Source organism: Triticum aestivum, chromosome 3B (assembly GCF_018294505.1).
Source record: "Triticum aestivum cultivar Chinese Spring chromosome 3B, IWGSC CS RefSeq v2.1, whole genome shotgun sequence".
Taxonomy (NCBI): domain Eukaryota; kingdom Viridiplantae; phylum Streptophyta; class Magnoliopsida; order Poales; family Poaceae; genus Triticum; species Triticum aestivum.
Window position 1 is genome coordinate 143,280,730 of NC_057801.1, and position 72,089 is coordinate 143,352,818.

The following is a 72,089-nucleotide window of genomic DNA, read 5'->3' on the forward strand; positions in this document are numbered from 1 at the left end:
TGCACAACCACTCATTAATCCTCAAGCCAAGTTTCAGGCTTGGACTCTCCAGTGAACTTACTGACTCCGGTCGCCAACCTGAAGTTGGGAGGAATCACCGTTGCCCTGATGGCTCTGCTGAAACACTCTGGACCAGAAACATGCACTCTGCTGCCACTCGGATGATCTCTGCCAGGGTCTTCTCTATGTGCTCTATTATGGTCGACTAGACCTTTAACGAGGATAGATCTTGCATCGAAGCCCAGCTCTCTTGGGTCGACTGGTGCTCTGCACTCGCCATTGTGACGGCGTCTATCATCATTCTGTCGAGGCACATATGTTGCACTCCTCGGAGGAGGCGTGGGCACTCGATGACGGTTGTCGTGGTCGAGCCGATGATCATACTGTCCAAGGCCTTCACGCCGCAGGGGCGATCTTCGGCTGTGGGCCGACTGTCGGTGTCAAAATCGGCGGATCTCGGGTAGGGGGTCTCGAACTGTGCGTCTAAGGCTAATGGTAACAGGAGGCAGGGGACACGATGTTTTACCCAGGTTCGGGCCCTCTCAATGGAGGTAATACCCTTCCTGCTTGATTGATCTTGATGATATGAGTATTACAAGAGTTGATCTACCACAAGATCGTAGAGGCTAAACCCTAGGAGCTAGCCTATGATTATGATTGTTGTTGTCCTACGGACTAAACCCTCTGGTTTATATAGACACCGGAGGAAGCTAGGGTTACACATAGTCGGTTACAGAGAAGGAGATCTAACATCCGAATCGCCAAGCTTGCCTTCCATGCAAAGGAGAGTCCCATCCGGACACGGGACGAAGTCTTCAATCTTGTATCTTCATAGTCCAACAGTCCGGCCAAAGTATATAGTCCGGCTGTCCGCATACCCCCTAATCCAGGACTCCCTCAGTAGCCCCTGAACCAGGCTTCAATGACGATAAGTCCGGCGCGCAGATTGTCTTCGGCATTGCAAGGCGGGTTCCATCTCCGGATACTCCATAGAAGATTTTGAACACAAGGATCGTGTCCGACTCTGCAAAATAATTTCCACACACGGCCGTAGAGAGCATACTTTTTCACGAACCAAATCCGCTGACAGTTTTTCATAACTTGATGTCACATTCTAGCCCGGTCCTTATCCAAACCATTTCTCAACCGGCTACTGTGCATATTGCGAGGCGGTTTTCTGGCCACGTCTCGTCGAAGCAGAGATCGTGTCCCCTTTATCACGGGACTCTCATCAATACGGGTGCGGGTAACCCAACTACGCCCATTGGCATGACTCTGTGTTTTTAGGCAAGTCCCAAACGGTCACGCTGAGGACGCTTGATATTGACCCCCTTTATAGAGGGGTCGAGGCCTATCCCTTTCTTACCACGCTTGCGCCTTTCCGCATCTCGAGTTCCAACACCCAAAGCTCAAGCTTAGGCACTTTGGCTCTTCAATCATGTCCGGATCCAACCTTCAAGGCCGATGGATGGCTTCCTCTGTCACAGAGGAGGACATTGCGAAGCTCGGGGAGGCCAGATATCTGACCGCCGACGTCAAGCATAGGCTTCCTGCTCCAGGGCAGGTCATCCCTACTCCCGAACCCAATGAGAGTGTTGTATTCGTTTCTCACTTCCTCCAAGGCTTAGGCTTTACCCTTGATCCCTTCGTGAGAGGGCTCGTGTTTTATTATGGGCTAGATTTTCACGATCTAGCTCCGAATTCCATCCTTCACATCTCGTCCTTTATCATCGTGTGTGAAGATTTCCTCCACATCACCCCACACGTCGGCTTATGGCTCAAGACCTTCAATGTAAAGCCGAAGGTGATCGAGGGGCGGCACGCAGACTGCGGAGGCGCTGCAATAAGCAGAAACACCAAAGCCCCATGGCCAGAGGGCTCCTTCCCGGAGGTGTCCGATATGTGGCAACAGAGGTGGTTCTATGTCACAACTCCCCGAGGCACAAAGTGGGCGGATGCCCCCGCCTTCCGCTTGGGCCCTCCGCCTCAACTGGCGTCGTGGGCCAACATGGAACTGGACTGGGGGCCTGCTAACAACGTACCGACATTGCAGAGCCGCATTCGGGAGCTTCTTGAGAGGGATATCAATCTTATCAGAATAATTCAGGTAATGCTAGTTCGACGGGTCCTGTCGTGCAAACGTCGACCTCTCCGGATGTGAGAGTTCAACCCAGAAGGTCCGCGAACTATCCAGCACTTATTCGGCATGACGCTCGAAGGGATGTATAGGTTATTCTTCGGACCACGAATAAAGTGTCCAGATACCACCGACGATGCAGGCCTGAGATGCAACTGCCCAGACACCCAAGTAAGTAACCCTGTAACCGAACACTTCGTTTATATTTATCACAACATTATTCTGAAAAACTTGTCCGCGGCCAGGATTGGCTCAGCAAGGCGGAAACGATCAGGTGTCCGGCCCCACTTCCCGAAGGCTCACCTAGTCCTGCGATAGCCAGGATGCTTAGACGTGCGCTAAGTCAAGTGCCCTCGGGGAAAGACGAAGGGAAGAATAGAGAAGCCGAGCTTCACACATTGCACATCCAAACCGGGGGAATTACTATCTCCTCGAAGGAGGATAATCAGGGTGGTGAATCTGAGGTTTCCTCCCCCCGCGGGAAGAAAAGGGTCACCTTCGAAGACTTGGAAATGGAGGTGCCTAAACAAGGGGAGAAAACTTCACCAGGGGGCCCTGCCCCAAAGGGCGTCCTCACCGCGCCATGCCCGCAAACGGGCCAGCCCTCCAACGAGCTGTAAGTTAATCGTGAATAAAAAGCTATTGCTTCCTCCTCAGAGAACAATAACCAGGATCAATCCCTTGCAGTCCGGCTAGTAGCTCGTCTCAACAGAGTTCGTCTTCGGGGGACACTACACCACGACACTCAAATCGGCGTCAGACAATCTGTCGCCATAGGTCACCTAAGGCGACACATTTGGTGTCGGCACAGAACTTTGGCGACGCAAGAGAGCTGTCGCCTATAGTCCTGCCGGGAAAGGTAAATGCCGACAGATAAATTTATGCTGACAGAAAGTATGCCAGTATTGGTGATATTTACACCGACAGACATTTCTACAGCGACAGACAGCTTTATGCCGACAGTTTCTCTGTCACCATGCTATGCCGACGGATTGTTCGATGCCATAGATATGCCGACAGTCTTTCTGATACTACGTGTGCCGACAGATAGTGCATCACCCATTTCTATTCCGACAGTTTATCTGCCAATGTGTTATACCAACAGATAATCTGACATGCAGCAATTCTACCGACACACTTGGTGTGAGGGTTATACATTTCAGCATAAATGCAAATGCACCTATTAACATGAAATTAAAATCATAATATTCAATTCATGTTCACTATGCAATACAATTGCACTCTTCTGTTCATCAGATTCATTCAGCATATATAAATGATTCCAAATGCACTCTTCCATTCATCACAAGATAACAGCAGTGCATTCATCCAACATATATAGAAGATTCACTAGTTTTCTTCACTCAAGTTAGCTACAGCCATTAAGAAATACGCAAGTCGACATTCAGGTCATGGCCTGTTACAAAATAAGATGAGCAAGTTCTCAAGAGATCAATCGTTCGATCACTTGACTACTACAAAATATTATGGAAGATACCCAGTCTTTAATCAAGCGGACATCAACTTCCATATGTACAAAATGCGTCGACCATGTTCCATGTTACGAACAAAAGCGATCAGCGGAACATCCTACATCAACTTCAGTACTTGCTACTTTCTCCCATTTGTCCCTGCAAAAAAACTTGTATCTTTGAGCAATCTTAAAACTGAGAACAACAAAATGAAATCAGGATGGAAAAGACATGATTTTCTGGACCATAATACTGTACAAAATGCTATATATATTCAGTCCAAAAGAAATGATAAAAAATAGTATGCTGACTGCTGCTACAAGTTATGTACAACAACAGAGATGTTCTATATTTTCAGTCTAAAAAAGCTGATATTTTCAGTCCAAAATGTTGTTTCTCTAATTGGTTCGCTGTAGCTTTTTTTTTGAGAATTGGTTCTATTGTACTAGCTGCTAGCCTGCTACATGCTGGACCATGGACAACCCTTCTCTCTTTCTTTTAGGATAAGGAAAGTCTCTCTCGAACCAATAAAAACTCCATAGAAGATCTTAACTCTCTCATGTTTTCCGAATTCTCCCTAGGACAGAATGAGGAACCAAAAATAAATAAAAACAAAATAAGCATAGAAGATTGTACGAGGACACAGACAGGTCATAGGTACATGTACTATAAAGAAGACAAAAGCACAAGTCAATTCATGTGCACACTAGCAAGCACAGCCAGCACCACTCCTCGATGAATGAAAATCAAATACTTTGGACAATAGAATTGCAAAAACATGCTGATCCACACTACTAGAGGTACTGGTAGTGGTATATAACTATATATCTTATTTGCTCTCAGTTCTAAGTGTCAGATAGAGATGGTGACGTTGACAGGAATAATACCTGAATTGTGCGACAACGACAACCGTGACTTGCTGCAAGGTTTGATCTACAAAAATAACAATTAGTTAGCATCATGTGATAGTTTACACTAGCTAGGCAGGAAAATGTATATAATAAATTTTTACCCTATTTGATGGCCATGCAATGGACATGTGGTGAGCATCGCCCATTGTTTGCATCCCATCATATCCACGAGCAAGCTCGGCCTCTCTTTTCAATACAACATTCACAAGAACTTCGTAATATTGCAGCCCAAGAACTTCACCTCCCACTATGGTGTCTTGGTTGGTTGAGATAACCATTGCCTTTGCCACACGATCAGATCTCACCAAATGATATAATATGACATCCCTACCAATCTAAGTCATGCATCATCTATTAGAAACATGAAGAATGGCAAACACAGCACAACAAGATATATGTGTAGTTAAGAGATGAGATGATTACAAGGTCTTCTTGATCATGAGAGGCTTGAGAGGCCAGACGGGCGCTTGGAGTGGCCACATGGCTTATAGGTGGTAAATGTGTGGCTGCAACATTATGGCTAGATGGTATACGCTTCTGGATGAACAAGCCTCTGTCTTCCTGGACTGTATCATGATGACCCTCATGTTCCTCTTCCTCATCGTCATCATCCGGTAAAATACGTGAGAACTATGGAGGGACACAAAAAGAAAACGAATTAGTGTACCTATGATTCACATATCTTAACAGAAGTTGATAACTAAGCACTCTACCACGGGTCGAGAGACAGAATTAGGAGGCGAAGGCGTGGCGTTTCAACACTGTGACTTCCTTGTGAAAACATGGTGTGCTGCATCTCATCGAAGCATCGTTCCATTGCTTGCATTCTCTCCTTTAGAGTTGAAACTTCTTGTTCATCACGTCGACGAAGTTCTATTTGCATTGCAAGCTTTGTTGGCAATTTAGCTTTTGTTCCAGGCGCGCCCACACTCTGTGGAGTTGGCCCCGTACCCAACATACGGACACGTCCTCTTGGTTCCTTCTCTCCAAAAGTATGTGCATAAAGATCCCCTTCTTCAATAGAATTTCCCTCCAATTCTGGGTGGAGTTTAGCTTCAGTTTGAAGTTTCTTCTACAAGAATAAAACAAAATGAGGCACCTCAAGTTATTTCCATGATGATGAAGCCACATGCACGATATTATTACAGAAAAGAGATGATGAATGGTACATGTGACTTACAATTAGTGGCACTGCTAGTGGGATGGGAACTCCAGTTTTCTTACTTGTATGTACTTCAACAAATATTTGGTCTCTTCCTGGATAGTACCCAAGTTTCTGAGCCTGCAACCAATTTGTTTCACTAGTAACTAAAACAACCAAAACTGATCTGATACATCACTTTCAAAAAGAAGTGCTTGAGCAGTTGAGTTTACCATATCATGACCAACACGAGCAAAACTCTTGCTGCCAGCTACATGTAGCAATTTCAAATTAGAACGGTTTTGTTTGTTTCTAGCACTGCTAGCCTAAAAGAGATGCAAACAGTGAGTTAAGCTAGGATATAACATGAAGACATTAGTTCAATTCCTACCCGAAGTAAAACAGTTTGTGCCTTACCTCAGATTCTGGTTTTCTCCACTGATCGATAAGTTGTATCCAATCGTCCTTTTGAATTCTTTCATCACGTCTTTCCATAAGTTCCTCATCTGTCAATGTGGCATCAAACTTCTCCTTTAGGTCTGACTTAAATTCTCTCCATTTCTTTGCAGCTGCGGTCATAAAGTAATCGAAGGCAACTTCATCCACCTCAAAATATGACTGGACACACATGAAAAAGAAGCCATTTAGTGAAAGCCAGCTAGCAAAAATAGAGACTATAGGAAAAAATATTTTGACAATCTGAACTACCTTTATGTCATCCCATAGCTTCAACTTTAACTCGGGATCAACATATCTCCAGTCCTCAGTTAGCACCGACAATTGCTTCCATACCAATGTTCCAATGAAATTAGCAAATGTTTTACCATTGCTACCAACAGGCTGACCAAACTCATTTAGTTCAACCTTTTGTTTTGGTTGGTCTCTATCATATATCTTTCTTAATTCGGTGGGACCCCTTCCTCTCTTCTTTTTTGGTGTATAGTCACAACTGAAGCATTTTCTTTACAATGCAAAAGGAATGAGTGAGAATCTGAAGTCATAAATCTAAATACATGGTCACACTCAAAAAAGTTGTAATGCAAATATAAAGACATAAATCTGAAGTGCAAATCGGCCCTCATAACTCTGATGTGTGCAGGAAATGAACAAGTTTAGTGCAGGAAATGAACAAGTTTAGTGAGAAATGAGAATGATGGAGAAGCACTAGAATACCTTGAATGTCATCTAAGCCATGTCCTATGGGTTCATTATTTGGATCTTCAGCATCATGGTTTAACCTTGACTGGGAACGCAGATTACGCCCTCCATTTGCAACTTCACTTGTGCAGTTATTTGCCTAGGAAAAAAGCATAAATAACTTCCCTTGTGTGAAAGATATGGTACACAATGCTTCATCCAAAGCTTGTGAACAATGAGAAGTACATTGAATGTAAACAATGAGAAGTACACAACCTTTTTCCTTTTCCTGGGTTGTTGTGATGAACCTTTCTCAGTGGGATTCTTGTCTCCTCCCAATGCTTCATTCCTTTTAAGTTCTATAAGAGCTCTGACCTTTCTCTCATTTTCTGCAATATTTGCAAGCCTCGTAGTTTCATCAAGTAGAGGGACCTCGCTTCCTCCTCTTGTTCCTACCATCTTTTTTCCTACAAGTGACAAATGTTAGAACAAGATGCTTAACCGACAATATTGGATAAATAAGCATAGCAAGGAGATTAAAACACAAGGCAACAAAAAAATGCAAATGCCCCTTACTTTCTAGATTTTTTAGCATACACAATTCTCCCATCTATGTCTGTTCTAGCACAATCAATACTTTGAAGATCATCATGGAAACATGAATAGATATGTGGATCAACCATTGGCATAGCGGTCTCTACATCCTCATCTTCAGCTTCATGCATGGCATATGAGCCCCGTGGATTGTAGTGGCTAACAGTAACCCATTCATCATCAATTGGGTCTTCAACATAGAAAACTTGAGTTGCTTGCGATGCTAAAACAAAAGGCTCATCTGATATATTTTCACTAGTATTGACCAAATGCTTGAAATTCATAGAAGTTACCCCAAGGCGATCAACTTTTATCCACTTGTCTTTCATGCGGTTGTCAACCCAATCACATTTGAAGAGAACTATTTTCCCTTTATTTTCATAGTTCAACTCAAGAATTTCCTTTATGATGCCGTAAAATGTTTGGTTTCCTATTATCATATCATCAGTGTTTCCTTTTTCATAACGTGTAGTCTGCGCAACTAGAGCTACACCACTATTTTGCACTGGCCTACCATCATCATAGGACTGCGTATGAAAATGTAACCCATTTCTAGTATAGCTACTAAACTGTTGTGCAACTTTGAATGGCCCCTGAGCTAAAATACTTATCTCCTCTGGCACTTTGTCACCCATTTCTTCCACCTGTGAATGTAGTGTTTTTAAAATTGGATGGAACTCACTACATATATATACATCACAAGAAAAGAGAGACATGTGACCACTTACATGCTTCTTAAACCACTCATGGAAGGACTCATGCTGGACACGACTAATTTGTCGATTATTTTTAAGACCAATTGAGGAAAGATATTCCTTATGCTTGCTGCAAAGTATTCATCACTTCAACAACAAGCATAAATAAAATGCAAATTGCAAAACAAAAAATGGACAGCTTACTTCAAATAAGGTTCTATGTGGTCATAGTTGAACAAGACATATCTATGAGCTTGAATCCAAGTCTTACTGTCCAATAACACAGAATGCTTGCCAACTAATCCTCGACCAAGGTTGCTGAAGAAAGGTGTGGTACTACTAGTTTCCATACCCAAACCTTGATCATTTCTAATTTGTCGAGTAAACTGAGTTTCGCCTTTTATATACCGAGAACAGTACGTAAGAGTCTCATCAAATAAATAGCTCTCAGCAATAGATCCCTCTGGATGACTTCTAGTATGAACAAAGCCCTTACACCGGCACAAATACCTACAACGAGATAAACAAATCAAATGACAATGTCTATTTGCAGAAGCATACTATTGCTGCTACAAAAGTGGTCGGTGACCATTACCTTCCTATAGGAAACATGTTGCAAAAATGCACTGGACCAGCTATTTTTGCTTGGGCTGGAAGATGCACCATCAAGTGTACCATGATATCAAAAAAGGATGGGGGGAATATAGTCTCAAGAATGCTCAAGGTCTCAGCTATTTCAGCCTCTAGTTTTTCCATATCACTAACAGAAATAACATGTGAGTAAATCTGCTTGAAAAAATTGCTAACACGAATTAGTGCTGCACTAACTTTTTCGGGCAATAGCCTTCTCACAGCAAGTGGTAGCAAATGTTGCATCAAGATGTGGTTGTCATGGCTCTTTAGCCCGATTATTTTCCTTTCCTTGACATGCACATTACCACGTATATCAGCTACTAACCCGTAAGGGAACCTAGCTCCTTTAAATACTCCACAAAATAACCTCTGTTGGGCAACATTCATTTCATAAGGTGCTGGAGGTAAGTAAAATTTATCTTCTACTTCAAGTTCAACAGGATGAAGGTCACTTCTAATGTTTAGAGCTTGAAGGTCCAAGCGAGAGTTTAGATTATCCTTAGATTTCCCATCAATGCACAACAATGTGTTGATTATGTTCTCACATACATTTTTTTCTATGTGCATGATGTCTAAGTTGTGACGCAGCAACAAGCTCTCCCAATATGGCAGCCTGAAAAAAAATAGACTTCCTTTTCCAAACTATTAACGGCTCATCATCCTTGCGCTTTCTCTTGGTTTTCTTCTTCCCGGAAGGATCCTTCCCAAAAACTGTATGCATATCTTCCGTCTGAGCAACAATTTCTGATCCAGAGAGAGGAATTGGCGCTGGCCTATGCTCAGCAATGCCATCAAAAGAATGGGTATTGGACCTAAAGGGGTGGTCTTCATGTAAGAACCTGCGATGCCCCATGCAGCATGTCTTGCTACCATTATTCAGCCTAAGAGAACATGTGTCAGAATGACATTCAGGACAAGCTCCTTCACCAGAGGTGGTACAACCAGCTGTATACCCTAGGCCCGGGAAATCATGAATGGTCCATAATATGGCAGCCTTCAAATTAAAGAACTCTTCTTTTGAAGCATCGTATGTTCTGACACCATGAAGAAACATATCTACCATATCATCAATTAACGGCTCTAGATAAACATCCATATCACTACCAGGAGCATGTTTACCAGGAATCAACAATGTGAGAAAAAAAATTGATTGCTTCATGCACATCCAAGGAGGGAAGTTATAAGGAATCAAGATAACAGGCCAAACACTATAATTCACATTATTGGATCTAAAAGGATTAAAACCATCTGCTCCATACCCAAGCCTAAAATGGCGGCTGTCCTTAGCAAAGTCCTCATGCAACTCATCAAAATACTTCCATTGAGCAGAATCAGCTGGATGCCTGCTCAAACCATCTTTTGTACGCTCTTCATCATGCCATCTAGTGAGAGCTGCTGTTTTGGAACACATAAACAACCTTTGCAGCCTTTTCTTTATTGGAAAATAACGGAGAACCTTCCTAGGTACCTTGTGGACACGTTTTCCATCTAGACTCTTCTTTTCAGATTTCCATCGTGATGTGTTGCATATTGGACAAACATCAGCCTTAGCATGGTTTTTCCAGAAGAGGATGCAATCATGTTCACATGCATGAATACTAACATATCCAAGTCCTAGGCATTTCACCAATTTCTTAGCTTCATTATAGTTCTTGGCTAGTGAGGACCCTTCAGGAAAAGCATCATTAAGTAGATCTAGCAGCAGGTTAAAACTTTTATCTGACCATCCACCAAGCAATTTGACATGAAGTAGTCTAATTATGAAACGTAGTTTTGAGAACTTCTTACACCCAGGATATAGCTCTTGACTAGAGTCATTTTTCAACTTTTGAAGAGCTTCTAAATATGCATCAGTCTGCTCAGAAACTGCGTCATTTTCGAAATCCCCCTCCTTATCTAAACCGCCCCCTAAGTCTCGAAGCAAATCAGAAATGTCATCCTCTTCAGGTGACTCCTCCTCAACCTCATTCTCATGAGCGTCAGGAACATTCAAGAAAGAAGAACTAGATTCTCCATGAAAAATCCAAGTTTTATACCCACGGAGAAACCCATCACATACCAGATGCTCATGCACCTCTCTTTATTCATTCCAAAATGAGTTTGAACAGTTCTTACAAGGACATAATATTTTGTTTCCGGATGAATTACTAAATGCAAAGCTTAAGAATTTTTCCACCCCTTCCAAATACACCTTTGTGTGCCTACATGTTATATAAATATGCATATGCATCAGATCAGATGTAGCTAAATAATTGCCTAGTACCCAATAACCGCTAAAATTTTTGTGTTGTACCTAGGCTCATCCATCCACCTTTTGTCCATGGTGGCTGCACCTTCACAAGTAATTCACAAACTACTAAGTGAAATATACACTCAGAGTATCGATGTTGCTGCAAAAATTGGCATTCAGTATGAACATACATATCAAATAGACATAAACTTAAAATAGGGGCATTGAGCTTCTAAAACAGGCTACATATGCACATAATCATGTTAATGCAAGAGAGATGTATCTGCAACTACTTGATAAGAACAGATCACACTAAGTAGGGTTCACACAACCAAATCTGCATCTACTTGAAATACAAAATGAACAACAAAAAACTGAAACTAAAAGAATATCAAGAAGGTCATCCAATTAGGTCTATCACACAAGCATTCTTCAATTAGGCCATTAGTGACAATGTGAACTACAGAAAGTACCTCTTAAATCTGTAGGCAGGGTGGAGGAAAGTAATCAGCCGGAACAGAGGTCACCCGTTGAGGAAGAACAACGGTGGATCCTCGCGTCTGAACCTTCTGCTTCTCCTTGCCGGTGGTAGGTGCTGCTTCTCCTTGCCGGTGGTAGGTGTTGCTTCTCCTCGGCGCAGCGGACGACGCTGCAGCTCCTGGCCAGATGTGGGGGACGATGCTACTGCTCCTCGGCGCTGCAGCTCCTGGGCAGATGTGGGGGATGGCGCAGCTGCTCCTCGGCGCTGCCGAGGCGGACGACGCTGCTTCTCCTTGGTGTGGCGGACGGAGCTGCAGTTCCTGGGCGGATGTGGGGCGGGGGGATTAGAGGACGGCCGGGGTGGTCAGGGGACAGGCGGATGTGGCGCGAGGGGGCGGGGGGCCAGAGGACGGGCGGGGGAGGGGGTGGGTCAGGGAACGGGCGGCGGTGTGCAGGTTGGGGACGGGCGGCGGCGTGTAGGTTGGGGACGGGCGGCAGAGTCCAGGTTGGGGAGGCGGGGGCGGCGCTAGGTTTAGGTCGGGGGGAAACGAGAGAAAGGGTAGGATTGGGGATCGAGGGGATATTTGGTTATGTCTTTTTTTCATTTCTTTTTTTTTTCTAGTCTGGCTCGGCTGTTTCACATGGCGCGCGCATGGCTCTCTTTCCGCGCCATATTTTTTGGTGCGGGCCGAAGCAAACAACGCCGACACTTTCTGTGTCCCCACGAATCGGCGACAGACAAAGTATCACTAAAGTCCATATATTCCGATAGAAAATGCATCGGTGATCAGGTGGTGATTTGGCGACAGATAATGTGTCATGAGGCTATATAACAGCAACATACTGTGTGTCAGCATAGTTTGTGACAAAAAAGTGTCGGCGATTGTCACTTCTACCAACAGACGCATGTCGTCTTTGTAGTGTCGTGGTGTAGTGGGATCTTCTTCCGGAGATGATGGAGAGTGAAACCCCACCTGACTCTCCGCCCCATGGGGCGAGCGACCCCGAGGTGTCGTCACGGAGGAGTCCAGATCCACCGAGGCCGAAAGCTAACACTTCGGTCGCCCCGAGCCCGGAGTGTTCGGCTCCCACGGAGGGCAATAGGAAGGGTCCGGAACAGTTCGGTGCCCGGCCGGACACACTGACGGGCCTTCTGGAACAAGCTGCCCTCTCGGAGGATCATCGTACGTTAATGGGTACGGTATTTGAGAAGATTTCATCCGCCACAAGCGGGTTGAATGAAGCTTTTAAGAGCCTGCTCTAAGGCTTTGAGGTATGTAACGAAACACATAAATTTTCTGTTGTACCGCACGCGCTAGGTGTGCTCCTTATAGATAGTAGCCCCTGAGACTCTGGTTGCCAGCCCTAGGCGGCAAACGGAGGATCACACTCTCAAGTAATGATCATGCTGCGCAGGTGGCAAAGGGTCCGACGATAGACCGGGCTGCTGAATTCGCTGAACTGAGGCAACAGATTGATGTAGTGGACGCCGACATCACACTTGTAAACATCCTGCTTGACGAGTCATAGAGTATGTGCTCTTTTTTCCTCATTTGTTTAGGAAATATTAGAACGAGCATAATGTTAATATTATATGCTTTGGCTGCAGGCGGAGCTGCTCCCGTGGAGGCCCTGAGGGCGGAACTTGCTCTAGCCAAGGAACAAGCCCAGGCTAGTAATGCGGCTGCCCTAAAGGCCGCTGAAGATTTGAAAGCCGAACAGGCTGCTCATCGCCGAAGCGAAGATAAAATAGCCGAGATGACTGTGGAGCTGAGATACGCTGCAGGCCGGTATGAGCTCCTCGAAAAGGAGAATCAGGCGAAGTCGGCTGACCTGAAGAAGGCCCTGGATGCGGCCAAGGAGAGGCGTTCTGAAATTAGAGATGCGCGGGAGGAGCTTCGACAGGCCGGAGAAATCGCGGCTGGAAGCCCCTATTTGTTGCGGATGAAGTTTGTAGATCCAAAGTACGCTCCTCTGGATCAGCTTTGGAGCGCTGCAGATGCGTATGCGGATCTGGCAAAAAGTACGGCTGATGCGACCAAGTTCACGGATCAAAAAGATAATGAAGTAGAAAGGTTGTTTTGGTCGCAATTCAGTGCTCCGACGCACCCGTTGCCATTGAGTGAGAGGATGGCCGCTATGGCCGAGCTCCATAGGTTATCCGGTCTTGCAATGAGGTCTGTAATAGACCATCTATGGCCGAAGGGACCGAGGCCGGACAGTTATTTTGGTTTAGTGCAACAATTCCTCGGCGTCATATCGCGAATCGATGCCATGAAGAGGTCGGCGTGCATAGAGGGTACGCGGATGGCTCTTGCCTGTGTTAAAACATATTGGACGGATATGGAGGCCACCGGCATTGCAACTCAGAGTCCGGCAGGAAGCCAGGACCCAGCCGAGCACTATTTTGAGCAGGTCGCGGAAGGTGCCCGTTTAATAGAGGCTCGGTGCTCGAAGAATGTCATATTCGAGTGACAAGTCGTTCGATTGTAAAAACAATTCCATTTTGATTATAAAGGCTATGTTTATACTTTCGCCCGAAAGTGTTATAGTGCCTCCTGTGCGGCCGTTTGATGTATGTATATATCCTGAAAGTTAGCAGTCGTTGGCTTCAGCCCCCACGCATATAATGCGGGGGTGTTCACGAAAATGTGCGTAATCATACTTGATCCAACGTCTTGGTCCATTAAGGAGGTGATCGCACGTCGAACTAGGCAACCGGACTATATAGCTTTAACACTTTCACTTAGCCATAGGAGTTTGACGGTGGGGCTACTATATAGCCCCTGGTACCTTCGCGTGCATCCGGATATGGGCGCGTATGTACATGACCACGAAACGGTCCTTTGTTAATGCGGAGGAATCCCAAAGATTCCGATGAGTCCTCGAGTAGTTGACCAGTCTCTCGTTGTATCATGACAGTCAGTTTTCGGCTTTCTCTACTAAGGTGATCATCCGGAATAACCAGGGCACAATCGCAGTAGTTCTTCTTTGGCCGCCTTAGCCGATAGAACGGAACGTAAGGCAGCAAAGCCAGGAGCCGGGCAAACCCAACATTTGACCAAAGACATGATTCGGAGCTGATGCATATAAGGCCAAACTCGCGACGTCGAACACTCCCGAAGGTGTTCGGACTTTATAACATATACTGGGCTGAGTAGCACCCTTGATTATGAACCCTGTATTTCCAGGTACGTGCATTAACTTGTCGCGGCGAAATGCCAATAACGCCAGTATCCCCTGTGGGTGTATTGAGTACCCGTGGGATGTCAAGCAACAAGAGACAGTAAAAAAGGTTTACACAGGGGCTTAATCTAAAGAGAAACCTTTCAGCGGTGCTCTGTTGCACGTCTGCGCCTTTGTCTCCGTTGTGTCGTATCCTGGAAGGGTGTCGCACGAATGGTGCCTGTAAAAAGGAAAACTCATGCAAAAGAGTATGGCATAAGCGTGCGAAAAGTTGGTTTATTCTCAATGGATAGTAGGAATGTGAGACATTGGCATGTTTAACAAGGTCAAGCCAAATTGTGGGCTTTATTACATGTTTGCAGCCCCTGGTTCCATCTATGAGGGAATATGTATAGCACCCAGCTCAGGTTTATCTAGGTTGTTACCGACGGTGGTGCGCCGGACTCGTCTAACCGTGTCCGTGGTCTTAATGACTGATCATGCAGTCTGATAGGAGAGGCCGCTTAGTGTACGGCTGCTAGAGCCGCCACATACTCTTCCGCACGTAGGGAACGCTGCTAACAGTGATGACGCCACGTGGACCGGGCATCTTGAGTTTAAGGTATGCGTAGTGCGGTACTGTGTTAAAGCGAGCGAAGGCCGTTCTTCCGAGTATTGTATGATAACCGCTTCGGAAGGGAGCGATGTCGAAGAGTAATTCTTCGCTTCTGAAGTTGTCAGGAGAACCGAATGTCACCTCTAATATGAGGGAGCCCTTGCAGTGGGCCTCAACGCCTGGTATCACTCCTTTAAAGGTGGTGTTACTTTGGCTGATTCTAGATGGGTCTATCCCCATCTTGCGGAAAGTGTCCTGATATATAAGATTAAGACTACTGCCGCCGTCCATGAGGACGCGAGTGAGATGGTATCCCTCGATTATTGGGTCGAGTACCAAGGCAGCCGATCCTCCGTGTAGGATACTAGTCGGGTGGTCCCTGTGATCGAAGGTGATCGGGCAGGCCGACCAGGGGTTGAATTTGGGGGCAACGGGCTCTACAACGTATATGTCTCCGAGCACGCGTTTGCGCCTTCCCTTTGGTATGTGAGTCGCGTAGATCATGTTTACTGTTTTGACTTCTGGTGGGAATTTTTCCTGTCCCCTAGTGTTCGGCTGGCGAGGCTCATCCTCGTCTTCACTTGGTGTTTCTCTTCCCTTGTGTTCGGCATTTAACTTGCTGGCCTGCTTGAAGACCCAGCATTCTCTGTGAGTGTGATTCACAGGTTTTTCGGGGGTGCCATGAATTTGGCACAATCTGTCCAGGACTTTGTTCAGGCCGGACGATCCCTCTTTGCTGCCTTTAAATGACTTCTTTTGTTGACCGGGTCGAGAGCCCCTGAATGCGGCATTGACCGCCGTGTTGTCCGGACTTTCTTCCTTGTTTCGACGCTTGTTTTTTATTGCCGTGGCTTCCCATTGCCATCCCTAATTTCGGATGTGCCTGGGTCACTGGTGCCTCTACGGGCCAACCAACTGTCCTCGCCCGCGCAGAAGCGGGTCATAAGGCTTGTTAAGGCTGCCATTTTCCTCGGCTTTTCTTGGCCGAGGTGTCTGGCAAGCCACTCGTCCCGGATACTGTGCTTGAAGGCCGCTAGGACTTCGGCATCTGGACAATCGACAATTTGATTCTTCTTGGTGAGAAATTTGTTCCATAGCTTACGGGCTGACTCTCCGGGCTGTTGTATTATGTGACTTAAATCGTCTGCGTCCGTCGAACATAGGTCCCTTGAGAATTGGCCCTGAAAGCGTCCTCAAGTTCCTCCCAACTTCCGATTGAATTTTCGGGGAGGCTTTTCAACCAGTGCCGAGCTGGCCCTTTTAACTTGAGGGGGAGATATTTTATGGCGTGGAGGTCATCCCCACGAGCCATGTGGATATGAAGGATAAAATCCTCAATCCAGACCCCAGGGTCTGTCGTTCTGTCGTATGCCTCTATGTTCATGGGTTTGAATCCATGTGGAAATTCGTGATCCAGCACCTCGTCGGTGAAGCACAGAGGGTGTGTCGCCCCTCTGTATCTGGACATGTCATGGCATGCTGTCGACTGGTGTTGTGTCCGGTGTTGATTCCGAACTGGTATGCGATCAGTGTAATCGTCTTGGTGATCATAATCCCGCGCCGGTGCATGTCCTCTAGACCCATAGATGGACCTGGTCGCGCCGGCCTTTTTATTCAGGAGCTCACGTAAATCATGTGTGCCGTCAGTAGCTGCTCTATCGCGGCCATGAAGTGGTTGGTCCGGCCGATTGGCCGTATTGTTCTTCGGTGGAATGGGCTCTATGGCTTCATCGTCGAATTCGGGCAGCAGCTTGCGCTTTGGGTAGCTATTTGTATGGCGATCATCGCCATATTTTTCTTTGGTGTCTAGCACTTTTTTCCACCTGCGGTTGAGCGTAGCCTGCGTGGCCTTAAGCCTTTGCTTCTGTTTCTTTAGGCTCCTTGTAGTGGCCATCAGCCTTCTGCGGAGGTTATCTTGTTCCAGGCGTTTTTTCGGGATGATGAATGCATCGTCGTCCGAACTGTCCTCCTCTCCGGAGGTAGGTTGGTGGGTTTGACCCTCGGGATCGCTGTGATCAGGCGTCTGCTCCAGGCTGTGTTCAGCGTGACCTGGCTCATCCTGCTCCATCGCTGGGTCCATATGGTCGTTGTTGCCTTCAGAGCCGACCGGGGTGTCAAATTTCCTTTCACTATTATCACTATTTTTGCTGTGACTGGACTTGGAGCGGCGCCTGCGCTGTCGTTTTGGCTTTTGTCCTGGGGGTTTATCCTCCGTTGTATCCTTTTTGTCGTTGTTGTCCTCCTTAGGCGTGTCCACCATGTATATATCATACGATGAAGTGGCAGTCCAGCGCCTCGTGGGCGGTGGTTCCAGATCGTCCCCTGCATCGGCATCCATACCGTCGATGTCGCCGGAGTCGAATTCAAGCATGTCTATTAGGTCATCGACAGTGGCTATTAAGTGGGTGGTGGGTGGGCAGCGATTTTCTTCGTCGTCCGAATCCCCCTCGAGCCGAACATAGTTCGGCCAAGAGTCCTCTGACAAAGAGAGAGACCTTAAAGAGTTTAGCACATCACCAAAGGGTGGGTGATGAAAGATATCCACGGCGGTGAACTCCATGATTGGTGCTCGATCAGCTTCGATGGGCACTGATGCACGCGGTCCGGGACCTACAACCGGAAACAAGTCCGGGGGTCCGGCGACACAGATTTCCTTAGAGGTGGGGTCTGTGTTCGGCTCCAACGCCGATGAATATGCTGCCTCCATGGCGGGGTCCACCCACCCGTCCTCGGACGACGTGCTTTGCCCCAGATTTAGGTCCGGGGCTGCTGCAGGTGCGATATCCCGAATACTGTCTGACGGCAGATCAAAGTCGTGCCCGTCGTGACCGTTGGGCGCTCCTAACGTAGGCCCGAATTCGTCGAAGATCAAGTCTCCACGGATGTCGGCCGTGTAATTCAAGTTTCCGAACCTGACCTGATGGCCAGGGGCGTAGCTGTCGATCTGCTCTAGGTGGCCAAGCGAATTGGCCCGCAGTACGAAGCCGCCGAACACGAAGATCTATCCGGGGAGAAAAGTCTCACCCTGGGCCGTGTTGTTGTTGATGATTGAAGGAGCCATCAAGCCCTGCGGTAACGACACAGTGGAACTCTCAATGAAAGCACCAATGTCGGTGTCAAAACCGGGGGATCTCGGGTAGGGGGTCCCGAACTGTGCGTCTAAGGCTAATGGTAACAGGAGGCAGGGGACACAATGTTTTACCCAGGTTTGGGCCCTCTCGATGGAGGTAATACCCTACTCTTGCTTGATTGATCTTGATGATATGAGTATTACAAGAGTTGATCTACCACGAGATCGTAGAGGCTAAACCCTAGGAGCTAGCCTATGATTATGATTGTTGTTGTCCTACGGACTAAACCCTCCGGTTTATATAGACATCGGAGGAAGCTAGGGTTACACATAGTCGGTTACAGAGAAGGAGATCTAACATCCGAATCGCCAAGCTTGCCTTCCACGCAAAGGAGAGTCCCATCCGGACACGGGACGAAGTCTTCAATCTTGTATCTTCATAGTCCAACAGTCCGGCCAAAGTATATAGTCCGGCTGTCTAGATACCCCCTAATCCAGGACTCCCTCACCGACTGAACTGTATATGCTACTACGGATCTGCTGTGAATCCTATTCTGCGACTGAGACACTGCTGTGTTCTGCTCTCCTGCTGCCCGGAGCAAGGCCCGGATCTGCATCAAACCTCTGTCGGCCTTCGACTGGGAAGGTTGAACTGACTCTGCTATTAGGGCTGCAGCTGTGAGATTTTGGATCAAAGTGCGGTATACCTTAGGTGGAGGCGGGAAAAGCTGTCGTCGACTGGACTCAGGGACCCACTCCCGAGCACGCTCGTCGAGAGCGCGCTGAAGGTTCTCCAGTCAAGTGTGCTCAGCCAAATTAGCTAGGCGCACCTCTTCCAAGGCCCGAGCCTCGGGGGAACGATGGGCGTGTGGAGTGCATCCATGTTGCGGCGACGAAGTTCTTCCCTCTGCTGCGAACAAAGGGGTTCGGGATGGTATTCCTCATGGACGCGCGACGGATCGCTGCCACCATCCTCGCCGTCTTTACGGCGGAAACCAGGCGGACCGCGCGGTCCGTCGACCATCAAGACTTCAGCCGCAGGGTCGCTGCTATCGCACTCGGATGCGGTCTTCGCGGAGCCAGTCGACAGATCAAACAGGCCGTGGAGAGTTTCGTCGGGCTCGATTGCCGCGACTTGATGGGTGGCCGAACGTCGAGCCGCCGCGTGTTTCACCCACCGCTGAAGCCGCGACCGACCGGATCGCTTGCGGCGGCGAACAGCAGGGAGGTAAGACACCATCGGAGCCGACCGATATTGAGTCGATGGCTGCCGGAGAAGGACGCCGCAACCGCATGCACGAAAGTGCGTCGCCCCTCGGACAAGGAGCGCCTCAACGTCAAGGGGAGCTTCCTGAAGCCAAGCGGAGTCGTCGGCGATGAAAACGAGCGCGCCGAGACGGATCTCGCGGCCCTGAGCCAATCTGTCGCCAGAAACCATGATGATGATGATCGGAAAAACTTGCAACTTCACCAACAAGTCGCTAAGACACCTGCCCCACGGTGGGCGCCAACTGTCGTGGTTCTAAGACTGACAGTAGAAAGGGGGTAGGTATGGAGAGGCAAGATCTCGGCTATGGTGAAGGTGTACACACGGAGTTTACGAGTTCAGGCCCTTCTCGGTGGAAGTAATAGCCCTACGTCTCGGTGTCCGGAGGCGGTCGATTGGATTATATGCGTGTGATATTACAGGGGGTACAAACCCTTGTGCCAGAGGAGGGGGTGGCTTATATAGAGTACGCCAGGACCCTCACCGCCCTCCATTACAAGGGACTTAATGTACATAAAGTGAGAGCGTTACTGATAACGCCAGCCTTAAGTGTTGTTAATGACCTTAAAGACTACGGAGTGAACGCCTGCCCGTTGCAATGCTGAGTGACTCCTGATCTTCGGTAGGTCGACTGATTCCTTGGGTGGCCGAGTGACAATAGGTAAGGGGACTCCCGAGTGACATGGCTGGTCGAGTGGATTGCACTCGACATCTTTAACTGAGGGTCCCTTGTTACCTCTTGGACTTCTTATCTTCTAGGGTAGTGACCTTGGGTAGGACATATAGGTCAGGCCTATGACCCTACCCAGGTCTGTATCCTCATCAGGGTGGGGTGCAGGGAGGGTGAGCACGCGGTTGCCTCTAAATCACAGTGCAATGCCTAGGGGCTAGGCGCTGCACATTAATGTGTGGTGTCTAGCTCTGAGGCGCTGCACTGCTTGGTGCGGGGCCCCGGGGATGCCACGCTGGACAAATGTGCAACGCCTGCGAGCTAAGCGCTGCACCATAGGATGTGGCACCTTCATGTCGGGTGTCATTCAAAACGTTAGCTGAGTGAATTTAATTTCAAGAGCAGTTTATTTTGTGAAATGTTTTCGTTCACGGGTCAAAATTGTTAAATTTGACTGTGCACGCGAGCCCGTCCTTCAAATCGCCTCTCCCTATAGGGTACAACCACCATGAATTTTACTCGGAAAACACACCCCTTGTTTATCATGGGCAGCCACATATGACATAGTACGACACGCAGCTCCAATGGTGGGTGTCGTCATCTCTCGCCCACAGCCTCGCCCGCTCTTTGGTCCATACCCCGATGCACGCACCGTGAACTTGAAGCAGCTGAGCTCCGAGCTCGCGCGCCGCCCCGCCCCGCCCCGCCATGAAGTCGTCGTCTCAGAGCCACAGCCCCAGGACCCCGTCGCCGCGCGCTCGCGGCACCGCGGCGGCAGCCGCCGACCACGCGCGCTCCTCCTCGGAGCCATGGGTTCTGGCATGCGTGGACGACACGTGCGTCAACGACGTGGAGAGCTTCGCGCGCACCGTCGCCGCCGTAAAGTCCAAGCCCGGCCCTGACCTGCTCCCGAGCGTGCTGTTCCACTACGCCGCCAAGTGGCCGCCGGACGTGGCCACGTCCGCGTCCGGCCGCTTCCTGCCCCCGGAGAGCCCCACCGCCACGTGGCTCAAAAAGCGCCTGCTCCTGGAGACCCTCGTCGCCGCGCTCCCGCCGGACCCGCCCAACGGCGCGGCCGCCGACGACGGCATCACGTGCGACTTCCTGCTGAAGCTGCTCCGGGCGGGGAGCATGGTGGGCGCGGACGCGGCGCTGCTGCGGGAGCTGGAATCCCGCGCGGCGCGGCGGCTGGACCAGGCGACGCTGGCGGCCGTGATGATGCCGGCGTTCGGGCACGCGCCGGGCGGGTCGACGCTGCTGGACGTGCAGCTCACGGCCGGTTTTGAGATTTTGGGGGCCCGGGCGAAACGAAAACTCGGGACCCTTTACTTCAACCATTGTAAATTCGTAACAGTTATAACTATATAACTATCTCTACAGTGTCAATGTTCTTCCACTTCTACCCATCCGATTTGCATCTACTGTATGCAAGGAAGGTTTTGGTATTGCGAAAGGACCCCGCTCCTCTGCTTGACGTTTGCAGAAAATTATTTGGTCTCTCCAAACAAGACACAACCCTTCCACAGATCATCCAACAAATAAGAGGAACATACTTGGGTGAAACTTACCATATTTTTATAATCAAGAACTAGATGTTTTTTATTATTTTTAACAAGTATACTATTATATTATGAATCCATTAAAATGCATGTCACTTTGCTAGTTTCTGTGTGTGTGTGTGTATATATATACATCTAGATCCATCCAAAACCAATATTTGTATGAAATCATTGATACAGGCAAATACACACAATTTTGAGAATAAATACATCATAAGTTGAACTCGCAAAAGCTACACGGCATTGTATGCAAAGATTAATTACTTAATTAGCTAAATAGGGAATGGTAATACGGAGAATACGGTATACCTTGAATATGTGGGATTGCCATCGGTGATGGTCTGATGATCAGCCAATCATAGGATGGAGATGGACCAGCAGCTCGATGTACCTCGAGTGCGTCAGACTCTTGGCGACAGCGGATCACACCTCGAGTGGAGATTGGAGATCCGAGTCCGCGGGTGAAACCGCAACTCGCGATTAGAGCTGGGGGCCGGGACAGGATCACGATCGTCCTGAAGATGCGAACTCGTGATCAGATCTGGCCATCTCGAAAGGGAATTAGGAATACACACATCGGAGAGGATTGGAGCGAGCGGCTGCCTGCGTCTATATGTCCAGCCCATGGCCTAGTGCTAGACGCGTTCGTGTACGTGAACCTAGCAGGCTGGGCGGCTGCCCCCTCTGCCCCCCCCCCCCCCCCCCCCCCCCGGGGCGGCCCTGGTGCCGCTGGTGCGCGGGTTCCTCAAGGAGGGCGGCAAGGGCGCCGGCGGCGGGGCCGGGGCCAGGGTGGCGAGGGCTGGTGGACGCGTACCTGGCGGAGGCCGCGCTGGAGGCCGGGCTGCGGCCCGCCGAGCTCGAGGAGCTCGCCCACGCGCGCGCGGCCGACGCCGCCCTCTACCGCGCCGTCGACACCTACCTCAAGGTGACCATGCATGCATGCTTACTTAACTCCGTTTCCATTTTTATCTTTCTCGACGTTGCACTTTGTACTATTGGTCAACTGCCAGAAGACTGCGTGAAAATTTGTCTCAAAAAAAGAAAAAAAGACTGCATGAAAACTTGTGACAGCGCGTAGTACATGTGTTGTTGCGTTTGACCACTGCATTTTGCATGGGACAGCGCACCAGCGTGGTAGAAGGTACTCCTTCCGTTCCTAAATATTTGTCTTTCTAGATATTTTAACAAGCTACATACGGAGCAAAATGAGTGAATCTACATTGTAAAATATGTCTATATACATCCGTATGTGATAGTCCATTTGAAATCTCTAAAAAGACAAATATTTAGGAATGGAGGAAGTACATGGTTAACCAGTAACCACTATGGCATGCTGGCATAATGATCATAGCAAAAAAAAAAGTTTAGTGATATAGTCAATAACCAAACTTTATGATGTCATACCGTGAGAAGCTATTACTGTACACACTCACAGTACACACCACATGTGGCAGGAATCCATAAGGCCATGTTCGGTTAATCCCCTTGCCACAGGGATTGAAGGGGATTGGGGAGGTTTGAGAAGGATTTTCACTTGTAAGGGATTTAATCCCCTTCAATCCTTTTCAAACCTCTTCAAACCCTCCCAAACCGAACAAGGCCTAAGGCCTTGTTTGGTACAGGGGGTTTCCAGCCCCAAAGGGGGTGGGGATTTGAGGGGATTCGGTGAATCCCTCTTTTCCACCCAATCCTCTCAAATCCCCCTGAATTCCCAATCCTCCTCTATCCACAATCTTTTTTGTATAAAAGTGTTGTTTGGTACGCAGGGTTTTTATATTGATATACGATGGTGCAAGGCATCCAAAAATCCAATCTTTACAAGCAAAACAACATCATAGCAGAAATACTTGCTACAGGTAGAATCCACACGTAAAAGTAATCATGTTGCTACAGAAGTGTAGAAGCACGGTGGTGATCGTCAAGCTCGTGCTAGGTGACTCGCTCTGGCAGCCATTGTGGGAGCACTTTATCATTGCCGACCAAACAATATCGTCCACTGCAGGACCGTGGACAAAGCCTCCGCCGTGCTTGCAAGTCAGACACTATCCGTCGGGGAGCCCGGCAAGGCATGTACCACTAGCTAAATGTCCGCCATTTGCACTACAAAAATTCAAGATCATAGCAGGAGGTTAGTATTAATGCTGCCTTTCTCAGGTGAATGGCAAAAAAGAATCGGTCGAGTATTTGCCTCGAAGATAGGAGATGGCTACTTACCAAATCTTAGTTGAGGACGTAACCTGAAAAAATAAGCTAACAAGGGGGACTCCACAAAAATAATCACTATGACCTTTATCAACCAGAGAACACATACAGCCACAATATGAAGGATCATCACTCAACGGCAGCAAGAGAATCATGTGAGAACTACAATCATATTGTCAAACAGTTAGACATTTCCATAGTAGTACTGCATCTTCATGTCTTCTCCAACAAAAGCAGTACAGACCAACTTGGAATAGGATACAAAACAAGAAACAAATTATGTAAGATTTTATCCGTTAATTGATTAAGATTCAGGCAAAGGAAAACTTGGAACAAGCATGTAGGATGATACATAATCATTCAGACTAGAAACAAACATCCACCTAATCAATTGAGTGACTGATGACGACTTGCACAATACAATGCATAAATAATATTTATAAGCATGATTCATCCAGACAACCATGTGCAACTGAATGAGCATCTGACCCAGTTATAAACAGAAACGAATGCAAATAAAAATGAATATACACCAAATTTGGGATAATATATATTTTCTAAGCTTGGCAGAATATTGCCTATACAATATCTACAGAGAGAATCACTTACCCGGTCTATTTGGAGTGTAACCTGTATTGGCTTAAGCTGGGTAATGAATGACTACTCGGATGATAGCCTGCAAATAGAACTAGTTTACTAAACAGTGATTGGCAAACATCTTTACATTTGCTAGGTAGGACATTTGCTAGGTAAGACTTAAGAGCGACATAATTCAGTTGCATATGCCACTTCTGATTTATCCAAGAACACAAATTCCAGCACAAATCTTGCAGTAGGATAACATGGTCAGAGCACACACCATCATCTAACTACAGAGCACCGTCGGAGCAAGTTTGAAGCTACTGCCATTTTCGGAGTAATACCAAGCTGCTGCCATATGAAAGCAGACATGGCAGAGATCAATTCAGTCACCAAGTAAAAAATCAACAACACATACTACTACCACTACTTGCAGATAGGTAGGCATAGTCGACAGTGCAGATACAGAAACCAACGACACATCATCAGTCTAGGAGGAGGTGAACTTGTTGACGGCCCTGCTGCCCTCGGAGACGGCGTGCTTGGCGAGCTCGCCGGGGAAGACGAGGCGGCAGCCATGGACCGGCGGATGGAAGAAACCTGGACGGCGATGGGGAAAGAGGGGGAGACGAGGCGAGGGCTTACCACCGGGGAGAAGCCCAGTATGGCGGAGGAGGTACATCGGCATCGAGGAGTTGGTCTGCGGCGCGTTGAGGAGGAGTCGGGCGGCGACACTGTGAGCGGGCGGCGGCGCGGTGTTGTTGGATCCTCTCCTGCCAAACGAGGAGAATGGCGCAAGTACGCACAGTTGAAAACACTGTTTTACATTCTTGTCCGCATTCATCCGTCGCACACACCAGGAGATTTTGCTAGAAAACCAAACTGAAAATGCCTTTATCATTAGTCGGAGTTACTATGCCTGTTGGTGTGTTTGGTCATGGGAGCTCCGACTGCTACACAACAAAATGTTACCTGTTGTCACGCACGGGAATAGGCGCATATATCCAATTAATCCCTCTTGTCTATAGTCCGGTGCCCTTTTGTTCTCATCCACGCCACTGTTTGTTTGTTTGTTTTCCCGAGTAGTAGCAACTTCACTGCTCACACTCACTCACAGTACAGCTTTACTAGTACAATATTCCCTTCGGATTTCATCTCATAATGTGTGGACGAAGTTGTCAGGCTGGGGATCTTGCGGAGACGGCCAGAGCATGTTCTGTAGATATTTATGGCCAATTCGCTGCCATAGCAGACATGATTCATCTTGCAGGGGGTGTTTGGTTCTAGGCCTAACCATGACACACTTTACCATACAATATGTTGTCATACTTGCCTAAGGTTAGTTTTTTAAAATGAGGGATTGTTTGGTTTGGGACTAAGTTTGTCTAAGGTTGCCACATCTAAAGTTAGTCAAGTTTGACCAATTTAGATGGGTGTTTGGTTCAAGCCACACCTTAGGCAAGCCACACTAGGGTCCCACATCACATACACTTAAAAAGTGTGGCAAGATTTCCTTAGGCTTGCCAATTTGTGGCTCTCATTTTAAAGAACTAACCTTAGGCAAGTGTGACAACATTGTGCTGTTTGGTTTGTGACTAACTTTGCCAAATGTTGCCACACCTAAAATTAGGCAAGTTTGACTAACTTAGGTGAGTGTTTGGTTCAAGTCACACCTTAGGTAAGCCACACTTGGACCCCACATGGCATACACACAAAAAATATGGCAAGATCCCCTTAGGCTTGCCAACTTGTGGCTTTCATTTTGATAAACTAACCTTAGGCAAGCTTGGCAAAAATGTGTGGCAAAGTGTGGTAATGCTAGGCCTAGAACCAAACAACCCCACGGCAAAGTGTGGCATGGTTAGGCCTAGAACCAAACATCCCCTGAGAGCCACAAATTGACAAGTCTAAGGGAATCTTGCCATACTTTTTGAGTGTATGTGGTATGGGACCCTAATATGGCTTGCCTAAGGTGTGGCTTGAACCAAACACCCATCTAAATTGGTCAAACTTGCCTAACCTTAGATGTGGCAACCTTAGGCAAACTTAGTTTCATGGGCATTGCCGCATGCGTATCACAAGTTCAGAGCTTTTCGTATCGAAATGCATCCCGACAAATCAAAGTGGATGTCATCTGCTCCACTGTTCTGTGCAGTTTTACAGTGTTGTCCCTGTCATGACATCCACCACAAACGTTGGCATTGTCGCGCTCTGCAGAGGACGGATCCGCGTGCAAAACTAGGATCAGAAAAAAGATGTTCATGTTCAATTTTGGGACTATACTAGTTTAACCCGCGTAGCGGCACGCCGCGCCCGTCTGTACGTCATGTTAGAATCATGAACAATTATTTATAAGCTAAAGAAAATGTACATGATGGCTCCACGTGTGCTATATGCTATTATATTAAGAAAAACACATTGATACATACACAGGGACGGTGATATAAGAGCTCAAGATGGGAAAGTAGTACATTTATTACAACCATGCATGATGCATGTTGACAAATAAAATGACACAGGCTACGTACTAAAACCGTGTACAGTCCGCTCTACATAGCCATGCCCTGCTGATACGTTGTGAGAGAAATCTTGTATACGGTGGTATTAAACTTTATCTGATAATTATTTGATTAGCTACTCAATTGTTGCATGTTCACTTTTTTATGTCGTGCCGTATGTATAAACATCATATTGGTATGGATGTTGAAATCTTTTATAAAGGAACACACATTATCTAGACGCTACATATAAGTTATGTATTTGTGGATAGAAAGAGCCTTGCGCTGATTATTTGGCTAGTTGGTTGGTTGTTTATGTTAGTTGTTGTGTTCTTCAAGAGTTTTTCACGTTCGTGTAAGTTTAATTGTAATTTTTTCTCACAATGCGTTTGATTTTCATCTTCACATGTAGTTTCATGTGCTTAGTTTTAACTCTTGTTTTTTATTTTATTGGTTTGATTATTCCGGATTTTTTAATTTCATGTGAGATAGATGATGTGTGTGTCTTTATAGTGAAGATAAAAATTGGTTATGCATCAATAATGCCATGTCTGAGAGCTACAATAAAGAAATCAATGTATAAATATGAACTGAAAAACATAGATTTAGTCTTCACATATCGTCATATTCTACAAAGTATGAAGATTGATACACTTATACTAAGATCATACACATTACAACCACTCATAGTTTATACTCCCTCCGTTCCATAATTTTGTGCGTATAGATCTTATAAGAAGTCAAACCTCACAAGCTTTGACCAACTTTATGGAGAAAAACATTTACATTTAGAATGCTAGACTTATATCATTAGACTCATCATAAATATAGTTCCATATTCTATATATGGTATTGTAGGTATCAATAGTTTTCTCATTCTAGTGTGGCCTCCTGTGGGATTGGTGCATGTGATGAAGAGGCATAGAGCTTCTGCAAATTCTTCAATACAATCTTGTGGTGGCTTAGCACCGGTATATGAGATGATTGGATCTTTAGTTTGTGAGCGTTGGGGACATGTGCAATGCTATGATTTCGAAAAAATGTTGCACGTCTTTGCCATGATCTTATTAGTTTGTCATGTGAACTATTTTTTTGAGCATTTATTTGCTGGCGGGCCATGTTGAAGTGCCATTGCTTGGTGTAGACTCGTACTTGTGCTGAAAATAGGCTTCTTTTTTTTCGAGAAAACGCAAAAGAGTTGTGTTTCATTGCATTGAACAGGAAGACATCGGGGGTACAACCTCCAGAAAGGAGGGACACACACACACACGCACACACACACACACACACACACACACACACGACCGTCCTCACCAAGTGACTACAGCTAGGTGAGGAGGTGCCCTCAACTACAGACACGCAACGACATTAGGCCTCGCCCAGCCTTGCCTCCAGCCAAAATGGCGAAGCACCGAGACTCGAAGCAACAGGGCAGCATCACTGCCATTGCCAGACACTTCCAGGGACGAATGCAGCTTCAGGACTGCCCAGACCGACGTACCTCGCACCCATGTGCCTAGAGAGTCAGCGGGTGAAAGGCAGGGCCTGATTGGAACTGGTGTAGCATCCATTGGGGATCGCTGGCGCAGGCAAACGTTGCGACCTGCTCCTTGTCTAGCAGTCTACGCCAGATCGATGCATCGCCAACCACCATCTGCCGCATCAAGTACTCCACTTGCAGCCAAAGCAGCGCCATCAAGAGGGGAACGGCGTTGAGACGCCGCCGCTGCCCGGTCCGGGAGGCCGGACCTAGGATTTCTCCCGGTGCTTGAGGAGGAGGTCCGGTCAGGGTCATGCCAACGCCTCCAAGGAGGTGACGGCACCCTCGGGCGTCGCCGTTGACAGCGCAGGCCGTCGCTGCGCGGGGATTTCGCCCGGACCCAAGAACGAAGACCTCAGATGCATTGGCAGACCGGGCATGGCGAAGAATCATCAGAGAAGACCAACACACATGGGGAAGCCTAGAAACGTTGTCGTCACAGGAGTGGGCACCGACCAGCGCAGCTCCAGCAGGCCGGCCACCGCCGGGAGCGCGTCCAGCAGGCGGCAGCAGCCACCTGCACCGCGCCGCCGCTGCGCTGGCCCGCAGCCTCCGCCGCCAAGATCCGCCGGGGCACAGCGGAGCAGCAACCGTCAGGGTCGCCGCGCGCGTGCTTGTTAACCCAGCGGCAACCGCCGGCGGAGGACGGGAGGGGTGGGAGGAGGGAGAAGGGTGGGTGGGGCAGAGTTCTTGTCGCGGGCCTGGGCGGGCTCGCGCGGCCCAGATCTAGGCGCCCTCAACTCTGCCGCACGCATCAGCGGCCGGCGGCCGCCAAGGCAGCGCCACCGCGCACGCAGTCCACGCCATCTCGACCTCCCCGCGAGCAGACGGCCGCCCGCCGCGCCACCGCGCGCTCCCGCCGCTCCAGCACGTCCAGCAGCGGCGCGCGAGCACACGAACGAGGGCCCCGTCGCCGCCGTCCACCGGTGAGGGCTTTGCCCGCCGGCATCCTTCGGCGACGGCGAGGGGAGGGAGGGGAAGGAGGGGAGCCTGGGCGGCGGCTAGGGTTTCGCCTCCCGAGTCGCCCCTGGGAGCGACGCGGGGGCTCGGGGGGGGGGGGGGGGGGGGGGGGGGGCGGCAGGAGGCAGAGTTCAAAAAATAGAAATAGGCTTCTCTTCATAGCTTCAAAGGCATGATAACTATGGTCACTGATGACTATGTTAAAGTGAGTGTAGAACAACAGATGTATTCCAAGGCAGCCTGGGCAACATCGCCTTGCTGATGCATTTCGCTGATTTTTTTCTAGTGCCGATGTATATGTACCAAGACAGCTTGGGCAACATCAATCGGAGGTAGACATCAAAAAATAGCACCAACATGAGTAAAATTGAGTAAGTGAAACGATATGTCCTACCAATGACATTGCTAACATAAGCAAATGCTTTCATAAAGCAAATAACCATGCTGTGGCATTTTAATTAGCTTGGTCAGTACTGCATGAAGGCTGAGAACTGATATTTTACAATTGTTCCCTCCATTCAAACAAAAATATTACTACGAATGACTGAAAGAAAAAAAGATAGCGGTGTCTCCTTCCCTTCCATCCCCTCTCCACTGAGAGCTCAGCCATGACAGCATAGCTGATTTAGAGTGATGACACAAATTTCCCATATGAACATGTTACAGGGAGGGGAAACTGCAGAAATTTGTCAAAAATGAAGGCGAATCCACATAAGCTCTGTATGTATGCAGTGGTTTAGTGGCACGTCTCTACTTAAGAATGTGCATGCTGACACATTCTAAGATCTATGCATGGTGTCTGCTCTCTGATCCTAAGATAACATTGTTGTCTCTTGCCTCGATATGCACCCCTTTTAGTTAAGCAAACATGCAAAGAAAAAATTCAGTCAGGCAAACATCACTAAATTTGATATGCTAGCAGAAATAATCCTTTGCAAATCGTCTAAATATTTAGAGATGTGCTTGTGTATTTGTTCAATCAACAATCGAGTACTATATAATCTAGCAGGTAGTGTTTTAAAAACAGTTTCCTACATGAATGAGTTTTTTTTTTTGACAGAACCTACAGGAATGAGCTTGTGTAGCTAACTATGCAACTCTATACAAACTTTACTGAATTATATTTATATGACAGGTCTCCATTTGCGACGACCTGCAAGGATTAAATGACCAGAATCTGATTCATGATGCACATATATCCTTCCCTGATATTACCTACTTTGCTGCTAAATATTACACTAACCATGACATTTCTTCCTCTGTTATGGTCAGAATTACAATCTGATTACTAAGTACTAACCCCTAATCATACTTCGTAATCTGACTGTTGGTGGTGTGTGCCGCCGCCACGGCGGACAGCTTGTACGCGTGATTAGCTGGCACAGCGACAAGCGCTTCTCGCTCCGTAGAGCTGCAACGGCATCGGCTCGAGGCAGCTCCTGCCCGGTACGGGCACCTGGTGGCAGTGACAGAACCCCACTTTGTGGCCGCAGGGCGCAAGTGCTGTTGGATGCCTGGATCATGCTCATGCGTGCGGCGAGCTCCCTTTTGAATGGCTCGCGCGCGCCACGCAGCAACGTCGGGTTCTCCTGGTGTGTGGCGCCAAGGCGGAGAAGAAGCGATGTGGCGCCAAGACGAAGAGGAAGCGATGCTGCGGAACGCGGTGACCATGCCACGGTGGTGCTTGGCGGCGTCGAGGGCGAGGTAGCACGTAGCAGGCGGGCAGGTCCTCGAGGCCCTCGGGACGTCGTCATTCGCCGTGATATCTTCGCCATGCTCGCCAAGAAGTACTCCTACGGTGTGCGACAAAAAAGCACCAGAAGAATCATGGCCAGCAACAGAACACTGCAGAACTGCTTGATGAACCCGTCCATCAGTACCAGCCCGGTCATGACGTAGACGACTAATTTAACAACTAATAACAGCAGGCCGAATTCCAGGGCAATGACCCCAACGACGGGCGCATGTCCATGTCTTCCATCGATGGCCAGATTGCAGACGATGAATTCACTGGTGGTGGCGGCGGCCGTGATTGTGAGGATCTCACCGGGTCCCTGGCCGGCCGACGGCGGCAGCGAGGTTCTCGGCAGCTCGCACTTGGCGGCATCGGCGCCCATGGACTCCGCCGCTCATGCACCATGATCCCACCTCGCCGTGGAAGCCATTGCCATGTTGGTGCAGGCGCCAGGCACCCATGGATTCTGCCGCTACGGGGCCTCTAGAGGACGCAATGGCCATGCTGGTGCATGCGGCCACCAGCGTCGCTGCGAACGCTGTCGCCATGTCAATCACACAACACGCGGCGGAACACGCCTGCCAAGCTGCTTGGATCGACGCCCAGCCGACATGCCACGGTGAGATGGAGACCCAACGGTGAGAGCACCGGCAAGACGCGGTCCGGCGGACATGGGATCGCCTAGTTTGGAGAAAGTCGGCAAACGCATTGGTGAGGTCTAGAAGCGATGGGGCAAAGCCGTTTTATACAGGCGCCGAACGATCTTGTCAGCGACTCTGCTATCGCTGCATCGACAAGGCGTGATCAGTTACAGGGCGATCCGGCAAGCAACGACAAGGCCAGGCCCAGGAGGGTCCATAAGCGGCCTGCTCGGTTAGTTGGGCCAGAATGGGTCTAATAGACCTGTGTATAAGTACGCAGGAGACACTTGTAACGGGTGGGACGGACGGAATGGCTTCGGCCGACTGGATAGGATAGATGTGGCTGGTGTGTGTTGTTCCTCTGTTCTTCCTTCTTCCCTAGATTTGAATTGATTCTGTAAGCTATTAGACACCAATCGAAGAGAGAGTTACTCGGTGCTTACAATTGGCATCAGAGCTACAGATCCTGGCACAACAAGCTCCGAACAATCACCCGCACGCGACGAGATTCGCGGCGCATCATCACCGAGAAATCATGGAGAGTCTGTTGCCGGCGACGAAGGCGGTGTACGAGTTCCTCAAGGCTGACTTGGCGGAGTCCCTCGACGTGCGGTTCAAGCGACAGGATGAGGAGGCCTCCAAGTCGATGCAATCCATCGTGGGCGATCTGACGACGCGGATCGACGATCTCAAGATGTCGATCGGGGTCGACATGGATGAGATCCGTGCTGGAATGGAGCGACCGCCGACCGCCAACTCATCGTCCCTGGGCAGCCGCCCGCAAGCCAGTCCAACCCAGATGGGTGGCAGCGATGGAGGTGGAGAGGGCAGCCGATCAGCTCCACTAGTCAAGGGAAAGGAACACGCCCGTCCATATGTTCCCCCTCCAGCCAGAGGTATGAGATCAGAGCTCAACCCAGTCCAATCGTCTCGATACACTGAATTCCACCGTGAGAATACTGAGCACTTCAGTTTTGGTCCTCGCATCGATCTGTCACGGTTCGACGGTACCAATCCGAGATTATGGCAAACCAGATGTGAGGATTATTTCAGCATGTGTGGAACACCTCGTCAGTTATGGATACAGTTCGCTTCTACCATGTTTGAAGGACCCGCAGCTCGATGGTTAGAATCTGTGCAGCGCAGAGTTCCGGATGCGTCGTGGGAGGAATTCTGCAGATTGTTGCAATGCCGTTTTGGTCGCAATCAGCATCAGGCACTGGTGCGCAAGTTCCACAGCATCTCTCAAGTGGGCACAGTAGCGGAGTATGTGGAACAGTTCGCTGAACTATATGACCAATTGTCGGCATATGAAGCGGTACCAGAATCAGTTCACTATGTTACTAAGTTCATTGATGGGTTAAACTTTGCAGTCCAAGTGTTGGTGGCGCTACATCAACCCCAAGATTTGGATTCAGCATATGATCTAGCACTTCTGCATGAATCTCTGACAAGTTCTTCTCCGCATGTGAGCCAGGCTGTCAGGAGACAGCCATCAACTTTGACAGTTAGTCAGCCTAAGGCACTGCCACCCAAGTCCTCAGAAACATATAAGCAAACTGTGGGAGAAGATAAATGGGCTGCTCTTCGTGCATATCGCAAGGCAAAAGGGTTGTGTTTCATGTGTGGAGAGAAGTGGGGCAGAGACCATCAGTGTAAACAAGCAGTCTCATTACATGTTGTGCAGGAAATGGTGGAATTCTTCCAATGCACTAGCAGCAATGGTTCAGATACTAATGATGAGGAAGTGAACCTTATGGCCTTATCAGAAGCTGCAGAGGGAAAATCGTCCAAGAGCAAGGCATTTCAACTGATGGTTGACATTAATGGACAGCAGAAAACCTTTTTAGTAGACTCTGGTAGTACTCACTCATTTATAGATACTGCCACAGCTGCAAAATTACCAGGTTTGAAGGAATGCACAACAATCAAGGTCAGAGTTGCAAATGGAGGAATCATGAACTGATGCAGTTACATTCCAAATTGTCAGTGGTCAGTGCAAGGAAAGTTGTTTGAACATGATCTCAAGGTTTTACCCCTCAGTTGTTATGATGGAATTTTAGGAATGGACTGGCTGTCAAGGTACAGCCCCATGACAGTTGACTGGGAGCAAAAGTGGATGGCATTTGCTGTCAATGGAAAAACAGTAACACTGCAAGGAATAGCACCAGTAGAATTTGCTTATACCATCATTGAACTGTCAGTAGTAACTGATGAAAATGCAGCTAAGGTACTACCAGAAATTTAGGATTTGGTAGAGGAATATAAGGATGTGTTCTCAATCCCTGTTGGACTTCCACCAGAAAGAGCATGTGATCATTCTATTCCCCTCATACCAGGTGCTAGGTCTTTTTCTCTCAAACCCTATAGATTGGCACCAGAATTAAAGGATGAAGTGGAGAAACAAATTCAGGAAATGCTGGACTCTGGAGTAATTAGAAGAAGTAACAGTCCCTTCTCTTCTCCCATTTTGTTGGTCAAGAAGAAGGATCATACTTGGAGGTTGGTTGTGGATTACAGACACTTGAATGCAATCACTATAAAGGGAAATTTTCCTATGCCAGTAATTGATGAGTTGCTGGATGAACTGCATGGAGCTCACTGGTTCACCAAACTGGACCTTAGGGCTGGGTATCATCAAATCAGACTAGCTCCTGGGGAAGAATACAAAACTGCATTTAAAACACATCATGGTCACTTTGAATTCAGAGTGGTGGGCTATGGTCTTACTGGTGCACCTAATGCATTTCAAGGGGCAATGAATGTCACGTTATCTCAGGAACCAGAAACGTTGAGATATTTTGTGTTAGTGTTTTTTGATGATATCCTTATCTTCAGTAAAACTCTGAAGCAACATCTTCAGCATGTCAGAAGAGTACTGCAGGTGCTAAGGAGAGATCAGTGGTATGTCAAAATGTCCAAGTGTGAGTCTGCATCTCAAAAGTTACTTTATCTGGGTCACATCATTAGCAAGGATGGAGTGTCAATAGATCCAGAAAAGATCAGTACTATAGAACAGTGGCCAACACCTGTTTCTGTTAAGGAAGTCAGAAGTTTCCTAGGTTTGGCAGGATACTACAGGAAATTTATTCGCCATTTTGGTGTGATTGCAAAACCCTTGACCAATCTTCTGCGCAAGGGCAACATATTCGTGTGGACTAGCATAGAAGAAACAGCCTTCCAAACTCTGAAGAATGCATTAGTAACTGCCCCAGTGTTGGCCTTGCCTGATTTCAAGAAAGTATTCACCATTGAGACAGATGCTAGTGACCGTGGTATTGGAGCAGTTTTAATGCAAGAGGGACATCCTCTTGCTTTTGTCAGCAAGGCGTTGGGCCCACGCAATCAGACTCTCTCAGTGTATGAAAAGGAGTTCTTAGCCATCTTGCTAGCTATAGAATAGTGGCGCTCTTATTTGCAACTCAAGGAGTTTCAGATAGTAACTGATCAGAGAGCCTTGGTCAGTTTGACAGAGCAACGATTGCATACAGCTTGGCAGCAAAAAGCACTTACCAAATTGATGGGTTTGAACTATCAGATAGTATACAGGAAGGGATCAGATAATCGAGCTGCAGATGCTTTATCTCGCAGACCTCACCCAGCAGCAGACTGTTACATGACATCGTCAGTTCAGCCTGCTTGGATACAAGAGATCATACAGAGCTATTCAGCTGACATGGCTGCTCAGGCCATTCTGCAGAAATTAACTATTGATCCTGATGCTGATCCAAAGTTTACATTACATGATGGGCTATTGAGATATAAGAAGAGGATCTGGATTGGTGCAGATGATCAGTTGCAACGCAAAATCATTAGTAACTTGCATGCTAGTTCAGCTGGTGGCCACTCTGGTTTTCCAGTAACATTCAGAAGAATTTCTCAACTATTTTACTGGAAGAATATGAAAACCATGATCAAATCTGTTTTGCAACAGTGTGAAACTTGCCAGCTAGCTAAACCTGAGCGGGTACCATACCCATGATTATTGCAGCCACTACCAATACCCTCCAAACCATGGGAAATGATGATGATGGATTTCATTGAAGGGTTGCCTCCATCTCGACAGTTTAACTGTATCTTGGTGGTCATCGACAAATTGTCCAAGTACGGTCACTTTATTGCTCTGAAGCACCCTTACACTGCCAGTACAGTAGCAGAAGCTTTCTTGGATCGTGTGTACCATCTTCATGGATTACCAGTGTCCTTGGTGTTAGATCGTGATCCAATTTTCACTAGCTCTTTTTGGAAAGAATTCTGCAACAGAATGGGCATCAAGCTCCGAATGAGTTCAGGCCAGCATCCCCAGACAGATGGGCAAACAGAACGCGTCAATCAACAAGTCGAGGGATATCTTCGTTGTTTTATCAGCGCTCATCCCCATCGTTGGTCGCAATGGCTTCCGCTTTGCGAGCTGTGGTACAATTCCAATTGGCATTCGTCCACAGGTCATTCCCCGTTTGAGGTGGTCTATGGGCATGCACCTCGTTACTTTGGTATTGCTCCTGCCGATGCGATTGCCAGTTCTGATGTTCATCAGTGGTTAGAGGACCGTCATGTGATCATGGAGTCAGTTAAACAGCAGTTGCTGCGAGCCCAGCAACGCATGAAAGTACAAGCTGACAAACATCGCACTGAAAGATCATTTGAAGTGGGTGACTCTGTTTTTCTCAAGATGCAACCTTACATTCAATCTTCTATCACTCCGCGGGCAAATCATAAGTTGGCTTTCAAATACTTCGGCCCTTTTCCAATTACAGAAAAGGTCCCAGCCAGAGTCCTTGATCGCCGCCTGGTTCAGCGAGGAAACAAGTCGATCGCTCAAGTGTTGATCAAGTGGAGCAATTCGCCTGAATCCATGGCAACCTGGGAAGACCAGGAAACACTGAAGCAAAATTTTCCTCGGGCTCCGGCTTGGGGGCAAGCCGCTTCGGTTCCAGGAGGGATTGTCAGCGACTCTGCTATCGCTGCATCGACAAGGCGTGATCAGCTACAGGGCGATCCGGCAAGCAACGACAAGGCCAGGCCCGGGGGGGTCCATAAGCGGCCTGCTCGGTTAGTTGGGCCGGAATGGGTCTAATAGACCTGTGTATAAGTACGCATAAGACACTTGTAACGGATGGGACGGACGGAATGGCTTCGGCCGACTAGATAGGATAGATATGGCTGGTGTGCGTTGTTCCTCTGTTCTTCCTTTTCCAGATTTGAATTGATTCTCTAAGCTATTAGACACCAATCGAAGAGAGAGTTACTCGATGCTTACAGATCTAGATGTACGCGACCAGAACTCGCCACAGAAGCGGCAACCGCCTGTACAGAACGTAGCCAAATCGTAAACAGACGCATACGTGGCATCCTCTCAATAGAACGGCTAAAGACGCGAGGAAAAAGAACGAACCTGTCGGAAGGGTTGAGCGACACAAAGGCACATGCATGCATGAGGAAACAAATTTATAAAAGAAGAAGAAAAAACGCTGTGGAAGAGCTCATAGTCAAATCGCCGAATCAGTTGAGCCCTGCATGCAGTCAATGGGGGGACAGGCCGATCGAACAGGCATGTAGGCCAACAGCAAACTGCCCACGATTCTTTCGGGGGAACTGCTAAATCCACCCGAAGATGTACTATCCCAGATCCCCAGTAAATCACGTGTCATGGCTTGGTTGGTCAAGTTTTTACTGATAAGAAAAAGTCAAAAAAAAAACCTGGTAAACTAAACCTGGCCAGGTTTAGTATATTTAGAATGTAAGGCATGCTCAGTTCTACGGTTGCATCTTTTTTTTTGAAACAACTTCTACGGTTGCATTTTAAGTTTTCTCGGTCTTTTACCTGGAGGTGAACGCTTAGTTGGTGACCCTTCTGAATTTGTATTATATCAGCTTTATCTCTCTTTACTCTAACGCCTCAATTCTCCAAAATTCTTGCGTTCATTTCCTTGCACCATCCAAAGATACATCTTACAAAATTCATGTGCTTTAAAATCATGTTGGAATTCATTGGACGTGGCATCTCAATCCTACGTTTTTTCTATTTCTACGTTCCTAAATTCCTGCAATCCAAAGAACCCCTGAGGGGTTGGGCTAGAGGAGGAAGAAGAGTGCCCAACCGTTCAATTTCTATCCAACCACGAGGGCAAAATCCACTTACGATGTTTTTTTTCAAAGGCCCTACATATAGTCCGTTCCTTGTGTGTACCATGCAAAACTTAGGTCTTTGGATCAACAAAAGTACTCATATGATCCCGAGCTCAAGTGATCCCGAATGAATGGTAAAATCCAAAAAATAGTAAAAAATAAATTTAAAAATATGAATTTTTTTTACCAAAAACAATGATGTGTTTTCTACATGCATGCAAAATTTCATGATGAAATTACTTTTTTTTTGCCAACACCTCCACAAATGTAATTTCATCATGAAACTTTTGCATGCATGTAGAAATAAAACAATGTTTCTAGCCGAAAAAGCAGGTTTTTTTTAATTTTCAAAATATAATTTTTGGATTTTACTATTCATCCTGGATCACTTGAGCTCGGGATCACATACTCCACGTCCTTTGGATCATTCACATTATTTGGGTGTTTGATAATTTGCCGTATATTGTGTCAATGGAGGGTACTCGGGACCCCACCAATCCTTCTCTGGAGAAATTATCAAAGTGGTGGGGAAAAAGTGTGGCAAATAATCAAACTTTCTGGCAAAATTAGACTGTTGGCAACTCGAAGCGAACATGTGACGTGGCTCCCTGTCTCCCGGCGGCGGCAACGCCAATTTGCCTCATCTCCTGTGGCCGTGCGATGGGTCCCGACCCTTGATGACGGAAGGACTTTGTTTTTTGATGTTTTTCTTAGTTTGGTTAGGGTTTGTATCTTACTAAAAAAAATGAGACGGCAAAGGCTCTCTGAAGATAAAATATGGTTCTTTTCGCCTAGCACCCCGTCCCGACGGTGCATTTAGCGTCGACGAAGGGTGTGTCTCCAACGACGGTATCGTCTGATTCAGTCAATGTTGGTCTTCAGTGGATTTGCTTAGATTTGGTTTACGTTCGTCTGCGTTTGTGTGTCTATGAGTTGGATTTTTTGATTTGTGCTTTTGTTCATTATCGTGTTTAGTGCTAGTTCTATGGAGTCTTAGCACAGTGACTCGTCGACTATCTACAACAAGGTTTGTTTGACTTTGATGAAGAAGGGGCCACGATGATGACATGCCTTTTGTTCATTACTCTGAATGTAATGTGTTACTCCCTCCGTTCCTAAATATTTGTCTTTTTAGATATTTCAACAAGTGACTATATACGGAGCAAAATAAGTGAATTTACACTCTAAAATATGTCTATATACATCCTTATGTAGTCAGTTGTTGAAATCTGTAGAAAGACAAATATTTAGGAGCGGAGGGAGTACTTCACAATTTGAGAATTTTCCGCAAGCCGGATCACAAAAGTTTGTTCATTTCCAATTTCGACTCATGTACCAGGCGCATCCGGGCACCGGGAAAGAGGACCGCAAAGTCGATGTGGAGGCTGATCGACGCGCGGAAGCTGTCGGCGGAGGCGGCGGCGCACGCGGTCCAGAACGACCGGCTGCCGGTGTGCTCCGTGATGCAGGTGCTCTTCTCGGAGCACGGCAAGCTCAACCGCCTCGCCGACCTGGGCGCCTCGTTCAGCGGCGCCAGGGTCCCCTGCAGCCCGGCGGCGGCGCTGGACCTCCACTCCGGCAGCGGCCGCTGCCCCTCCAAGCGCGAGGCCCTGGCGCAGCACCAGGAGATGCGCCGCCTGCGCGAGGACGTCGCCAGGCTCCAGGTTCGTTCGCTGGACATTTTCCAACTCCGATGACAGCTCTCATCCGCCAGTGCGTACGCTGACATGTCTGGGCTGCAGGTGCAGTGCAGCGCGCTGCAGGAGCACGTGGAGAGGCTGGGCTCGGAGAGGAGGCGCCGCGGCGGCGGGTTCAAGTGGAGCACGCTCTGGTTTGGCTGCGGTGGCGGCGGCATGGGCGCCGACGTCGCGAGGATCGAGGACTCGAGAGCGGCATGGAGCGGCAGACGCCGGCGAGCGGGAAGAAGGGCAGGGCCAGCCTGGCCACGGCAACGCCCACGCCGACGCGGCGGACCCCCAAGTGGCGCAAGTCCATGTCATCAGAGGAATCTCAAGCCGGCAGCGGCGCTCATGTTTACAAGCTTTTTCTCCTCACTTTTCTCTGTTTCTCTTTGGTCACATAATAAATTATTACAGTTTCTAATTTGGATTCTCTCCTTACGTTGGTATTGCAGAATATGCAAGTAAATCTACTGGTACGGCGGATCAAGAACGAAATGAAATATAGGAGTTTAATTCTGTAAGGGTAAAATAGAAAATGTTTCCAAGATTACTGACAGAGTTCTTCAAACTACTGTAAACCTCACTCACAGAAACATACATAATCTAAGAATTTGGTTCTATCTTTTTTTCACAGATCAACAAATAGTTGTACACAAACACACACACACGAATGTGATCACATAAACGTGATCACTAAACTAACCACAAATGTTCCACAGGCAGAACCTCAGACAGTAGTCTGCAAGCTATGCATCGCTAACTTATTCAGCTACAGAAACAAAATAATAGCACTTCAGACAAATGCAACAAACACCACATGGAAAAGAATAAACAGGGAGATTGCCTCATTTGTGTACCGTTTTCTTGATCGCCTGCTTGCATTTGCTGAGGAACTTGCTGCTGCTCGTAGATACAGAATCCTCGTAGCCGTATCTGTGATCATCGTCGCGACCCACCTTAGGTTTCCTGCCTGCACAGTCTGAGTTTCTTCTCATTCCCAGGATCTTGGAAGGAGAGGATGGCAGGGACCGGAAACCCCTACCGCTGTCGGACCTCGGGAACCAGATCTTCCTTTCCACTTTCTCCTCCTTGATGTCAAAGCTATCCCTGCATCTTGGGGTGCCATGGTGAGTAGCAGCACTCTCACCGCCGACGTCGACGATCTTGTCAACACTTTCAGTGATCTCATCAACACATTCGGTGATCTCATTCCTGCAGCTCTCGTCATCGTCGATTCTGCTTTGAATTTCTTGCTCATCGTCCGAACCGTTCTTCTCGGTGGCATTGTAATCTTCTGAGGAACGGTATGCCGCTTCATTTCCTTCTTGTTGGTCGTCCATGAGCATATGGAGCCACTTATCAACATTGCCCTTGCCTCTGTAGTTCATGTTTGCGTTGTCTTCTGATCTGGCAACACGTCGAGGATGAAGCATTTCATCATCCTTTTGAACTGGTAGCGACTTCTCTGTGGGGTACTTTGGCATTCCGTACACTCCGGTCACTCTATAGGGAGGACTTGGTGGAACCGAAGGGGTCCTTGGAAATGAGACCGTCTGGCTTGCATGGTGAGACCTTTCAGTCTCGGACTCGGCCATGGCTGCCTTTCCCTTATCATTTCTTGACTTCATAGGTGTACCAACACCCCTTGATGCCATGGTTTCCTTTCTTTCCCTTCCCCTGTTACGATGCCGCTCTCTGATCGCCGATTGTTCTAGCTTCTCCCTTACTGAAGCTCTTCCTCTTTCAGTGTAACTCCTGTTTTCATCAGTGGAGATGGACCTTCTTGGGAAGCTTATCACCTTGGAAGGTTGTTCCGTGTTGACATAACTCATTGTTGAAGTCCCTTCTCCAATCTCTTCCCTCTCCAGGGAAATGTTGTATGCATCTGAAGTCCTCTGAGCCTCCTCCAAGAAAACCCTCAGCTCCTGCTTCAGAGGGCTGCTCCTCGACACTCTTTCTGGCTAGTACCTGAAACTCTCACAGTGCCTTTCCTCTGGGATTTCATCGTCAACCTGGTACCTCTTCCTTGCTTGATCAATTAAAGGCTTCACCTGCCTCTCCAGATCATCCCTGTGCTGGTACTTCTTGCGGAGCTCGGTTTCAGATGAGTGACACATGGCTCTCTGTGCCTCCAGTCTCGCCATCAGAGTGCTGGTTGCAGCCTGATTCAGCCTGAGTTGTTCCTTGTACACAACACTCCTGCATTTTGCACCACAATGAAAAATTAGCGCCAGTTAATCAAGATTCTTCAAAGAAATTAGCAGCTCTTGGTTTTACATCCTTACTGGTGCATGGCGTCTCTGATCATCTTCTCGAGCACTGTCTTGTAGTTGGCCTGGGCATCTGCCAAGCGACGGCACTTCTCCACTCGCCGACTCCTCTTGATCAGCTGAACCTCCAGGTCCTGGATGGCTACCCTCTCCTCCTCATTCTTCTGCTGCATCTCGGTTGCCTCATTCTCCAGTTCAGTGAGCTCAGCTTGCTTCTTCTTCGCCTCTTCTCTTTGCCTCAGCGAGTCCCTAGCCATGGCTATGGACAGGTAAGGATTGCTGATGTAGCCGTCAACATCTGGGTTGTTGTTCTCTTTCATCATCGAGTTACCACCATGGCCGCCGTGGGCTGCCAAGTTCTTGTCCTTTTCGCCGGAGAACTTCTTTGCAGGTGCAGGAAAAGCAGTCCCTCAATCATGCATAGCTCTCATATGCAGATGTTGCAAAAGCGAGGAAATTAATGCAAGAAATTCTCTGACAACCGCAATACCGATCAGGGGGTAATTGGACCTCACTGGTCTGTTGGCGTCAACTGATTTGAGCACCGAACTGTCGGAGCCCCTGGCAGATACGATGGCGGCGGGCGCGAGGCCCACCTTCTTCTTCATGTCGGCGAAATGGTGCGGGAACGCGTGCGCCTCCACCGCCTGCAGCGAGCTCAGCTCCTCGCTGGCCCCGTCGGCGAAGAGGAACGTGAATGCTCTGTTGGGGTCAGCAAAGGGCGTCAGACGGGAGCTCACCTGAAGTCGGTGTTCTTGGAGGCGAAGATGGAGAGGAACTGGTCGACGGAGATGCCGAGCTGCAGATCCCACCAGGGGACAAGGAACTCCAGCTTGTTGTGCTTCTTCCTGGACGCCTGCAGCTGCATGATCCGCAGGTTGCCCGGAACCGTCTTCCCTCCCCCCTGCAGATCGATGAAGACCCAGCATCAGAATTCAGTTCAGAAGACTGATTGACAGAACAGACACCACCGTCCGCAGGGCCGCAGGGGAACCAGTGGTGGACGTCCCAGGCGAGGGGCGAGGCGGCGTCGGCGTGGAGGTAGAGCACGTTCCCGTAGGTGTCGACCCGGAAGAGCGCCGGGTCGAAGCCGGCGTTGCCGAGGTGGTGGAGCTGCTTCCAGAGCAGGTTGGGGAAGCCGCGCGGGTTGGCGGTGGGCGCCGCCTCCGCGTCCACCACCGGGAACGTCTCGTTCAGGTCCTTGGCCAGCAGCGCCTGCACGCACCAGATCAGATCAGATCACGACGCGGCGGAGGTCGAAGCGGGGCGAGCGGATCTGCGGGAGAGAAGGAAGGTAGGCAGGTACGTACCTCGTGGGGCTGGAGGACGTAGGGGAGGAAGGCGCCGGGCGGGCCGTGGGCGTAGGGGAGACCGAGCGCGCTGCCGGCGCGGCACAGCCTGCCGTAGGCCCTGGGGTAGCCCAGCGCGTCGTCCACCGCCCTCTCCTCCTCCGTGAACGCCGCCATCGACCCGCGAACGCCGCCGGCGAACCTGGTACTGCGGCCTACGGAGCAATGTTGACTGGTGTGTCGGGGATCGGGATCAAGTGCGTGATGACGACTGAGAGCAACTCTAGCAGACCCCGCATCTCACCGGCCCGCAAAACGCGTTTGCAGTTCGCGCAAAACTATTTTTACGGGTCGGCGCGGGCTGACACAGATGCAGACCTCTCAAACGGATCCGTAAAAAAGTATATTCGTGGAATATACTATTTTACGGGTCGGCTTCTGCGAGTTCTGCTCGGGCACCACCACGACGACCCGCAAATAGGAAAACTGCGAATCTCGCATTTGACATAGGGTTTGGCAAGCAAGTTCAAATTCAAACGACATAAACAATTTGCGAGCAAATAAAAGCGAAGTTCATTACGCAAAAGAGGGCATGCAAAGGTTTGCGCCCATGTCTGGCATCATTTCGGGGGTCGATCTTCACTCCGCGCCATGGAGTCCATATTGAAGTTCATCGGCGTCACCGAATCCACCTCCGTCGCTTGTTCCAACTCCCGCACCGAAATCATCCACATTGCCACCATATGGAGCAGAGAAACATCACCGGAACTGGAACACGGACCGGCCAAGGCGACCATTCTCCTCTTCATAATCTCTCTCCTTGCCATATCATGCCATGTTTTGGTGAGATCGTCCATGTCATTGCGGTTCATTGACATGATCTTCTTCTTTTCGGCGAGCAACAATGACATCGATTTGTTTTCAGAGGCGCGTGTTTTTCTCTCCTCAATGGCAGCTTGCGGAGCCCCTCTTCCTTGAGCATTTGCCATTTTTCTTGCTTCTCTTTTGCCTTCTTCTCGGCCAACTCTTTCTTGATCTCCAACGACTTCAACAACATCAACTCATTTGATTGCACCATGGCATCAATCTTCTCCCTCAAGCTCGATGCTTCTTGCTCTCTCTTCATCTTCTCTTTAGTCTTCTTGTCGCCCTCGGGCTTGTGCAAATTTCTTGGGCCATCATCATCCTCATCTTCATCCATGTTTACAAGTGAGCTTCTCTTTGGTGGGGATTCTTTGTCGATCAACTTCCACTTCTCATACTTTTGGAGCAACTCCCAACAATGCTCTAATTTGAAGAATCTGCCTTCTGAAGCTTCCATGTCCTTGTATCTATGTTGAGCAATCTTGTCCTACAAAATGTGAACAAAGTGATGCAATCATTTCCAATGATACATTATGATGATGCACAACTTGAACAAAGGAAAAAACAAACTCACATAGTCGGACTCCACGGTGCCACTTGGAGGTGCATTGCGTACTTGCTCCAAGCAAGCTGCCCAACGGCTGCACATAGGCTTGATATTCTCCCAACGCTCTTGAAGCGACCGAAATGTGCATGAAGTCCTATTGGGATACTTTTTCATAATGCGGAAGTATTGATCTTCGATCCTTTGCCAATATCTCTTGGCGGTTTGAGAAACACCCATGCATGCATTAAGAGACACCGCACTCCATGCTTGGATCAAAGCTTGGTCTTTCAAGATCGTGTAGTTCTTCGATCTTTGGCTTTTCCCAGTCTTTGATTGCGATTGCTCAAACGCTTCCGCTTCGATCTCCTCCAATTCGTCCGCACAACCATAATCACCCATGCCGCCGTCCGTTTCATTGTAGTCGAATGGTTCGAAAGGGGCTTGATCAATGTCAACCGCGTTCGTGTCCAACAAGTTCACGAACTCGGTTGTCGCATTGTTCGAACCACCGCTATAGCGAACGATAACAAGTCACGAGCTATCGAGACTAATTGCGAAAAATGAAAGGGAATCGCCAAGACCGAAGACGCATACCTTCCGGCCATTTTGTCGAACACCTCGCTCGCGGGAGAGCGGCACCGTTGAATGGCATCGCCAGAGCACCTCCTTGCGTTGGGATGGAGTGAGAGGTTGAAAAAGATGGCTTCCTTGAAGTCGGAACCTTCCTCCGCTTTACGCCCGCGGCCTTGCCGGCCTTCTCCGCCGCCGACCGGGATCGCACTGCGGTGTTGGCGCCCGGAGCGCGGGCCGTCGCAGCGGGGGCAGGAGCCGGATTCCCACCCTGAACGACCACATTGCCCTGCCGCTTGCGGGGAGGCGCGGTGTGTGCTTGGGCGACGGCGGTGGGGGCAACATGGCCGGCAACGAGATCCGCCCGAGGGGAAGGAGCATGCGCCACCTCGACGGTGACGAGGGACAGCATGGGGTCCTCCATGACGGCAAGGAACGGCCGGGGAGGAGGAACCGGAGCTTGCAGAGGGGGGGGCGGCAATGGTGGCGGAGGGTGCGGGGAGCGGGAAAGGGCGCGCGGAAATGTCCCTCCCACCAAATCTCGCGCCGGATAGGGGTTCAGCTCGGGTCGCCCTCCCAGCCCGTGAAGATAGAGGTTGGGGGAGAGGATTTTTCGCGCCCCACAAAAAATTTTGCGGGCCGGGGCGGGATGCGGCGGGTCTGATCGTGTGGATTTTCCGACCCCGACCCACAATTTGGCGGTTATTTTGCGGCCAGGGCGGGATGCGGGGTCTGCTAGAGTTGCTCTGAGGTGCGTGTGGGCTGCGGAGCGGTGAAATACAGCTGATTATTTTGAGGTACTAGTTAGCATGCACGTGCAACACACGTATTAAACATGAAATATTCTAACCAAATACGGATAGATTTCTTGATTTTTTTAAAAATCACACAGAGTGCATAGTTCCCAATTCTTGACTCATACAAACAATCTGATTTTCGGCTTTGGGTCTTGATGCTCTTGTGTCTGGCTCTGAAGATCTCCCTGATGTCGCATCTATGTTTACCCCAAGCTTTAGTTTTTCTTTTCTGTTTTTGGGTTGTCGCTCGGTTTTTTCCTAATTATAACCAGAAAACATTAGGGTTTTTTCTGGCTTCCTTTATAAACTGGATCATCTCTCTCTTCTTAATAAAATGCTTGACTCCCTGCCCTCATGATGAGGTTCTTCGAAAAAGAAATGATATATCAATCTTCATGAATCAACATTCTTCTACAAACAAATATCTCTTATCTAAATGCATACTTTCTCAGTGCATAGTGCCCAAATGATTATAATCTCCTGTAAATGGATTTCAGTGTGTGAAAAAAATATCCAAGCGGGCTTCGGCCCATTGCAGTATGTGTCAAACATACTACCATTTGAATTTTTTGCAAATCATATAGTTATAGTAATCCAATCAGAAATTAGAACCCCCTTGTTGGACAATGGATTATTATAAAGTTTCATCACCATTCTCCATACACAGACACATACAAGTATTGTTAAGTAAAGATCCACTTATGTATCAACAAAATTTAGTAAAGAACTATTACTAAGAGATAATCAAGTGTCGTTCACAAAAGTGAAAAGATGCCATTGTCAAAGTTCAGTAATAATTTCCTTGAGGGACTATGAAGGCTAAGGTGAAACAAGAAAAAACTGCTAGAGGTGGACGAACAGCGCTCGGGCGCGCTTGCTATCGGAATCGAGTCCGATTGTTATGTGTGGGTGATCATTGACAACTAATAAATCTGCAACATCAAACCAATAGAGCCAACCCTAACGTTGTTATCTCCTCCCTTCACCCATGTTTGGAAGTTCGCATATTGGAATCGATCCGATTGTTATCTCCTCCCTTCTATTTGGCCTTCATATTGGAAACATCACACCTGTATATAAAAATTCACATTTAGATATGCTATATAAGAAAGAACATCAAGATACAAAAGGTATGCTTGGTTTGTAAGAAACTATCCACCTTTATTTAAAATTCAGAAAATATGGTTGTTCAAATGATTAACTTGATGCTATCTGCTCTTGCTTGCCTTCGCATTCTAAATATATAGTCAATAGCATAAAGATTTAAGTTTATCTGGTTGTTAGTATATAGTAGTACCGAACTGATTATAACTTACTATTCTGGTGAAGAATAAGTGATATACATATGTACGTAACCAAGACATCACAGTGTGGTAAAGAAATTAATGAGTATAGTAATCTCCAAATTTCAGGCCTATAAGAAAGAAAAGAAGACCAAGCCTTCAGTCTCTGCGTACACTACGTAACTAATATGACTATATGACAATACAATTACCATCTACAGTCCAAATGAGAACATACTAAATTGGAAGGACATGAAAGAAAAATACCTCACTATGGATGCCATGGCATGTCATTTCTAATCTTTTCCTCCTTATCAGGCTGCCCTGCGTTAGTCTCAACAGAATTTCGAGGACTGAACCTGCAAAGACATAAGTAATCTGCATATCCAAGGTTCCAGATATGGTAGGATATCTTCACCCATGTCTTCACAGAAAACCACCAATGCATAATATGATATCTCCTACAAAATCATATTGATTATTGAGTTGTCATGCAAAGTTAACCAATATTTATATCCAAAGTCTCTCCCTATTTTACCTTAACCCCATCTGATGGGTCTTCAACTGCATTTAAGATGCATGGAACTACACTCTCATAGTGAGATCAAATTTCTGGCTGCACGTGTTCAGCAAACTGACCAAGAGCAAATGATGCATTACCTCTGACTATCCGCTCTTGATCCCTTCAAGATTCTAAAACAACTCCGAGACATTCCTCCAATTAATCCTCAAATCATTTCCACCATAGAAGTTGAAAATGACTACAGAAATACAAATTATCGTGAATTAATATGCACCAGCCGAATTCATGACCTCCATTTGCTTTCTACCTTGTGCGAGAAAGTCAACAACAACGTCGGCAAAACAGGGCGTACCTAAACCATGGTTTGTCCGGTGGCACTGCCGAGTGCCGAGCTGCGAGAGGAGTTCGTTGCCGTTGCATTCATTGTGAGTGTCGTGACCAACCCTCCATGGGCCATCCTCCCATTGATGCACTCAATCACAAGGCGGTGGTGGTCTGCGGCGTGTCCCCATGTGCACGTGCTCTAGCATCACCAGATCAAAGCATTCCCAAACCAGCAGCGCTGCCGGCCGTCCCGCCCTCCCCTGCTCCCGCAGCCCACCGGGCGCCCTCCCAACCTGACTCCGCTCCTTGGCTTGGTCCCTCATCAGCCTGGTCGTACACGCCAGGCGGCGCTCCTGATCCGTCCGCGAGCCATGGATCGCCCAGGCCGGTGGCGGAAGGGCGACGACGCTCGCCAGCGTGCTCCCCGGTGGCGCGCGGGGCGGCGGTGGGGCGAGGAGATCCGGCGGGCTCCGACTCTGGGACGCAGGCGCTCAAGCGGAAGCTCCTCTCCCTGGTGGCCAGCGGTGGATGGGATCGGGTGAGCGCACAATGGGGCTAGGTCTCCCAGCGGACGGCCTCTCACCATGGGATGTTAGCGACTTAGCGCTACTAGCTGAATACCCGTGCGTTGCCACGGAGCAACAAATTTCGGCAGTGCTAGCAACCTATTGATGGCATGTAGACCTCATGGCTTCACACCACAAAACATCCATCACCATAGCACAACTTACACTCTTGTAATCTCATAACATTTTCTATGCCTTTGTCACTGTGGATAATGCATGACTTAATGAATCCAATGACAATGATATTGCTTTGGAATATTTTTACCATCCAAAAGATTATTTTCCTCTATAAGGAAAGAATTTCAATTCTATTTGAACATATATATATATACTATTCAAAAATATATAGTAGATGTATTATTCAAAAACATATTGCATACTTTGATCTTATTGAATAAAGTTAGAAGAGTGTATGGAGTTCATCCGGAGCTTCCATTTTGTACAAATAAATATAGAAATATACAGAAAACTTAACAAGAAACAAATATGACACACCATTAAATAAACTTTGAAGAAATGTTGTGATCTCGTTAATGACACCATGCTTCTTGCTCAACTTGAGGAGACAAATTTAACCCCGTGGCCTTGTTGTCTGCAACACAACTTCTATGTACCGGTTGAGTTTCTCTTATATCTATGCATCTGAATGCTTCCTCAGTGTCACCCTTGAAGGTGTAACCTCATGGGCAAATACTTCGACACCGCATGGCCAAATTATTGACAAACTCCTCTGAAACTGTGAGTAACCACATTCATTTAGCGTACTGCTATAAGAATGGGAAGTCTATAATAGCCATGACTAATTCGGCCTATGCAAAGGAACAATAGCATTAACCATGCTGGTTTATATCACCACAAACAAAGTCAGATATTTACTATAAATGTTCAAGTGTATGTCCTAACAAATCCAAATTAGCATGACTTCAAAGAATCATGTAAGGTCAATAGCAGTTATTTGAAAAACTAATATGTATTTCTCTAGAAGTAGAAATACCGATTTGTAGCATTGGCAAGACAACCATCTCAAATGCTATAAATATAAAGAAATCAGTATAGGTACATACGTTTAACCTTTGGCCAACAATATAGTACACCCCCTTGATTTTCTATTGCTAGGATCTCCAATTCCGATAATGGAATCCATGTGTAAAGTACTGCAAGATAAAGGGATTAATTGCACTAAGCCTTCTCAAATATCTATTATCTAGTATTCGAATGAAAAAAGAGATAAACATACAAGTTCATTTAAAAACTATAAGGAGAACATGCGTAATGTTCTCACCAGCAATTTTCTCAGGTGTTGACAACATTTTGTTTAAGCTTGGTGTTCTCCGGCTGCTTATTTTTCAGGGCCACCTTCTTGTTCTTTCTTTATGGACTCCCCTTCTCCCTTATGCTTTCCCCTTGTATGCTAATAAAAGAATAAGGTACATAAGCGCTTGTATAGCAAAAAATAAGAAGCTTTATTATTTGTAGAACCTGACAAGTACATTTTTATGTTTCAGAGAAAGGAATTACACCAACATTATTATTTATCAGCATTTGCTACATGTTTTGTCTTACAACCCCACAGGAAACAAAGGAAACACATTAGTGCACAAAGTCCCTTGTACTCTAAAATGAGCACAACCTAGTAATTTGTCATAGCAGGAGAACATCTCAAAGAGGGTTTATGAAGGATAGTAGAAAATCTAATAACTAATCAAAGATTGCCAGATAGGTTCATGGCAAGAGACACAGATGAATACATTGCCACAAAGGGAAATACAGGAAGAGGAGTTATATATACGCCCCAAAAAAATTAGTAGAGTAGATTGGAGAAGAATGACCTCACTATGGGACCTGGTTCACCTATCTGGAGGCTGTGAGGCTGGGCGCGATCAGGCTCATGTTATATGCAAATTTTGATTATTGGCGAACAATATGTACGACAATGAATTGCTCGTGAAAAAACATAACAGTATACGGTGAGCACCACAATTGAAGCCAGGGGTAATTCGGATTTTCCATGGTATTAGTGTTTTTCATGTCAATTTAAATACTTATCCTAAAAGAACTACAAATAAGATTCAGAGGTTGCCTCTATCTAGCTAAGTTGTGGATTAGTGGTTAACATGGATGAAAAAATACATCACCGCATCTTAGTCTGTCATTGTTAGTCATTGTCATAACAATGACAGCAAGAAAAACAGACATGAATAAATAAATAAAAATGTGGGAATTTTCATCGCTCTAGCTCTCTTGTACATTGAAAGTAGAGAAGGGGATTGAGTGATCGATGATGCTTAAAGCGAAATAAAGTTGACTGCATTATTAGCAAGGTGACAGGGCAAACTGGAAACAGCGACCAAAATCAACAAGCAACTTCATTAGAGAACTGAGTGATCACAACTGATAATTGATGGTGCAAAAGTACTCGAAAAGTAAAGAAACATGTGCATAACTCTCTGTCCTAATTGCCGTATCAGCAGGTTTATTTTCTTCTCGTTTTCTGAATTTACAATTGTGGCCAGTACAGTCTTTGGCTGGAATTTATGAGGTCAGTTTGGCAAGATACGTCCGAAGAGAATTTCTACTGATTGTGGGATCAAAAGAGTGGGATATGAGGGGGATTATAAAGTATTGATTCTATATTAGATGGATGAACTAATGTATAGAACAGCTGTTGCACCCTTACTGATTCAAACATTTGAGTAACAAGTAAGAACAGTTGGTGCACTCTTAGTGATTCTATAGAAGTGGAAGATTCCAGAATTTGGAAAGGGGCAAAAGACGTCACTCATTTGATTCCATGGTGGAGCAGCCGCTGTTGCGCCTACTTGACTGACAACATGTGGCGCTGTGTAGGGTCGTGCATCACCGCTGTTCTTTTGCCCACATCTCAAATTGGCAGCTAACAACATGAACAAATAACAGTGCCGAATATATTGCAAAACAAACAATCACATACGGAATCACCAAGAAGCACATCACAAAATCTTTCTTGGAGGCGGGAGAGGGAATTACCAAGAAGCACATCGCAAAATCTTTCTTGGAGGCGGAGAGGACACATCTCAGATATCTCCAACCTGCCGTTGTCAGAGGAGTGTTGCTGAACAAGGTCCTCCCAGATTCACAGTGGCTCTTTCGAGCTTGTCCTCACCACCGGCGACGGCCCATGCTCTCATTGCCAGATCGGTCGATGTCCCATGACGAAGCCGTCGTCGCCGCCCTGATCAACTGTTGTGCGGCCGGGCTACCCCGAGTCGCCGATGCCGTTGACGCACACTTCTGCGAGACCACAAGACCACGTGCTGGGCCGTCATTGAGGCCATCGTCCAAGAAAGACCTATCCTCGTAGGACAAGGCCAATACCGCCACCACCTCCAAGGGCGCTCTTCCCGTCACCTGACTCCCGCAGCCATCCACAGGAGCCACGAGCAGTGGAGAGGGCGAGTTGAGGTCAAGGCCTAGATGAGATACGCGGCGCATGAGAGGGAGAGTGCAGGGTTGCCGGCCGGGTGGTTCAGGAGAGAGATCTGCGGATGGAGATCGTGGGAGAAGTGGAGGATGTGCGGGGGTTTTATCTTCTGTTTTTCCCTGCTTTGGAGTGCGAGGTTTTTCTATCGTTGATTTTTTTCTGCGGACGTGCCTCATCACACGAAGGGAGGTGGGGATCGAAGGAGGTCGAACCATCACGACGTTCGATCCCCCTTTAATAGTAGAGAATTACGCGGTGGCATTAAGTGGATACGTAACGAACTTTTTTTTCATCCGATCGTGGGACGGCAAAGTTTTCGTCCGCCTCCTCAAATTGCTAAAGGCACTTTTGATGAGGGTTATTGTTATTTTGACGGTTAGATCTAAATGAATGGGCTTGATCGTGTGACTCTAATTGCTGCAGTTGTTGTGTGTATGTTAGACGGTGTGCACTTAGAAAAGATAATGTTCGCTTGTTTAATAGTAGTAAAGAAAAGTACTCCGAGTACCCCAACTTGCATGGAATGTGATGTTTTAGTTCCAAATTTGCAAAATGCAACTCCATCATACCCTAACTTGCACTGGATGTGATGATCTAGGTGGTGTTTGTTTCTCTAGTCCTAGGACTTTTTGTAGTCCCTGGGACTTTTTGAAAAAGACTCTCAAGGAGGTGCTTCTAAGGACTTTTAGCAAAAAGTCCCAAAAAAGTCCCACCCTGTTTGGTTTGCTAGGGACTTTTTCTAGTCCCTACACCAAAAAGTCCCTGGAAACAAACACCCCCTTAGTCCCCGACCTATCACAGCGTGACAAGTGGCAGTCAGATGGCTGGACTAGTCGTCACCCGCACTTTTGCAAAAAAACACCCTGCCGTTTTGCCTAATCAACCCGCGCTACAGGAGAGCACTGAATTAAATCTGCATGAAATCCACTTCGTGTCCATTCGAAGATACTATAGTTGTTGTCCATTCAATTAACATTAGCACGACCATTCAATGAACGAGGAGCTGGGCCATGTATACACGATTCTCACGGATAAGACTGGGACTTTGACTTGCAAGTTGCAACTCCATGTAGTTCATCAAATGCTCTACCGCGGGCACAGCGTATGGGCGTGGAATCACCAAGGTCAAGAGAGCTATGGCAAAGAGAAACGGTTCCCCCCGTGATCTCTGATTTTGAGGTTGGCATTGAAGACTTCCACTCTGGGGGCAGAGCTGCGATCAAAGGATTTAATTTCAGAGATGAGCATGTCATGGATGGTAACTGGGTTCACCAAGCCCACACCGGTGTGATCGAGACATTCTTCTGATTGCTGGCCATCTGCCACACATGCATACCGGAGGTCAACGAAGTAACAGGGAAGATTTCATATGAAGTAGACACTACCGGACTCGCGGGCTATGCCTACGGCCCAGGGCCGTCGGCATAGGTCATTTGCCGTCGGCATAGATCTATGCCTACGGCTGCCGTCGGCATATCCCCGTCGGCGTAGATCACGTCAGCGTAGATGTGTCAGACCGTCGGCGTAGTATAGCCGTCGGCATAGGTGCATATGCCGACGGCTGTGGGATAGCCGTCGGCATAGTTTAGCTGTCGGCGTTGTTTTCCGTCTGACGGCAACAGACGGCGCCGTCAACAGCGCTGGCGATTCAGGGGACGACACGTGGCGCAGGTATGCCGACGGCTTGGCCGTCGGCATAGATGGAAATCTATGCCGACGACCTAGCGGTCGGCGTACCTGCGCCACGTGTCGTCCCCCGGCTTCTCCTGGCGGCAGGGCTATGCCTACAGTAAAGCCGTCGGCATAGATAGAAATCTATGCCGACGGCTTTGCCGTAAGCATATCTCTGCCACGTGGCAGCTCCTGGTTTCTCCTGGCAGCAGGGCTATGCCTACGGCAAAGTCGTCGGCATAGTTTTTCATATATGCCTACGGCTTTGCTGTAGGCATAGATGTGCCACGTGGCAAGCCCTGGTAACTCCTGGGCGTATATATGCCGACGGCTTTGCCGTAGGCATAGTTTTTTTATATTATTTTCCCTGTTTTCTCTTTTCCAATTCATTTGACAGCATTTCAAAACAGAACAGTATGAAATTATGCAGAAATATGACAATTCATCATGTGAACATACTCAAGTTCACCATCATCATCTAAACATACTCAAGTTCATCACATCATCTAAAGATCATCACCGATGGAAGTTCATGAACATAAAAGTAGTGCAAGACATGAAACATGATAAAAGTAGGAATATAAAAGGCATGGCACGATGGCCACATGCACGGAATCATCAAGCAAGAGCACCCCCGCCAAAACCACCACCTCCGTCATAACCACCACCACCTCCGCCAAAACCGCCATCGCAACCACCACCACTCTGCCAGATCGGAGTGACTGGGGTCGACGGAGCAGGAGTCGAGCCACCGGTCCCCTACATGTTTCAGAAAAGATTGTAACGGTAAATATGATATGATAGTGTTTCATGAACGAGAACTAGTTTGCTAGTAGTTAGGCAAATGTACTAACCGGACCATCACTGCCTAGTGCCACCCATTCATCGAACGTGGGCACGTGTGGGGGTTCTCCCGCAGGTGGTGGTGGGGGTCCCATTTGTGGTGGATCCGTGCGGTTAGTCCAAGACGCCAACATAGCCTGAATGTTAGTTAAACAAGCAAACTAGAAGATCAGAAGGAATGAAAGTGCAAAAATTTAGGTTGGTTTTAAGAGGGCAAAACTAACTGTCATCATCTGACGGTTGTAATCATCGTTTGCCTTCACTCGTTTCAAGTACTCCCGCACCTCGAGATTCCTATGCTCGACAAACTCCTTATATGCCTACATAATTTAGGTTGTTTCTAAGTGAGCAATGCTGAAAATAAACTGAGAATGCAAGATAGAAAAAGATAAAGAGGAAGTACTTACAGCATGCTGGCGGGCTAAGGGAGTCTGTGAACGCCCCGTACTCTCTAACTGGCTCGGGTTGCTAGCCCGAAGCCGTGTGTACGAGATCGAAGGAGTGATCAAGCCATCGAAACACGGATACCGGCCATTCTTCTTCCCCTGGATGGCCACCACCGCCGTGTCGTCGATCTGAGACTGGGCGACCTCAGCAACAGGAACATCCGGATGCAACTCCTGATAGTGATGAATGTAAGACCCCAGGTGCTCCTCGGTCTTGCCGTAGTACTGGCTCTCGCCCTCCTTGCGATGACTCCGCTCGCGGGCCAGCTTCCATGAGTCCATGTCTGAGAGCGGCCTCTTCAACTTGTCCTCCTACAACGTCAAATAGAAGTCAGCCATACATAAGAACATGACGTAAAGAAGAACAAAAATGCATCATGCACATAGATATACCTTCATGGCCTTGAAGCCCCAGTGGTTCCTGTTTCCTTGGCCGTGTGTCCCGTCGTCTCCACGGTTAGCCCGGGCCTTGATGCTCTTGGCAGCAAACTCTGCATCGGCGCCGAGCCACCTATCCACCAAACTTGCCCATCCATCATGCCTTCCATAGCACCAACGAGGAATAACCTATGCAAATTTTGGAAGCATGACATGTGAGCACGAAACATATAGTTGACTGCTTGAAACAATGAAAAGTTAGTAATAGTTACCATCATGAACTGCTCCTTGCTCAAGGTAAGTCGTAGCTTCTGCGCTTGAGTTTTGGGCCTCTTTTGGTGCAGGTAGTAGTTGTAGTACTGTGAGACGGCAACCCAGCGCACCTCAGATGACAAGATCATCATGATAAAAATAATGCAAACTAACAATCTAACATCCTAACATCCAACATTCAACTATATATCAACCTAACAACCTAACATCTAACATCTAACCTAACAATCTAACATCCAACATCCATCCATGCATTCATTCATCCATACAACAGTAGAAAAAAATGCAAAAAAAATGAAAAAAAACGTAGCTCACCGAGAGGGGCGTGGCAGGGGGCGAGGCGGTGGAGGGGATGGAGAGGCAGGGGCGGTCGGGGATGGGAGGGACGGGGCCGGACGGAGCCGCGCCCGGCTCTAGGAGCTGCACCGGCCGGCGGGGTCGGGAGAGGCCGGGGCGCCGGGGTCGGGGGAGGTCGGCGTAGTGGCGGGGTCGGGGGAGGCCGGTGCAGCGCGTGGTCGGGGGAGGCCGGGGCGACGGCGGGTGGAGACGGTGGCGCCGGCCGGTGTGGAGGCGAGGGCGGCGACGTGGCTGTGGAGGCGGGGAGGGCAGCGGGCGTGGTGGAGGCGGGGAGGGCGGCGGCATGGGAAGGTGGGGGGTGCGGCGGCAGCGGCAGGTCGGGGTGGGGGGTGCGGCGGCGGCGCAGGTCGGGGTCGGGGGGTGCGGCGGCGGCAGCTCGTGGTGTGGGGCAGACAGTGAGTGGATGGGGGAGAACGCGAGTGGATAAGGTCAACTATGCCGACGGCTAAGCCGTCGGCATAGCTCAGGGCGCCACGTGGCACCTATGCCGACGGCTTTGCCGTCGGCATATTTTTATTTTTATTTTTTTATTTTTTATTAACCACGTCACCGATCCGCGTACAAGCTTCCCTATGGCCGCAGCTATGCCGACGGCAATATTTTTATTTTTACTTTTCTTATTTTGTACAAATTTTGTAATGTTTTCTTATTTTTTATAAATATTTTAATGTTTTCTTATACATATTTTTTACATGCAGAACATTATTTAAAATGTACCATACATTTTCTTTAATGATTTGAAACATTATTTTTAATGACATGATCTTTTTTTATATTGTACAACAATTTTCTAAAATATCACGTATATTTTTTTCTATGGTCTCGTGAAAGGTGATACATAGGAGAGCAACTGACTGAGGGGTACCGTTACCGAGTGCCTGATCCGGTAACTATGCGAGTGCCTGATCCGTCTACTACCGTGTCATCGCCGTCCGTGAGGGGGGCATGCCCCGGAGACACGTGCCGCCTCTTCGGACATGCCATCACACCACCCCGCATGTATGAGGGCCCGGTGCAACGCTTCGGTGGCATTGCTACCCCCCAGGGCCCCCGACCCGCCTAACCCTGTAGCGTTTGACCACGGGATCTAGCCCTTTGACTTTGCACGGACGAGATTTGACCAGTGGACCTCTCCACCTGGTTGTGTTAGATCAGCCCATAGGAACACTTTGGAGCAACATCCGGGCCAGACCCACAACAAGATTCCCTCCGTGTAGACCCGACGCGTCCGTTTCCCCCCTCCAGGTGCCGGTGGTGGCGCCGTCCGTGAGGGGGGCCAAACCCCGGAGACGCGTGCCGCCTCTTCGGACATGCCACCACACCACCCCGCATGTATGAGGGCCTGGTGCGACGCTCCGGTGGCATTGCTACCCCCCCCCCCGGGCCCCTGTCCTCCCTAACCCTAGAGCGGTTGACCACGAGATCTTGCCCTTTGACTTTCCACGGACAGGCTTTGAACAATGGACCTCTCCACCCGGTTGTGTTAGGTCAGCTCAAAGGGACACCTGGGAGCAACATCCGGGCCAAACCCATAGCTACATCCCCTCCGTGTAGACCCGATGCGTCCGTTTTCCCCCTCCAGGTGCCGGCGGCGGCGCCGTCCGTGAGGGGGGGCACACCCGGACACGCGTGCCGGGCGTTTGCAACCACCACAACACTTCCAAACACATGAGAGGCTGCCTACGCAAGATTTGGCGGCATGCTAGCCCCCGGAGGCCGCCGGCCACAGCCGTAGACGCGCGAAGGGCAATCCGCGTAGAGGGGATTTTTCGGATACTTCTCCATCACCAAAAATTATGAAAAAAACATTATCGTTCCTATAGCACATGTGCACACGTCGTGCAAAAAAACTCATGATTTTATCGCGCTCCGAGTATTTAATAATATTCACGCCGCATCGTTACCGCAGAATGGCTACTACCGTGTCATCGCCGTCCGTTAGGGGGGGCCACGCCCCGGAGACGCGTGCCGCCTCTTCGGACATGCCACCACACCACCCCGCATGTATGAGGGCCCGGTGCGACGCTCCGGTGGCATTGCTACCCCCCAGGGCCCCCGTCCCGCCTAACCCTGTAGCGTTTGACCACGGGATCTAGCCCTTTGACTTTGCACGGACGGGATTTGACCAGTGGACCTCTCCACCCGGTTGTGTTAGGTCAGCCCATAGGAACACTTTGGAGCAACATCCGGGCCAGACCCACAGCAAGATCCCCTCCGTGTAGACCCGACGCGTCCGTTTCCCCCCTCCAGGTGCCGGCGGTGGCGCCGTCCGTGAGGGGGGCCAAACCCCGAGACGCGTGCCGCCTCTTCGGACATGCCACCACACCACCCCACATGTATGAGGGCCCGGTGCGACGCTCCGGTGGCATTGCTACCCCCCCCCCCCAGGGCCCCTGTCCTCCCTAACCCTAGAGCGGTTGACCACGAGATCTTGCCTTTGACTTTCCACGGACAGGCTTTGAACAGTGGACCTCTCCACCCGGTTGTGTTAGGTCAGCTCAGAGGGACACCTGGGAGCAACATCCGGGCCAAACCGACAGCTACATCCCCTCCGTGTAGACCCGATGCGTCCGTTTCCCCCTCCAGGTGCCGGCGGCGGCGCCGTCCATGAGGGGGGGCACACCCGGACACGCGTGCCGGGCGTTTGCAACCACCACAACACTTCCAAACACATGAGAGGCTGCCTACGCAAGATTTGGCGGCATGCTAGCCCCCGGAGGCCGCCGGCCACAGCCGTAGACGCGCGAAGGGCAATCCGCGTAGAGGGGATTTTTTGGATACTTCTCCATCACCAAAAATTATGAAAAAAATATTATCGTTCCTATAGCACATGTGCACACGTCATGCAAAAAAAACTCATGATTTTATCGCGCTCCGAGTATTTAATAATATTCACGCCGCATCGTTACCGCAGAATGGCTACTACCGTGTCATCGCCGTCCGTTTGGGGGGGCCACGCCCCGGAGACGCGTGCCGCCTCTTCGGACATGCCACCACACCACCCCGCATGTATGAGGGCCCGGTGCGACGCTCCGGTGGCATTGCTACCCCCCAGGGCCCCCGTCCCGCCTAACCCTGTAGCGTTTGACCACGGGATCTAGCCCTTTGACTTTGCACGGACGGGATTTGACCAGTGGACCTCTCCACCCGGTTGTGTTAGGTCAGCCCATAGGAACACTTTGGAGCAACATCCGGGCCAGACCCACAGCAAGATCCCCTCCGTGTAGACCCGACGCGTCCGTTTCCCCCCTCCAGGTGCCGGCGGTGGCGCCGTCCGTGAGGGGGGCCAAACCCCGGAGACGCGTGCCGCCTCTTCGGACATGCCACCACACCACCCCGCATGTATGAGGGCCCGGTGCGACGCTCCGGTGGCATTGCTACCCCCAGGGCCCCCGTCCCGCCTAGCCCTGTAGCGTTTGACCACGGGATCTAGCCCTTTGACTTTGCACGGACGGGCTTTGACCAGCGGACCTCCCCACCCGGTTGTGTTAGGTCAGCCCATAGGAACACTTTGGAGCAACATCCGGGACAGACCCACAACAAGATCCCCTCCGTGTAGACCCGACGCGTCCGTTTCCCCCTCCAGGTGCGGCGGCAGCGCCGTCCGTGAGGGGGGGCACACCCCGGACACGCATGCCGGGCGTTTGCAACCACCACAACACTTCCAAACTCGTGAGAGGCCGCCTACGCAAGATTTGGCGGCATGCTAGCCCCCGGAGGCCGCCGGCCATAGCCGTAGACGCGCGAAGGGCAATCCGCGTAGAGGGAATTTTTCAGATACTTCTCCATCACCAAAAATTATGAAAAAAATATTATCGTTCCTATAGCACATGTGCCCACGTCGTGCAAAAAAACTCATGATTTTATCGCGCTCCGAGTATTTAATAATATTCACGCCGCATCGTTACCGCAGAATGGCTACTACCGTGTCATCGCCGTCCGTTAGGGGGGCCACGCCCCGGAGACACGTGCCGCCTCTTCGGACATGCCACCACACCACCCCGCATGTATGAGGGCCCGGTGCGACGCTCCGGTGGCATTGCTACCCTCCCAGGGCCCCCGTCCCGCCTAACCCTGTAGCGTTTGACCAAGGGGATCTAGCCCTTTGACTTTGCACGGACGGGATTTGACCAGTGGACCTCTCCACCCGGTTGTGTTAGGTCAGCCCATAGGAACACTTTGGAGCAACATCCGGGCCAGACCCACAGCAAGATCCCCTCCGTGTAGACCCGACGCGTCCGTTTCCCCCCTCCAAGTGCCGGCGGTGGCGCCGTCCGTGAGGGGGGCCAAACCCCGGAGACGCGTGCCGCCTCTTCGGACATGCCACCACACCACCCCGCATGTATGAGGGCCCGGTGCGACGCTCCGGTGGCATTGCTACCCCCCCAGGGCCCCTGTCCTGCCTAACCCTAGAGCGGTTGACCACGAGATCTTGCCCTTTGACTTTCCACGGACAGGCTTTGAACAGTGGACCTCTCCACCCGGTTGTGTTAGGTCAGCTCAGAGGGACACCTGGGAGCAACATCCGGGCCAAACTGACAGCTACATCCCCTCCGTGTAGACCCGATGCGTCCGTTTTCCCCCTCCAGGTGCCGGCGGCGGCGCCGTCCGTTAGGGGGGCCACGCCCCTGAGATGCGTGCCGCCTCTTTGAACATGCCACAACACCACCTCGCATGTATGAGGGTCCGGTACGATGCTCCGGTGGCATTGCTACCCCCCCCAGGGCCCCCGTCCCGCCTAACCGTGGAGCGGTTAACCACGAGATCTAGCCTTTTGACTTCCCACGGACGGGCTTTGACCAGTGGACCTCTGCACCCGGTCGTGTCAGGTCACCCGTAGGGACACCCGGGAGCAACATCCGGGCCAAACCCACAGCTACATCCACCGTGTAGACCCGCCGCGTCCGTTTCCCCCCTCCAGGTGCCGGCGCCGTCCATGAGGGGGGCACACCGCGGACGTGAGGGGGGTCACACTCTGGAGACGGGTGTCGGGCGTTTGCAACCGCCACAAAACTTTTGTCGGCATAGTTGTTTTTGATTTTAATAAAATATAATGATCTATATTCAAAAGAACATGACCGCACATTATTAACGTGCTCGAAAAAATACAAACCATATATATATATATTCATAATATATGAAAAAAATACAAACTACATATATATTCATATGTATGTTTATATTTAACATGCTACATGTTAGTTTATATAATAATACATAAAAAAGCTTAAAAAAATACATATGAAAAAAAGTCTACCTATGCCAACGGCTATGCCGTCGGCATAGAGACGGCCAGGTTTTAGGCGGTGGGCGGCGTGCCCGGATCGCTGACGTGGCAGGTATGCCGACGGCAGCCGTCGGCTTAGCTCATGGACGGTGCGCCGCGGATCTGTGACGTGGCATGACGATATATGCCGACGGCCGGCCGTCCAGGCCGTCGGCATAGATTTGACGATGTTAGCCGCTGGTCACGGGCGGGGTCGCCGGGCCCACGAGTATGCCGACGGCCTGGGTATGCCGACGGCTGCTGTCGCCATGTTCGCAGCTGGGCCGACGACATATGTATGCCGACGGGTGCCGTTGGCTTAGCTCGTGGTAGCCCGACGGCCAAGATACACCGACGGCCAAGACCTGGTTGTCGGCATAGCGCAAAGTAGGCCGACGGCAGCCGTCGGCATTGATTTGGCCATCGGGGTAGGGCCAGTTTCCGGTAGTGAGAGCCTCCAGATGAGGCCAGGGGCGGCGCTAGGGGTATTCTTGGGTCTTCATCTGAATACCCATGATTTTTACAAAACAATGTTGATTTTGGCAAAAGAGTGACAATTTTCGAAAAACAGCAATGATTTTGGCAAAATGAATACACATGAATACCCGGTTGCAATTTTCTGGAGCCGCCACTGGATGAGGCTGCCTTTGTTGTTGCGGCACATGAACTTGGTTTCACTTTTTACCAAAGGACGCAGGCCCATCGATTAAGTAGACCAGTTGATCCAGTCGTACTCCTGGAATTAGCAAAAGGAAAATGTACCAAGAAAAGAAGAATGCTTCCAGGTGTTTATCTGCATGAGTTGGATCCCTCGTCTGGAGAGCAAGTTGACAGGTCACAGGTATATATAGGTTTGAACTTCAGTCACTTTTTTTTCATGTGAAAAAATCAGGAGTGATCTAGCTGTAACACTAACCTCAACCCCCTTTATTTTTTCTTTTCTGCCAGATTTTATAAGGTCTTGCATGTCTTCAATAATCGGATGCACTGAAGCTGATGACATGATGCATCTACTTAGTGGCGGAGCTAGCAGTGCAAACACAAATCATCAGTGCTTTGGGGGGTTAAATGTTAATTTTTTTCAAATCTAAGCCTTATTTAAAAAAAATCTTCAGAAATTGATCCTTGGCTTGGAGTTGGGGTGGGGGGGGGGGGCAGCGCCCCCACCCCCCGGCCTCAACATAGCTATGGCCATGCATCTACTCTTGCTCTATGTATTTGTACGATGGCTATATCTTGACTCGTTCTCAACATGTGCAGTATAATGTATGAGAGGCTGTCCAAAGCGACGCAGAAGCACATAAATGATTACGCTGATGCTGGCTTAAGAACATTGGTTCTTGCATACCGTCAACTTGAGGAGATCGAATACGCTAAATTCGAAAGGAAGTTCACAGCAGCTAAGAATTCTGCCAGCGCTGATCGAGATGAGTTGATTGACGAAGCGGCAAATTCGAAAGGTTTTCGTTTTCCGTGTCTATAATCTATGTACAAATACTATTGTAAACTGAGCTCCCCGACCCCGTGTCGCTAGGCGACACGACTGAGGGCTCCCCTTCCCTCCTCCTCCCAGCGCCTCTCCCTCCTCCTAATCCCCTACCGCCGCCACCGGCGTAAGCCAACAGGTCTTGCTCACGTGGTGCCGGCGGACCCGTTTTTTCCATCGTGTGACGCAGCGGCTCGGGTGGTGGTGGCTGGCGGCGGTGCACCCAGGCTGGCGACGCATCCGGCGGCGGCGCGACTTCCCGGGCGGTGCAGCTCCGAGTGGCGAGGTGGCGGTGGCGCGGCTACTTAGCTGTTGGGTGGCGCGATGGCTGGCGGCAGCACCCTTCCGACCAAGATCTGGGCCCTTTTGGGCCCCATCTGGGTTTGGGCGGGCCTAGCGTGGGCTTTCCGACGTCGTCTTCGGAGGTCAGAGGTGTGGCTTAGGCTGGTTGTGGCGGAGATGGCGGCGTGTGTGTTGCAGCGTTGTGATGGGAGCTTCACAAGCCCATTTCAAGCTCGGCGGGGCAGGGGTGCCTGGTTTGCTCCTAAGTTGTGTCCGGTCGGTTAGCATCGAGGGTGGTGGAGGTTGTCCCCTCCCGCGTGGATGCTGACCTTGCCGCTCCTCGTTCCCGGCTGCTTCCTCTTGATCCCGCCGGTCTTGCTGGTCTCGCTTTGCCTGCCACGGTGAGGTGGCAATGGTGACTACAAGTCCGTGGTGGCTCATATTGTTGTACGACAAGTATGGTGGAGCGCGATGTGTTGGGGAACGTAGTAATTTCAAAAAAAATCCTACGCACACGCAAGATCATGGTGATGCATAGCAACGAGAGAGGAGAGTATGTCCACGTACCCTCGTAGACCAAAAGCGGAAGCGTTAGCACAACGCGGTTGATGTAGTCGTACGTCTTCACGATCCGACTGATTAAGTACCAAACGCACGGCACCTCCGAGTTCAGCACACGTTCAGCTCGATGCCGTCCCTCGAACTCCGGTCCAGCCGAGCTTTGAGGGAGAGTTCCGTCAGCACGATGGCGTGGTGACGATGATGATGTTCTACCGACGCAGGGCTTCGCCTAAGCACCGCTACGATATTATCAAGGTGGATTATGGTGGAGGGGGGCACCGCACACGGCTAAGAGATATCAAGGATCAATTGTTGTGTCTCAAGGGGGTGCCTCCCTCCCTGTATATAAAGGAATGGAGGAGGGGGAGGGGGCCGGCCACCCTTGGCGCGCCCCATGAGGAGGCCTACTCCCATCGGGAGCAGGACTCCCCCCTTCCTTGTTGGAGTAGGAGAGGAGAGGGAAGGAGAGAGAGGCGGAAAGGAAAGGGGGGAGCGCCCCCCCTCCTTGTCCAATTTGGACTTGGGGGGGAGGGGTGCGCAGCTGCCCCTTGGCCGCCTCTCCTCTTACACCACTTGGGCCCATGAGGCCCATTAACCTCCGGGGGGTTCCGGTAATCCCTCGGTACTCCGGTATATATCCGATAACCCCCGAAACCATTCCGGTGTCCTAATATAGTCGTCCAATATATCAATCTTCATGTCTTAACCATTTCGAGACTCCTCGTCATGTCCGTGATCATATCCGGGACTCCGAACTACCTTCGGTACATCAAAACATATACACTCATAATATAACCGTCATCTAACTTTAAGCGTGCGGACCCTACGGGTTCGAGAACTATGTAGACATGACCGAGACACATCTCCGGTCAATAACCAATAGCGGAACCTGGATGCTCATATTGGCTCCTACATATTCTATGAAGATCTTTATCGGTCAAACCGCATAACAACATACGTTGTTCCCTTTGTCATCGGTATGTTACTTGCCCGAGATCCGATCATCGGTATCTCAATACCTAGTTCAATCTCGTTACCGGCAAGTCTCTTTACTCGTTACGTAATGCATCATCCCGCAACTAACTCATTAGCTACATTGCTTGCAAGGCTTATAGTGATGTGCATTACCGAGAGGACCCAGAGATACCTTTCCGACAATCGGAGTGACAAATCCTAATCTTAAAATATGTCAACTCAACAAGTACCTTCGGAGACACATGTAGAGCACCTTTATAATCACCCAGTTATGTTGTGACGTTTGGTAGCACACAAAGTGTTTGTCGGTGTCAAAACCGGCGGATCTCGGGTAGGGGGTCCCGAACTGTGCGTCTAGGCGGATGGTAACAGGAGACAAGGGACACGATGTTTTTACCCAGGTTCGGGCCCTCTCGATGGAGGTAAAACCCTACTCCTGCTTGATTGATATTGATGATATGGGTAGTACAAGAGTGGATCTACCACAAGATCAAGGAGGCTAAACCCTAGAAGCTAGCCTATGGTATGATTGTTGTTCGTCCTATGGACTAAAACCCTCCGGTTTATATAGACACCAGAGAGGGCTAGGGTTACACAGAGTCGGTTACAAAGGTAGGAGATCTACATATCCGTATTGCCAAGCTTGCCTTCCACGCCAAGGAAAGTCCCATCCGGACACGGGACGAAGTCTTCAATCTTGTATCTTCATAGTCTTGGAGTCCGGCCAATGATGATAGTTCGGCTATCCGTGAAGGAAATATGCCCTAGAGGCAATAATAAAGTTATTATTTATTTCCTTATATCATGATAAATGTTTATTATTCATGCTAGAATTGTATTAACTGGAAACATAATACATGTGTGAATAGATAGACAAATAGAGTGTCACTAGTATGCCTCTACTTGACTAGCTCGTTAATCAAAGATGGTTATGTTTCCTAACCATGAACAAAGAGTTGTTATTTGATTAACGAGGTCACATCATTAGGTGAATGATCTGATTGACATGACCCATTCCATTAGCTTAGCACCCGATCGTTTAGTATGTTGCTACTGCTTTCTTCATGACTTATACATGTTCCTATGACTATGATATTATGCAACTCCCGTTTGCCGGAGGAACACTTTGGGTGCTACCAAACGTCACAACGTAAATGGGTGATTATAAAGGAGCATTACAGGTGTCTCCAAAGGTAGATGTTGGGTTGGCGTATTTCGAGATTAGGATTTGTCACTCCGATTGTCGGAGAGGTATCTCTGGGCCCTCTCGGTAATGCACATCACATAAGCCTTGCAAGCATTGCAACTAATGAGTTAGTTGCGAGATGATGTATTACGGAACGAGTAAAGAGACTTGCCGGTAACGAGATTGAACTAGGTATTGGACACCGACGATCGAATCTCGGGCAAGTAACATACCGATGACAAAGGGAACAACGTATGTTGTTATGCGGTCTGACCGATAAAGATCTTCGTAGAATATGTAGGAGCCAATATGGGCATCCAGGTCCCGCTATTGGTTATTGACCGGAGACGTGTCTCGGTCATGTCTACATTGTTCTCGAACCGTAGGGTCCGCACGCTTAAGGTTTCGATGACAGTTATATTATGAGTTTATGAGTTTTGATGTACCGAAGGAGTTCGGAGTCCCGGATGTGATCGGGAACATGACGAGGAGTCTCGAAATGGTCGAGACGTAAAGATTGATATATTGGACGACTATATTCGGACATCGGAAAGGTTCCGAGTGATTCGGGTATTTTTCGGAGTACCGGGTAGTTACGGGAGAAGCAATGGGCCTTGATGGGCTTTAGTGGGAAGAGGAGAAAGGGCCAAGGGGCTGCTGTGCCCCCCCTCCCCTTTGGTCCGAATTGGACTAGGGAAAAGGGGGCCGGCCACCTCTCCTTCTCCTCCACTTCCTTCTCCCTTCCTCCCCTCTTGATGGACTCCTACTAGGACTTGGAGTCCTAGTAGGACTCCCATCCTGGCCGCACCAATAGCCTTGGCCGGCCTCCTCCTCCTCCATCCTTTATATACCGAGGCAGGGGGCACCCCATAGACACACAAGTTGATCCTCGTGGTCGTTCCTTAGCCGTGTGCGGTGCCCCCCTCCACCATATTCCACCTCGGTCATATCGTAGCGGTGCTTAGGCGAAGCCCTGCGATGGTTGAACATCAAGATCGTCACCATGCCGTCGTGCTGACGGAACTCCTCCCTGAAGCTTTGCTGGATCGGAGCCCGGGGATCGTCATCGAGCTGAACGTGTGCTAAGAACTCGGAGGTGCCGGAGTAACGGTGCTTGGATCGGTCGGATCGGGAAGAAGACGTACGACTACTTCCTCTACGTTGTGTCAACGCTTCCGTTGCGATCTACAAGGGTACGTAGATCATACTCTCCCCTCTCGTTGCTATGCATCACATGATCTTGCGTGTGCGTAGGAAATTTTTTGAAATTACTACGAAATCCAACAGTGGCATCCGAGCCTAGGTTATTTATGTTGATGTTATATGCACGAGTAGAACACAAGTGAGTTGTGGACGATACAAGTCATACTGCCTACCAGCATGTCATATTTTGGTTCGGCGGTATTGTTGGACGAGACGACCCGGACCTACCTTACGCGTACGCTTACGCGAGACCGGTTCCCTCGACGTGCTTCGCACATAGATGGTTTGCGGGCGACTGTCTCTCCAACTTTAGTTGAACCAAGTGTGGCTACGCCCGGTCCTTGCGAAGGTTAAAACGGAGTCTATTTGACAAACTATCATTGTGGTTTTGATGCGTAGGTGAGATTGGTTCTTACTTAAGCCCATAGCAGCCACGTAAAACTTGCAACAACAAAGTAGAGGACGTCTAACTTGTTTTTGCAGGGCATGTTGTGATGTGATATGGTCAAGGCATGATGATGAATCTTATTGTATGAGATGATCATGTTTTGTAACCGAGTTATCGGCAACTGGCAGGAGCCATATGGTTGTCGCTTTATTGTATGCAATGCAATCGTGATGTAATGCTTTACTTTATTACTAAACGGTAGTGATAGTCGTGGAAGCATAAGATTGGCGAGACGACAACGATGCTACGATGGAGATCAAGGTGTCACGCCGGTGACGATGGTGATCATGAAGGTGCTTCGGAGATGGAGATCACAAGCACAAGATGATGATGGTCATATCATATCACTTATATTGATTGCATGTGATGTTTATCTTTTTATGCATCTTATCTTGCTTTGATTGACGGTAGCATTATAAGATGATCTCTCACTAAATTATCAAGAAGTGTTCTCCCTGAGTATGCACCGTTGCCAAAGTTCGTCGTGCCCAGACACCACGTGATGGTCGGGTGTGATAAGCTCTACGTCCATCTACAACGGGTGCAAGCCAGTATTGCACACGCGGAATACTCAGGTTAAACTTGACGAGCCTAGCATATGCAGATATGGCCTCGGAACACGGAGACCGAAAGGTCGAGCGTGAATCATATAGTAGATATGATCAACATAGTGATGTTCACCAATGAAACTACTCCATCTCACGTGATGATCGGACATGGTTTAGTTGATTTGGATCACGTAATCACTTAGAGGATTAGAGGGATGTCTATCTAAGTGGGAGTTCTTTAAGTAATATGATTAATTGAACTTTAATTTATCATGAACTTAGTCCTGATAGTATTTTGCAAATTATGTTGTAGATCAATAGCTCGCGTTGTTGCTTCCCTGTGTTTATTTTGATATGTTCCTAGAGAAAAATTGTGTTGAAAAATGTTAGTAGCAATGATGCGGATTGGATCCGTGATCTGAGGTTTATCCTCATTACTGCACAGAAGAATTATGTCCTTGATGCACCGCTAGGTGACAGACCTATTGCAGGAACAGATGCAGACGTTATGAACGTTTGGCTGGCTCAATATGATGACTACTTGATAGTTTAGTGCACCATGCTTAACGGCTTAGAATCGGGACTTCAAAGACATTTTGAACGTCATGGACCATATGAGATGTTCCTGGAGTTGAAGTTAATATTTCAAGCAAATACCCGAGTTGAGAGATATGAAGTCTCCAACAAGTTCTATAGCTAAAAGATGGAGGAGAATTGCTCAACTAGTGAGCATGTGCCCAGATTGTCTGAGTACTACAATCGCTTGAATCAAGTGGGAGTTAATCTTCCAGATAAGATAGTGATTGACAGAATTCTCTAGTCACCATCACCAAGTTAGTAGAACTTCGTGATGAACTATAATATGCAAGGGATGACTAAAGTGATTCCCAAGCTCTTCGTGATGCTGAAATCAACGAAGGTAGAAATCAAGAAAAACATCAAGTGTTGATGGTAGACAAGACCACTAGTTTCAATAAAAGGGCAAAGGGAAGAAGGGGAACTTCAAGAAGAACGGCAAGCAAGTTGCTGCTCAAGTGAAGAAGCCCAAGTCTGGTCCTAAGCCTGAGACTAAGTGTTTCTACTGCAAAGGGACTGGTCACTGGAAGCGGAACTACCCCAAGTGATTGGCAGATAAGAAGGATGGCAAAGTGAACATAAGTATATTTGATATACATGTTATTGATGTGTACTTTACTAGTGTTTATAGCAACCCCTCAGTATTTGATACTAGTTTAGTTGCTAAGATTAGTAACTCGAAACGGGAGTGGCAGAATAAACAGAGACTAGTTAAGGGAGAAGTAACGATGTGTGTTGGAAGTGGTTCCAAGATTGATATGATCATCATCGCACACTCCCCTATACTTTCGGGATTAGTGTTGAACCTAAATAAGTGTTATTTGGTTTTTGTGTTGAGCATGAATATGATTTGATCATGTTTATTGCAATTCGGTTATTCATTAAAGTCAGAGAATAATTGTTGTTCTGTTTACATGAATAAAACCTTCGATGGTCATACACCCAATGAAACAAGTTCATTGGATCTTGATCGTAGTGATACACATATTCATAATATTGAAACCAAAAGATGCGAAATTAATAATGATAGTGCAACTTATTTGTAGCACTGCCGTTTAGGTCATATTGGTGTAAAGCGCATGAAGAAACTCCATGCTGATGGGATTTTGGAATCACTTGATTATGAATCACTTGATGCTTGTGAACCATGCCTCATGGGCAAGATGACTAAGACTCCGTTCTACGGAGCGAGCAACTGACTTATTGGAAATAATACATATTGATGTATACGGTCCGATGAGTGTTAAGGCTCGCGGCAAGTATCATTATTTTCTGAACTTCACAGATGATTTGAGCAGATATGGGTATGTCTACTTGATGAAACATAAGTCTGAAACATTTGAAAAGTTCAAAGAATTTCAGAGTGAAGTGGAAAATCATCGTGACAAGAAAATAAAGTTTCTACGATCTGATCGCGGAGACAAATATTTGAGTTACGAGTTTGGTCTTCAGTTAAAAACAATGTGAAATAATTTCACTACTCACGCCACCTAGAACACCACAATGTAATGGTGTGTCCGAACGTCATAACCGTACTTTATTAGATATGGTGCGACCTATGATGTTTCTTACCGATTTACCACTATCGTTTTGGGGTTATGCATTAAAGACAGCTGCATTCACGTTTAAAAGGGCACCATCTAAGTCCGTTGAGACGACACAATCTGAATTGTGGTTTGGCAAGAAACCAAAGTTGTCGTTTCTTAAAGTTTGGGATTGTGATGCTTATATGAAAAGATTTCATCCTGATAAGCTCAAAACCAAATCGGAGAAATATGTCTTCATAGGATACCCAAAGGAAACTGTTGGGTACACCTTCTATCACAGATCCGAAGGCAAGACATTCGTTGCTAAGAATGGATTCTTTCTAGAGAAGGAGTTTCTCTCGAAAGAAGTGAGTGGGAGGAAAGTAGAACTTGATAAGGTAATTGTACCTTCTCCCTTATTGGAAAGTAGTTCATCACAGAAATCTGTTCCTGTGACTACTACACCAATTAGTGAGGAAGCTAATGATAATGATCATATAACTTCAGATCAAGTTACTACCAAATCTCGTAGGTAAACCAGAGTGAGATCCGCACCAGAGTGGTACGGTAATCCTGTTCTGGAAGTCATGTTACTAGACCATGACGAACTTGCGAACTATGAGGAAGCGTTGATGAGCCCAGATTCCGCGAAATGGTTGAGGCCATGAAATCTGAGGTATGATCCATGTATGAAAACAAAGTATGGACTTTGGTTGACTTGCCCGATGATCGGCAAGCCATAGAAAATAAATGGATCTTCAAGAGGAAGACGGACGCTGATAGTAGTGTTACTATCTACAAAGCTAGAATTGTCGCAAAAAGGGTTTTCGACAAGTTCAAGGTGTTGACTACAATGAGAGTTTCTCACTCGTATCTATGCTTAAGTCTGTCCGAATCATGTTAGCAATTGCCGCATTTTATGAAATCCGGCAAATGGATAAACAAAACTGCATTCCTTAATGGATTTATTAAAGAAGAGTTGTATATGATACAACCAGAAGGTTTTGTCAATCCTAAAGGTGCTAACAAAATATGCAAGCTCCAGCGATCCATCTATGGACTGGTGCAAGCATCTCGGAGTTGGAATGTACGCTTTGATAAGTTGATCAAAGCATATAAGTTTTATACAGACTTGCGGTGAAGCCTGTATTTACAAGAAAGTGAGTGGGAGCACTACAACATTTCTGATAAGTATATGTGAATGACATATTGTTGATCGGAAATAATGTAGAATTATTCTGCAAAGCATAAAGGAGTGTTTGAAAGGAGTTTTTCAAAGAAAGACCTCGGTGAAGCTGCTTACATATTAAGTATCAAGATCTATAGAGATAGATCAAGACACTTGATAAGTTTTTCAATGAGTACATACCTTGACAAGATTTTGAAGTAGTTCAAGATGGAACAGTCAAAGAAAAAGGTTTCTTGCCTGTGTTACAAGGTGTGAAGTTGAGTAAGACTCAAAGCCTGACCACGGCAGAAGATAGAAAAAGAATGAAAGTCATTCCCTATGCCTCAGCCATAGGTTCTATAAAGTATGCCATGATGTGTACCAGATCTATTGTATACCCTACACTGTGTTAAGCAAGGGAGTACAATAGTGATCTAAGAGTAGAGCACTGGACATTGGTCAAAATTATCCTTAGTGAAATAAGGAAATATTTCTCGATTATGGAGGTGACAAAAGGTTCGTCGTAAAAAGTTACGTCGATGCAAGTTTTGACACAGATCTGGATGACTCTAAGTCTCGATCTAGATACATATTGAAAGTGGGAGCAATAAGCTAGAGTAGCTCTGTGCAAAGCATTGTTGACACAGAAATTCGCAAAAT

General features: G+C 48.3%; 1 long non-coding RNA gene and 2 pseudogenes across 2 annotated transcripts; 1 reads left to right on the forward strand and 2 right to left on the reverse strand.

Annotated features, from left to right (window-relative positions):
• The first annotated feature begins 20,926 nt into the window (after positions 1-20,926).
• LOC123069044 (root phototropism protein 3-like) lies at positions 20,927-40,255 on the forward strand (annotated as a pseudogene).
• Positions 40,256-40,342: 87 nt separating this feature from the next.
• Positions 40,343-43,479, reverse strand: LOC123067402 (uncharacterized; annotated as a pseudogene). Its single transcript, XR_006431534.1, has 6 exons — positions 43,324-43,479; positions 43,008-43,228; positions 42,753-42,946; positions 42,496-42,720; positions 42,029-42,396; positions 40,343-41,942 (listed from the first exon to the last, which is right to left on the reverse strand). The product of XR_006431534.1 is annotated as an uncharacterized protein (transcript).
• A 3,294-nt stretch (positions 43,480-46,773) lies between these two features.
• On the reverse strand, positions 46,774-48,899 carry LOC123065049 (uncharacterized). The gene is made up of 4 exons (XR_006430882.1): positions 48,239-48,899; positions 47,902-48,124; positions 47,631-47,824; positions 46,774-47,150 (listed from the first exon to the last, which is right to left on the reverse strand). It is a non-coding gene; the product is annotated as an uncharacterized lncRNA (long non-coding RNA).
• Positions 48,900-72,089: the final 23,190 nt, after the last annotated feature.